The 72,089-nt window shown below is 35.3% G+C and overlaps 1 protein-coding gene across 1 annotated transcript; it reads right to left on the bottom strand.

The window, feature by feature from the left end:
- Positions 1–12,686: 12,686 nt before the first annotated feature.
- On the bottom strand, positions 12,687–47,645 carry LOC105035445 (65-kDa microtubule-associated protein 5). The gene is made up of 11 exons (XM_010911002.4): positions 47,331–47,645; positions 45,616–45,819; positions 45,242–45,490; positions 44,938–45,153; positions 42,861–43,016; positions 42,592–42,751; positions 41,006–41,157; positions 36,088–36,175; positions 14,246–14,319; positions 14,092–14,166; positions 12,687–13,230 (listed from the first exon to the last, which is right to left on the bottom strand). Exons 1-11 carry the CDS (start codon positions 47,553–47,555, stop codon positions 12,928–12,930), a joined length of 1,902 nt encoding a protein of 633 aa, XP_010909304.3. The 5' UTR covers positions 47,556–47,645; the 3' UTR covers positions 12,687–12,927.
- Positions 47,646–72,089: the final 24,444 nt, after the last annotated feature.

The following is a 72,089-nucleotide window of genomic DNA, read 5'->3' as shown; positions in this document are numbered from 1 at the left end:
AGCAGAGTCAGACTGCATGCTTTGAATTATCCAGGCAATTATTCAATATGAAGATGTACGATAGACAGTCAGTTTACGATCATTGTATGATAATGATCAAAGATCTTGAGGAGTTTAAGAAGCTTAAGAAGCTCAAGCTTAATATGCAAAGAAAATTAAAGATCGATTTGATCTTCCAATCTCTGACCAGTTCATTTGGATAGTTTATCATAAACTACCATATGAATAAATTGGACTGCAACTTATCCAAATTGATCAATATGCTGGTCACTACTGAGGGTAACTTAAAAAGTTCAAGAGGCTCTGTTCTTGCTGTTAAGCAGGCACCTTCGAAGAGAAAGTCTCAAGGAAAGAAAAAAATAAGCTTGCAAAGAAGCAGAAGAAGGAGAGCAAGCCTAAGAAGGATACTCCCAAGAAAGTTGTAGAGAAAGAAAAGTGTTTCCACTACGCTCCGACGGCTACTGGAGGAGAAACTATTCATCTTACCTAGAGAGCCTGAAGATGAAAAAGGATGATCAACCTTCTGAAGGTATGCTCATAATAGAATCTAACCTAACGGTTTCTTCTACTTCTAGTTGGATGTTGGACTCTGATTCTAATACTCATATATGTACTTCAATACATGGTCTAATAGAAAGTAGGAGATTGAGAGAAGGTGATATGACCCTTCAGATCGACAATGGAGTAAAAATTACTGCAGAAGCTGTTGGAACCTATCCTCTTCGATTACCGTCAGGCTTTAGATTAGATTTAAAAGACTATTATTTTATTCCTATAACTAGCCAAAATTTGATTTCGATCTCTATACTAGCACAGGATGGATTTGTTTTTCAATTTAATAAAGACTTTTGTTTCATTTATTTATGAAATAAATTAGTTGCATCTGGTCTTTTAATTGACAGTCTTTATCACTTGCATGTTGATGCTAATGTGAACTTAAATGAACAAGTAGTAAGTGCCATAGGCTAAATGAGATCTAGAGATGAGTTTAACCATAAGTACTTATGGCACCATAAGCTTGACCATATTGGAGAGGATAGGATAAATAGATTGAAAAAGAATAGTATCCTTGACTTAGTTAAATTTGAGTTGATTCCGATGTGTGAATCATGCCTTCAAAGAAAAATGGCTAGGTTACCCTTTGTGGGACAAGGGAAAAGGGCTACTGAGTTACTAGTCTGGGAACACACCGATGTGTATGGCCCACGTGATGTGCAGGTCAGGGATAGTTACAGCTACTTCATTATCTTTACTGATGATCTGTCATGATATGGGTATGTGTTTCTTATGAAACATAAGTCTAAAGTCTTTAAAAGGTTTGAGAATTCAGACAAGAGGTAGAGAAGCAAACAGGTAAACCCATCAAAATCTTATGATTTGATCGAGGAGGAAAATACCTAAGTGCTGAATTTTTGAGATATCTTAAGAGAAACGGCATTGTCTTTCAATGGACTCCTTCCGACATGTCTCACCTCAATGGGGTATCGGAAAGAAGAAATAGGATCCTGTTTTATATGGTTCGATCCATGATTAGCTTCACTGATTTACTCATATATTTTTGCGTACATGCCTTACTTACCGTGATGCATATTTTAAATAAGATTCCTTCTATGTCTATTCCCACCGCACCATATGAGATATGGCATAGTAAGAAGTCGAGTCTAAGTTACTTTAAGACTTGCGGATATCCAACCTATGTTAAAAAATAGAAAGCTGATAAGTTAAAGAACAGATCAGTTGTAACTCGATTTATAAGATATCCCAAGGAATCCTTTGGGTACTACTTTTACTTTCCATATGATCATTGAAGGAAAAATCGGCTTTTTCCTTGTAGGATCTTCCAGATCTAATGAGATCTGGGGCAAAATATTACAAAAAAAAATATTCTATGATTATTTCAGATCTAAGATCTATTAGATCTGATTTCTATTATCTGATATTAAATCTAAAATTAAATCTAAAATCATGAGGAATAGAGAAATACCTCTAGGATAACTAGATTACCCTGTAGATGATCGCAGCAATGCCCGAGGTTCTAAAATAGCTACACAGTCGCTTGGCCTCTACTAGTATTCACTCGAGCAGGATCTGGATCATCTTCTCCTCATGAATTTTTTCTCCAAAAATTAGATTTGGATCTGATCTGAAAGTTCTTCAAAAGAGCTTCTGAAGCTGGAGCAGCAGTTTCTTGATAAATTGCTGCAGCCTCCTGATCAAAGAGCCACCACGCCTTGGACAAGCACCAGATGGATGCCCAACCTCTTGGATGTGAAGAGGAGAGGGAGAGGAGTAGAGGGGGTGTAGAGAAGTGGAGAGGATTCAAGCTTTTGCTGGTTATTGAGTAGAGACTCTAAACCCTAGGTGCAGACAGAGTTTAAATAGACCCTACTGCGCCATGCAGTGCCACATCATTCGATCAATCAAAAAATTCTAATTAATTCTGGAAAAATTTTGATTGGTGGAGTGATGTTATCTGATCATATCAGATAAGAATCCTCACAATCTCTCTTACTGTTGGCACCAACATTGGATAAGCACAGTGAGATTGGCACCCCACAGTCCAAGTTGATCAAGAGATCAGAGTCCTCATCTCATGGGACTCTATCCTTATCCACTTGGGGTGCACGCCATATCTGATTATGGTGCCCACATTGAGGGCTAATTTAGCAGGTGAAAACTCCACTAAAACTCTCCAATGACCTCTTGCCAAGTGGCCTTCAGTCCAAGGTCCATGGGTCAACATTTGACCAATGTCTTAAAATGCAAATGGCAGGTGACAGAAATTGGCAAGTGTTGTCTTAAATTCATCTCATGAATTAAGACAAGTCTTTTCTGAGCTGGACTGACTCCAGTCAGATTATGAAAAACCTTCTCAAGGTTCTCTGGATAAGTCAAATCATATTTGGCTCAGTCGAGATAGAAAAGATTACACGAGGAGAAAGTTAGGCTCAATCGTGTGCTAGCATGATTTTCTTGAACCTAATTGGATCTAATCCAAATCAATCGAATTGGACTAGCTCAATTGATGACAATTAGACCCTAACTCTTATTTGTATGATCCAGTTAGGTTCATTTCCGTATGGTAATGAGACATGTCGTGATCTCATCATCGACATCATCAAAAATCCTTTCAATGGATCAGAACTCTTCTGATTCAGACAATTAGAATGATCAATCATCAAGATCATTCTAATTGCTCCCAAAATCTATCAGTGACATCTAGCAGTATATGGTGGCAACTCATTAGAAATGAAGACGAACCTCTCAGTGCAGCTACCTGTGTGATTGAGTTCTTCTATCATGAGTCCCGACTGAATTAGGGTTAAGGTGAACTCGTCAAACCCAACATCAGTCATATGAATCAATCGATTGATCTGAGTCCGATGTGAAATCCCAATAAAAAAAATTTTTCCATTATTTTACTCTACCATGGCCATGGGCTTAAGGACTCGATCCTTCGATCATCATAGGACTACTCTTCTCATCTACCGAGATTGATAGATCTCATCTTGGTACAATCTGATTCCTACAATGAATATGCTACAGCCAACATACACCTCAGAGTTTCGAATGACTAGGAGATCGAGTTATGGTGTAGTTAAACTACAACACACTCAAAGTGAACTATCGATGTAACTTAGGTCAAAGAACTAGACACACAGCTGCAGCATCGAATTAGTCATCGACAAGAAGGTAGACTTCCTTATGACTGCTCGAGGTGGTCACGCTCAGTACTCTCATTCTCAACAAATATCTGTACTCTCATTTCGGTATCTCCACACTGTAGACTTAAGATACATCTACCCTAAGGAAGTGATCATACACCAACCTTCCGGATCGATCACCATCCTCGTGATGATCCTATGATCAGGAGCTGTTTATGAGTTAGTTACGTAAATTCATGCCTTAAATTTTCAACTCTTGAAAATATGAATTAACATTCCTACTAACTCAAAGGATGTATCACAAACATAATGTACACAATGTGATAGTAGAATAATCTTTTTATTTATTTATAGTCAAAATTATAAATTTGCCCTTACATTTGTACAGGAATGTGTCAGTCAATCTGGCATCTAGGACACACATCTAACAATCATAATGTGATTGTGAGTCGCAATGCCATATTTTTAAAAAAATAGTTTATCTAAGACGGTGGTAGTAGGAAGTTAATTAAGCTTGACGAGAATGTCTCTAAAAAGCGGCAAGCTATAGATCCTCATAAATCTGTCAATGATGAGTCAGTAGTTAATGTTTCACTTCCACCTCATAGATCAGGTAGAATCTTCCATCCTCTTAAAAGATACATGGGTATACTGAAAGAGGATGTAGAGAAAGCATTCTTTGTGACAGATGAGGGTCATGGTAATGATCCTAATATGTTTGATGAGGCGATGTCTGACATCGATTCTGAAAAATGGTTAGATGCAATGAAGATAAAAATTGACTTAATGCACTCGAACCAGATATGAACCTTAGTGGATCCACCAGAGGGGGTTATTTTCATTGGGTGTAAATGGATCTACACAAGAAAAATAGATGCTGATGGTAAGGTAAAAACCTATAAGGTAAAGCTGGTGGTAAAGGATTATAGTCAGCATGAAGGCATTGACTATCATGACACTTTTTCATATGTAGCCATGCTAAAATCTATCCATACATTGCTTGCTATTACAGCTTACTATGATTATGAAATCTGGCAGATGGATGTGAAAACTACTTTTCTGAATGGATATCTTGATAAAGATATCTATATGGAGTAGCCTCTGGATTTCAAGTATAGTAATAGTGATCATCGAGTCTGCAAGCTGCAAAGGTCCATTTATAGACTAAAGCAGGCTTCTCGAAGCTAGAATTTTTTATTTCGATGATGCGATCAAATAATTTGATTTCATCAAAAATGAAGAAGAATCTTGTGTTTATAAAAGGATCAATGGGAGCATGCTTGTCTTCCTTATATTGTACGTCGATGACATCCTCTTTATCAGAAATGATATTTTCATACTGACTTCAGTCAAGGCTTGATTGTCTAACGAATTCTTCATGAAAGACTTAGGAAAAGCATTCTATATCTTTGGGATAAAGGTCTATAGAGATAGATCTAGAAGGATGCTTGGTCTGTCACAAAAGCTATACATAGAAAAGGTGCTGAAGCGGTTCAGCATGAAAAACTCTAAAAGGAGTTTGCTACCCCTTAAGTATGGTATTCGACTCTCCAAGATGATGTGTCCTAATATTTTTGAGGAGATCGAGCATATGAGTAGGATCCCTTATGCTTTGATGATTGGGAGTCTCATATACGTCATGTTATGTACTCGACTTAATATTACCTTTGCTGTGAGTGTCACAAATAGGTATCAGTCGAATCTAGATGAGGAGCACTGGATAGCTGTAAAGAACATCCTTAAGTACTTACGAAGGACTGAGGATTTGTTCTTAGTCTTTGGAGGAGCACTTGAATCATTGGTTCGATATGTTGGAAGAGTTCCAAAGTAACCGATCAATGGAGGCTAAATACACTGTAAATGTGTAAGATGCATTCTTGTTTCTTTTGTTAGTTACAAAACTGGATGTCGTGCCATCAGATATCATGATATTATACTACAAAGGCAATAGCCCCATAGCACTTTCTAAGGAGTCAAAGTCTCATCAAAAATTCAATCACATAGATCAGCGATATATGCGACTACCTCAAGTAGAAATACATAGAGATGTGATCTACTCCATGGATAATGTGGCAGACCCACTGACAAAGTAGTTTAGTCAGTCCAAAATGGAAGCCCACCTTAAGAAGATGGGGCTTAGATTAATGACCAATTGGCTTTAGTGCAAGCGGAAGACTGTTAGATGTAAATCCTAGAAGTCAATTGTTGACTGATACATTTTTATTCTATGATACATATTTATACTTAAACTATTGATTTAATCAATAAAAGATAATTTTTTATTTTTTATTCAAGTATTATGTATCCTTGAATCATCCTTAGAATTGATGTTACGATATATATTCTCAAGTATTGAGAATTAGAGGCATGTATGATCGATTCCTAAATTACTTTCGGTCATAGGATAGTCATGAGGGACGGTGATCCATCCAGACAGATCGACATATAATTCGCTTTTTTTGGGATAGATGAGTCTCTAATCTACAGTATAGAGACACTAAGCAAAAAATATAGGTAATTATTAGAGAACAACTTGTACTGAACATGACTATACGAGAGATCGTATGGATTTCTATTCGATCATCAGTGATTATCTCGATGCTGTAGTTGTTTGATTGATTCTTTGACCTGCGGTGTCACAGTTGCTCACAATAAGACTACTATAGTTTGACTACATATAAATATTAACTCGATCATGAATTTTTATAGTGGATGTTGGCTTCAGTTGGTTGAACTATGTGAGCAATATGTGCATCTCTATAGGATCTATCGATCTTGATAGAGAGGAGTAGTCTTATGAGATTTAAGAAGCTAATTCCATAAGTCTATGGCCATAGCAATCTATTTGAAATCACTATTGGAATTGAGCTAATCACATTTATCATATAACTGATGATGAGGTTGACAATTCATCTATGATCTGCCATCTAGTCGGAACTTATGATAGAGAGACTGTATCATACATTAACTATATCTAGAGGTTCTATTTCAGTTCTGCTGGATTGCCATTATATATTACTCGATGTCACTGATGGATTGTGAGAGCTTAATAGGATTGTTTGGATCAATGATCCTTATCGAGTTAGAATAGAATTGTTCTGATCCACTGAAAGAGATTTTGATGGTACCTATGATAGAAATCATGGTATGTCTCACTACCAGATAGAATTAAACTTATAGGGTCATACATAAAGGGAGAAGATCTGGATTGGTTAATAATTGAGCTTATGAAGTATCAATTTATATAGATTTAAAGAAATCTTATTAGGTTCATATTAACCTTGCTAGCACTTGGATGAATCCAATTTCTCTTGTAGTTGGTTTACTTATATGATAAGCATTAACCAATTCGTATACTTGATTTGAATCTACTTGAATTTGATTCCATAAGATCCAATGGTTGGATGTTTGATTTATGGCTTAGATTAAATCAAGAAAGAATTTTTTTATTTTATTCATTAAGAACCCTTGAAGTGAATTTATGAAACTATGTGGGTTGATTTGAGACTTTTTATTAGATCCCATATAATGGGATGCCTAGCATTGGGTGTGAGTGTGGGTGAGTTATGGGTGGCGCCCCATTTATTTGGTCCAAATATATTTAAGCTAGGACTTCTAATATGATTAGAAGGAGGAATCCTAATTTGATTATGACATCGTTATGTTGTCTATATAAAAGACCCTAGCCTTACTCCTCTCAATATATCTCACTTCCTCCCTTCCTTGCCGCCACCTTTACTATGCCCATCACCTCCCCTCTCCTTCCTCTCTCTAGCCCATGCCCTCTCTCTCTCTTGGCGTCCCCTTGTTGGAGCTTTTAGAGAGGTGGATGGCAATATTATTTTGGTATCAATTGGTTGATGCCAAATTGTTGTTTGGTTTTATCTTCTTCCTCTCATATTATTGGGAGTTAGTTACAATCACTTCTTGATTGTTGTTCTTCTTGATTAGTTGAAGAATTAAGAAAGATTATTGGTTTCTTCAAGAATCTAGAAAGAAAGATCAAAAGAGTTCACAATTTCAAGCCTACCAGGCTTGGTTCAAGCTTATTCAGACTTTTGGTTCAGGCAAGTAGGATTAAGAGGAGCCTATCCAAATTGATCCTGTGAATACTCATAGAGGCAGGATGCTTGTACTACTAATTTAGACCTGTTCAGTCTCAAATCCAAAAATTGAATTGGATTCAATCTCAGTTACAGGTTTGAAGTAAAAAAAAAGTGATTCAGGTATGTAAACTGATTACAGACTTTCACTTATTCATCCTAAAATCAGTTTATGTTAATTTCAATATATGAACTAGATCCATAGGTGCTTTCATATGATGAATGCATGCTTAGATTAAAAGTATTTTAATCTAATTTTTTCACTATATTTTGGATTTAGAAAAGTTTTGAAATTCACATGCATTAGCACCTATAGAAAATCCAACAATGGCAAAGGATATAATATTTTCTTACTCTTTTGGAGAAAGAAATTAGTTGAGACTACTTAGAAGTTTAGGAGAATCTCTTATTGGATGGATGAACAAATGAATGGATGATGATTATTTGGTGGCAAGAGAGAAGTACACACAATGCTCAACTCCTGAAATGTGTCTCAAAAACCTAGCCACATGCAGCATAAAACAACACATTGGAATGGGCGATAACACTCATATGGCATTATGTATGCTTACGACATTGGTCGCAAATGCTTGAAGTGTCAAAATGCTGTTTGTACCTGCATGTATTTTTTCTTTCATTTTTTAAATTTGAATCTTAGCAAAAGTTGGAATTTAATTATAGTTATCAAGACAACACGTCACCCCCAACCCAACCCCACCCACCTTTTTCCTTTCTATATGCACATGTGATTTGAGCATATGGTTGCAAAGCTTTCGATTCAAGTCAACTCTAGCAATATCCACACTAAAACATACTATGCATATGGGATTTGGATATGGATTTAGATTTTACTAGTTAGACTCAATTTAAATCTAATTTCAATTAATTGTTAAATAGCTGCATAACTCTAAATATATTTTACTAAACATTATTATTTTTCCATCAAAAATATAAACATCATTGTCACACTTAAAATTTTATTCAATATTTTTAACTTTCAATTAAAAATAGATTGATGGTTTTGGATGTAGGTATTAGAAGATGGAAGAGAAGGACTAAAAAAAATATAAGAACCCAAGGACTAAGTGGTGGAATTTGGGAGGAGAGACAAATCGCTCTTAAGGGTGGAATGCTGAAGGAAAGAAAATAGGATTAAGATAGGAAAATTAATACCATGTAGGAAGAGATGGCTAATAATATTAAGAAAGTATTGCAAATATATTAAAAGAATCAAAGAGAAAGTCCAATTGATGACAATCTAAATATACAAACAAAGAAACATATGAAAGCTATAACATGGCTGAGAAGAGAGTTAAGAAAGTGATATCAAAAGTTAGATTCAAAGTGTAAAAAGAGCTATACCTCAAGTTAGAAACTAAGGATTAAGAAAAAAAATATCTATAAGACTACTAGACTAAGATAAAGGAAAATATGGACTTGAATCAAGTTAAATACATCAAAGAATCAAAGTTTTGGTTAAGGAGGACTAGATCAAATATGGATAAAGGAGTTATTTGGATTCAATAAAAATATTATAAACAATTTAAGATATCTTACTAGTTCTTTTGAGGATAAAATATCAAGTATACAATAGAATTGGAGTATCTAAATTAAAAAAATTAATGGAAAGGAAAAAATAGAAAAAAAATGATTGGACATGATGGAATCCTTATTGAAGTTTGGAAGTTTTTAGGTAACATAGGAGTAATTTGGTTGACTAATTTATTTAATAATATTTTAAAGATCAAAAACATGCTTAATGAATGAAGAGTACCATAGTACTAATTTATAAGAATAAAATTACTATTTAAAATTATTCTAGCTATCATGGAATTAAATTCCTGAGTCATACTATGAAATTTTAGAAGAGGATAATTGAGCATAGGTTAAGGCATGATACAAACTATCAAAGAATCAATTTGATTTTATACCAAGAAGGATAACTAGGGTGGCTATTTTCTTCTTCGAAGGTTAATGAAAAAATATAGAGAAAAAAAAGAAGATCTTAATCTGGTTTTTATTGATTTAAAAAAAAAAAGCATGTGATAGAGTTCCAAGGACAATTTTATGATGGGTGATAGAAGAATGGAGTTTCTATAAGTTATTTAATGTGATTAAAAAAAATGTAAATGGAGCTGCTGTTAGTGTACAAAGTTACTAGCAGTAATTCTAGTACGTTTCCAATTACAATGGCTGTACACCAAAGATTTGCTCTAAATCTTTATCCTTTTACACTAGTAATGGATGAACTTGGTATATTCAAAGTGATATCCTTAGTGCATACTTTTTGTGAATGATATAGTTTTAATGCATGAAACTATAGTAAAGTTGGACTTAATTGTAAGTTGGACTTATGGAGGAGTATATTAGAATATAAAAATTTCAAGCTAGCTAAAACACCACAAAATACATAGAATGTAGTTTTAGAAAAACTAAAAGTAAAGATGAAAGTGAAATAAAAATTAAGGATCATGAAACTTTTAAGAATAATTATTTTCACTATTTAGGATTCGATTATTCAAGGAGAGATTGAGAAAAATATTATGTATAGGATTATAGCATGGTAGTTAAAATAGTGAAGTACAGCTGGGATATTATATGATCATAGCATTACTACCAAATTGAAGAAAAAAAATTTATAAGACAGCCATACTTTTTGGTACCAAACATTGGACAGTTAAAAAATAGTATGTGCACAAGTTGATGATTATGAGCAAAATAAGAATATTGAGATAGATATATGATCATATAAGGAAAAAAAGAATAAAAAATAAAATCATTGGCAAGAAAATTGAGGTAGCACTAATTAAAATTAAATTGAGAAGGCAACTTAGATGATTTAGATGTATACAACACAGGCCAAGGAATACACCTATAATGAAAGAGTAATTTGATATATGTCAAAGACAAAAAAGGTAGAGCAAACCAAAAATTGTGTTGGATGAAATCATAAGAATAAGCTGATATTGCTATATATTTCAAAACATATGGACAAAAATGGAGCGGAACGAAGGAAAAGGTTTCATGTAGCTAACCACAACTAGCTCGAGATTACATTTTAGTTGAGTTGAGTTGAGTTTAATGTTTTTAACTTTCAATACAAATGCATCTACTTGACAATAAGTAACAAATCTTGGTTCATATCGTGGATGGTCCATCCTCGTGAGATTCAGGCTTGAATAATTGTGTAATTTTGGATATGTTTGCCTCCCAATCTCTCAAACTAGTCCTATGATAGTGGATTCTTTACTTTAGAATGTGGTTACTCACGAAATCATTTGCATTTCTAGGACTCTCTACACATGCAAAAAAGAGTTTTTATGATTGATTAATAACTAAACATTTAGCTTTTGCTCTGAAATTATTTATTTGATAATCAGCATGTTTATGTTCTTATAAACAAATCTAATAATTTCATTAGTTCTAGCTTTAAACCCAAGCGTGATTATTTCCTCACATTCAGGCCTAGGTCTTAGGAATGTCGTCCTTGTTTATTGTTTTCATTATGCAAATCTTTCTCCAAGCGACATTACTAGGGCTCAAACATGAGGCCACTTCCCAACAAAGTTGCCGAGGATACCTCTTTTAGATATTGAGTTATTGACCACCAATTTGCCAATTGGTCGTGGAGACACTCATCAGTCAGGTTGCCTGATCCAGTTGAAACAAAATTAAATCCAAGACCAGTCACGGTCCATATGGCATCTCAAGTGCCCCGGTTTGATTGAAACCTTCACTTGCTATCCACCTTCTGATCCATCAGTCTTCTTCTCAGGTTTTCTTTTCCCTTTTTTCCTTTTTTGATTGAATCTTTTCTATTTTCTTTTTACATAGTTACAATCAAAAATGCTTCAATGATTGTAATCTTTAGTCTGTGCTAACAACGCTCCACCATCATGCTTTTTAATATCATTTTAAGGTTTTAAGTGGATATCTCTGAGATCCTTTCCAACAAGCGCCCAGAAGGAAGGTCCCGAAAATGTAGCCTGACCCCAAGCCACCATTCTAGTCCACTTTTCAGATTTTTGATATAATTTTCATTAGGTAAAAACATTTCCTCCATTTACTAGATAAAAGGGGTGAAAATCAATCACACAACATATGGCTATATGCACTTTTAGATCCAAAAATATCTAGATATAAATTCATATTTGATCCAAATTTAGATATCCAATCCTCCTGATTACGATTATATTTAATTTTATATAGTTCTAATAAACTTCTTAGTAAAAATGAATGACAATATTAATATCTATTTAGCTCTTTATCTTCCACATGGCAATAAATTTGATTCAATGGTTCATAAGGTTTGGCTATCCAAATTTTATCCACATTTATATCTATATTATAAATATTCAACATATATTTATATCAGTTTAAAATAAATGTCGATATACATTTTAGCATATAATATCAATATTTATCAAATAATAATGGATACTGTTACCAAAAAAATAGTAATAGATACAATTATGGATTTGCCAATATCTAATCCATATATGATTTGCTTTAAGCCCTACTAGACAATGATCAAGGACTAGTCCTTCCATCAATGGCATTTATTAATGCCTAAGTCATTTGTATAATAACTGTAAATCATAATAATAATAACAACAATAGAAGCAGCAACAATAGCAACAAGAACAATTAAGAATTAAGACAAAAGTGTAAGGTAAATTATCATGATAAATGATTACTTATTTTAATCTTATAAAGAAGAGTAGAATAATATGATGCAACAAAGTCTTCATTGGAGGAATATGTTGCATAAGATCCTATTGGCAAGTGAAAACGCACTGAATTGCAATTGGATCATGAAACAAATGTATAAAGGCTACCCAACCTTGATAAACACGGTTAATGATTGATAAGGCCATGCCCATCTCAACAGATTGTCATCCGCATCCTCTGTTCAACATTCAAAACCAAATTGCAAACCTATTAATCACATTAGGTAAGGACATGATTGAGTTCAAAACTAAAGACCGATGGAGAACTTTGGAGTATCATTCTTTACAATGCAACCAGGGTGTGACAGTAAAGAGCCCCAAAACCATCATCACAAAAAGGAGCTACAACATTACACAGGATGTCATGCAAATATAAAAGAAATTCTACAGCTTAGCACTCGATTTGCAGGTTTGAGAAACAGACTACTTTCAAGGTGATACAATAGCTGAATTATTCTGCGGCAAGGAATCATCCTTTGGAAGGGCAACATAGTTCACAGGTATCATTGCAGTTTTCTTTCCACTCTCCTTTTTGTCCTTACTTGATAATGAGATCCCATGCCGGGCCAAAGGTGTTGAGACACGGCGACCTATCGGAGTCCCAATAGCCATGTTCACGTTGGAGCTCTGACCCAAAGGCTTCTTCACTGCTAGCTGCCGCATTGGGCTGGGCTTACTCCCAAACACAGCTTCATGCTCTGCGGTAAACTGCTCTTGCAGTCTCTTTTGCTCCTACATAAAATGAAGGCCAAAGGAGTAAACACTGATATTTCCCTAGCAAGCTCTCAGTATTCAATATTTAAACAGCAACAAAAAGATTATGTCAAGCAGTTTCTAGTTGATTACAAAATTTACTAATTGATCCAACCTATGTGCAAGGCCATTATTCTGGTCCATCTTACTGACCAATCATACATGCTGCAGCCATCCAGAATGCTACATAAATATCTGTCTAATTGTCCAGGTTAGCAATAAACTACTGGGTATTGCAAAGCAGAGGATAAGGTGAAAGCACTGAGAGAGCATTTCAGAAATAATACTAGTGATGGAACATTGAATGTGAACGAGAGCATTGGTTTGGTTGTCCAGATATGACACAAATGGACAAAGAATCAAGCTGGATAATCTCTTCACGAAGAATGAGACTAATATACAGCTAAGAAGATAAATCTAATATGAATGCTTCCCGATGCAACTTGTCTCTATATTTTAGTGTTACATATATGCTTTTATTTGGACGTGAATGATGGTCGCTGAAATTGATGCATCCATAGATACATTTGCAAACAAGGGAACATTACCAGAGGGCTGTTAGACCTACACAGGCACATAGGCGCAAGTCACCTATATGCGGCATGAACCACAACCAGCCCTTCTTAATGTGGGTCTCACATAGTAATACACATGGCCATGCTTCAAGAGGGGAAAGGTGTGCTTTTACACGCACTTTTTGCAATCTTCACCTACAAGCACATGCATTTAGTTTTCCCCAACAGAATAACTGCTAAAAGTTACAAAACAGCTCGAAAGGATAGAATATAGCATCTAACAGATAGACACTGGAAGCAAGAAAAACAGAAAATGAAAGCCCACCCGTGATCGCCGCTTCTCCTCCTCTCTCTGCTGCCTAAGCATAGTATATTCTTCCAAGGTTCCTAGCAATCTTATCTGAAATATCAAAGGACAGGCTTTAAATAAATCATAAGTTGTAACTAATTGGCGCATGATTCCACTGCTCAAATTATACCTTGTCATACATGAACGGGATTCCTTTTTCCTTCTCCCAGGCTATTATCTTTGCAGACAGATTCTCTATCAAGGCTACACAATGATAGTCTTAGTTCATCAGAGAACTACCACTACAGGAAAAGACGGGACAGAAAACAAACACACAACTTAAAAAAAGAAATATGTATAAATTTTACAGCCCAAAATGGTACAGAAAGTAGTATCCCACGTATTAAAAGTTCAAAAAGATAGGAAAGTTATGGCCCAAAATCTAAAGATAGCAACTATAAAACGTAATTATCTCATATTAAGCAAGTGAACTGCAAAAGAGGAGTCTATTTAGGTTAAGTTCCACACATTTTATTTCAGACAGCTTTCTCAGAGCAACATTAATGATCATTTGAACTCATTTTGCATCAAGGTTATAATAACAACACCTGTGCACAAGCAAAACTAACAGCACAGCTGCACGAAGTCCCTTTGTTCTGATCATACAATGCTGCTTATGCACAAGGTGCCATTACCATCATTTGTCAAAGTCCTATACTTCAAGCATTACCCAGAAAACAATAAAACATCCATTTTTAACAGCAGTAAAAGTACTAATACTCAACCATCAGTCATATCCAAGTAGCAACAACCATGTGTTTGCTGAAACTTAAGGTTGCCAATGGAAATCTAAAGGGGACTCCTCCTCTAGCATATAAAAGCCTTGAAATCAGATTTCTAAAATTTACATAAAGAGAGATCCATTTGTGTAATGCGAAGAAGACATTTTGACTGCCACTTGATAGTGATCAAATTAACAGTTATGATAAAACACATCAACTTGTTTGAGCAACTAGTGCAGTAATATTGTTTGCTAAATGATGAGAACATCAGATCCACTTATTGCAGACACTTTGATGCTAAATAAAAGGCACATATCTAGAATTGAAGCAATAGATCTCAAACCAAAGATAGTGCTCATCCCTTTTCACAGGGTGGAATTCTGTCTCCTTTCTTTCTTATCAAATCAAAGATATTTTCAGATAGATGACATCAATCTAAACTGACTTTTATTCTAATAATAGTGACATCTGTTTACTATTCTTGCAGGTGATCTGTACAGCCACAGAAACATTTGCAGAGCATAAGAATATTCTATAATAGTGAACATCATATAAGCATAAGCTGGACAAATAGCTACCCAGCATATGATCCAGGGAACCCAATATGCAATGAAGCTGCTGACAGATGCCTAGGCGACCATATAGGCTCCAATGGTTTGCATACACAATCTGAGAATAAGGGTCATGTAGAAAGTGCCAAGCAAATGAGGACTAATTTAATTCAGGCAGATTTTTTAACTCTTTAAGAGCCACTTCAACATTAACACTTCAAATTCCAACCTAAACAAGAGATGGAGGGGGCAATCAAGGAGAGTGAAAGAAACAATGCTGCAAATTAATACCAAATGGCAGAGGTTGAAACCTAGTCTATGCGAGGAAGAACTCCAAGAACATTGAACAACAACAAAATATTTTTTAAAAAAAATTTTCCATCTCCAAAAGACTCCTTCCTCCCTGTTGCTCCACCTCCTCACTTACAGATCTTCCACCTCCTCCTCTAGTAGATTTAGTATTTCCACTTAAGGGCCCCCAGCTCCAATTGACGAAAGGATAATGACACAAGATTCTATTCCAAATTCCTTTGTACATAGCTCCCTCTTCCCCAACAATCGACGATTCCAAAGTCTTCGAAGATAACTTTGAGGTAATCCATCTTCAAAAACTGAGATTGTCAAGTGCTTATAGCCAAAGAGGTGATGACGCTCCACCTCTCACTTGTAGAATAAAGATGGAAATATTACAGCAACATACATCAACAATCTTGTCATACTCAAAACGATCTTGGAACAGGGAAACAAAAATGTAAAAATTGCTCTATTAGGAAGATGCATGGTGCTGAAACAAGACTCTAATACATTACAGATATTCTATGGAGTACTTGGAACACAACTTATCTGTGTTCCTCACTCTAATCTTCCAATAGAATAACGGGATTAAGAAGCCTTATCTTTTATCCATGCAAGCATTAGGAAATTATTGCGTATGATGCAGTTTTAATAATCATTAAAACAATGAACATGCATTTGTGTCAAAGTCAACTTGAGTTATCCCTTGAAATGCAATATATTTACCAGAGAACCTATTAATGTCTTCTTTTAAATATTTCAACATGGAAAAGAATATTTAATGTTAACTTGTTGACCCACTTAACCATAGGCAAGAGAATACCCGACTACAACCTTCTCTTTATAGAAAGATTGCGGTGCACAAGTAATGCATAGCTAGAAATCTTTCTCAAGGGATGGATCCAACCCTAAAACAGGTGAGCCCTTTACCCAAATGGCATGCAAAGGATTTTTCCTTAAAATAACTTTTGATCATATAAACCTTATGTTGGGCCTTGGCTGAAAGTGCTGTTCAGAGGAAAGGGTAAACTAGTGATGGATTTGGAAGTAAAAATGAACATGATTGGACAAGGCAGTGGCATCCCTTGGATGGGAGTAGTCCTGTTCCAAAAACATTTTGGATGCCCATTTCTTTACATGCAAAACATGGTAACCAAATATTAAGAACCTAAACTATCTCAATCCATCCCAACGGTACTGCATCAGATCATAGAAAGAGATTGGATCATGAGATGCATCCAAAACTTAGGTCTCTCCAGACTACGTCATCCCAATCTGTCCTGGTTGAGACATCCTTCTTGTACCACCCCAATTGAGAGCAACCAGCACAGACCAAGATGATTGCATCCCAACACTTGGGACAACCTAGCATCCTGGGACATTGATTTTTTTAATTTATTGTTTATTCTTTCTCTTCATTCTTGTTGTTAATGAACTCCAACACATCTCAATCCATATAGGTTACCAAGCACCAAATCAGATAGACCCTAGTCCCAAGAATTAAACAATCAACTATTTTAGCCAATGTCTCTATGGTTTCATGGCTCCTTATTTTGCACTAACATGCCATGGTTTCTACATCCTGCAGATGTAGGATCACGAGATTTCAAAATTTTTCTAATAGCTAAATGTTGTAGAATATAGCAGCAAAGGTTGAAAACATGTCATGCAATCCAAGACATAAACATGATCAAACTTTAGAAGTCAGACATGACTCTATGACTTCAGAATTCCTTGACATACATTTGGGTGTTCCGCTCGTGAATGGATACGTCAAGGCTGTCCATTGGATATTCTACCTCAAATTATAGGTCATTCACTTCTCTAGGCCATCTTGATTTAGATTTGAAAATTATTAAACATACAAGTTAATTCCACTAAGAGTTATTGAACAGGTTTGGTGATGGAAATCCTAAGCCGCACTTACACATTTACACTAGGAATGGACGCAAATCCAGATTTGATTAGGATTTTCTTAAATTATTAATTTGATTTGAAATCTTGATTTAGTTAGGATTTTCTTAAATTGCTGATTTGATATGAAATCCTGATTTGATTAGGGTTTTCTTAATTTGTTGATTTGATTTGAGTTAGTTTTTCTTATTTACAGGATTCTATATTTATTTTGGGTATTTTCTTATTTTGTTAACATATGTGTTGAGTTCTGGCCACATAGCGAAAAGTAATTTTCAAAAATTTTAAAACAAGCAAATCAATAGCCTTATCAAATAAAACTATCGAGCCGAACCCAAAACCCTAGAATCACTTTGTCGATCACGATCAAAGCAAATTCAAGCATGCAAAGAGATAGAAAATTATACTTTAACCAATATAAAAAAAGTGGCATGTTGGTGTTCTCCACAAGACCCCAAGATAGAAGTCTTCCAACGGAGATCCACACGGAAGTTGGCCAAAGTCCTTCCCAATCGGTGCACTGCCGTAGCCTTGTCTTCTCAAGAACATTGCCGGCTTCGAACTTGCATCACGATCACACCAAAGTTCAGTTACTTTCGATCTCACAACCAGAACGACACCAAGAAGACACTCTTCAGATATCACACAACCTAGGATTTGATTTTTGCCTCCAACACATGGAAAAACCAAATCCTAAGGCACTCAAGCAACATTTGCTGAAAATCTCACCATCCTAGTAGCAACATTTGCCACTCAAAATTCTCTCTTTTTTTCTCAAAATTTTTTCAGATTTTTTCTTTTGTTTACCACATCCCTCCTCTTGGTCTCAGCCAAAAATCACCACAAGAAACCATCTTGGGTGTCCCTTATAAATAGGGGATCAAGGGACGTCACATGAGACCATGGAGCGCCAACCTTTGGCGCTCCAACTTCCCACGTGCCAAATAAATTCACCTAGTGAATTTTTGGTGATTCAGATATTTGGAGTAGTAGGACTCTCAGTCTTCTACGTGCCATAAAAATATAAATTAAATTTGGCATTAAATCATAGAAAAACTGATCGGGAATTTAAGATAATGCGTAATAGTTAAGAGCCTTCATTAAGAAGGACTCTCCACTTCTCACGCCAATTTAAGGTGGGCAGCATTTATTTTTTGCCGTGACTTCTGGTGGACGTGGAAGACTCCTCCACTTGAAACTCTTTCAAGTTAGATAAGGATCCAATCCAAATTGACCCAATCCCATTAGGTCAAAGCCAACTGATCTAGGTTAGCTCAAACAATTTGATCTAAACCAATTTGGGAACTTAAGTTAATACAATGTGCTAGCATATCAAATTAACCTATAGAATTTACATTAAACTCTAATTAGATCAGACCAAGGCCAAATCCCAAAGTGTGTGACCCATTGGGTTCTAAATCTAGCCAGCAGTGGATCCAGACTTTCGACGTAATCCTAATCCGATGAGATTGGGTCACCCGAAGAGTCCCAATCAACTTGGACTCTTCCAAATTGACTCCATAATTAAACTCTTTTAATTCTGAGGAATCCACAAGTCATGATTAACGTCTAGCAAGGTGTCATGACTACCCGAAAGATTTAGAATTTTGATGAAAAATTATCAAAAAACCCTTCAGTGGCAAGTTCTCGTGCAATTCAATCCTTCAATCAAACAACATCCTAGATGAGCTGTAGGCATGAAAAAATGTCAAACCCAATCACTTATCATTATGTATCTCGATCAGAAAGCGAAGAGTCAGTTGATGGTACATTAGAAATCCTTTTCTAATTATCATCCTGCTTTGGCCAAAGACTTCCAGAATCACCGTCCTATAAGATCACATAAGATGTTCGCTCCCCTTATTAGGAGTGACTGATCCCTTATTGATCACTCACAACCTCCATGCATACTTCACCATATCCAAAACACCCCACACATAGATCAAAAAACCAAGCTAGATAGTGAACCAAAACATGGATCCATGTACACAAAGTACCATGGTGACTTCAAGTCTAAGAATCACTTATACAACTCCCACTAGAGAATCATCAGTTGACATGTAAATAAGACTCCATCTGATATTCTCTCGTAGGTCAATTCAGTGAACTCATTCTCTAATGAGCACCCATATCCTTGTATTAGTGTCACCACACAAGTGGTTGTAAGATCAACCACCCTTATTTCTGAGCATACATAGGACATACCAGTCTTACCGGTATCATTGATCTCCGACTCAATGTACCAACGACTAGGAATGTTTTAGATCAGGACTATCGAGGAATTAGGTCTCACTGGCGTGATCTCATCACGGCCCTAAAACCATTGCCCAGACTTAAGGGGTTCATTATAATCTTAAAATTAATAAGATGCAGCATATAATGAATCAAAAATATCTATTTTATTAATAATATAAATGTCAATTTACTTGAGTTTGAAAGATAAATTACAAAAACACCCTATCGCATCCCATTTGCGATTGGCTTATAGCGCATTATTCTTTCAATCTCCCACTTGCACTTAAAGCCAATAGTCCCTATACTTGATGCCCATGCTATCAAGATGGCAGTCAAACTGCTGCATTGACAAAGCCTTAGTGAACGGATCCACTATATTATTCTTAGTGTCAACTCACTCCACGATCACATCGTGTCTTTCGACAATCTCCCGAACGATGTGGAACCGTCTTAGGATGTGCTTGGATTTATGGTGAGACATTGATTCTTTGGCTTGAGCAACTGTCCCAGTATTATCATAAAAAGGGACACTGGTTGTTCAATCCCTGCAACCACACCCAATTCTGTGATGAATTTCTTCATCCAGATGACCTCTTTAGCAACCTCACTTGCAGCAATATACTCAGTCTCAGTGATTGAGTCAGCAACCGTTTGCTGTTTGAAACTTTTCTAACTTACTGCACTACCATACAAGGTGAATACATACCCAGATATGGATTTGCTATCATCCGGATCAGATTGGAAACTAGAATCGATATAACCTTCCAGTTTTAAATCAAATCCACTATATATCAAAAAACATCTCTAATCCTTCTCAAATACTTGAGTAGCTTTCCAATGATCCTCACCAGGATCCACCTGAAATCTGCTTACAATGCCCAAGGCATAAGCAACATCAGGCCTGATACATAACATAGCATACATTATTGATCCTACAGCCGAAGCATAAGGAATAGAACTCATTCTATTTCTCTCTTCAGGTGTCTTAGGAGACATCATCTTAGAGAGTTGTATGCCATAACCTATGGGCAAGTAACCTCTTTTACTTTTCTCCATGTTGAACCTCTTTAACACAAGGTCAATGTATCTAGACTGGGACAAGCCTAGCATCTTATTCGATCTATCCCTATATATCTTAATACCAAGTATATAGGATGCCTCACCTAAGTCTTTCATGGAAAACTTTAGTGATAGACAAATTTTGACCGATTGCAACATCGGAATATCATTTTCAATGAGCAATATGTTGTCCACATACAAGACTAGGAAGATAATAGCACTCCCACTAGTCGTTTTATACACACAAGGTTCATCCACATTTTTTATAAAGCCAAACAATTTGACTATCTCATCAAAACAGATATTCCAGCTCTTCGATGCTTGCTTCAATCCATAAATAGATCTATTCAGCTTGCATACATGATTTGCTCTCCCACTAGAGACAAATCCCTCTGGCTGAGTCATATAGACTTCTTCCTCAAAATTTTCATTGAGGAAGGCAGTCTTGACATTCATTTACTAGATCTCATAGTCATGGTATGCTGCAATAGCAAGCATTATCCAAAAAGATTTGAGCATGGCTACCAACGAAAAGGTTTCTTCATAATCAACACCTTGTTTTTGTCTAAAACTTTTTGCCACAAGCTTGGCCTTATAGGTCTCTATCTAGCCATCTGCTCCAATCTTTTTTTTGAAGATCCATTTGCAGCCTATTGGGGTCACACTCTCAGGTGCATCAACCAAAATCCATACTTGGTTGGCATACATGGAGTCCATTTCGGATTTCATGGTATTGAGCCATTTATCAGAGTCACTACTCATGACAGCTTCCGAATAGTTCATGGGATCATCATTCTCAATTATGTGTGGGTTGTGTTGTCATTCTCAATGACAAACCCATATCTGAGTGGTACACTACGCACTCTATTTGACCTTCAGAGAGGAGGTGTGTGTAGTGACTGTGCCTCAACAATGGGCACAACTGGTTGAGAACTATTTGATAAATCCTGGATAGATTGTAGGTTTTGAACTTTCTCAAGTTCAACAATCCTCCCACTGCCTCCTTAAATAAACTCTTTCTCCAAGAAAATGGCATGCCTACTAACAAACACCTTTTGTTGAGTAGGATTATAGAAGTGGTATCTTATACTCTCTTTGGGATAACCTACAAACCTGTATTTTTCTAATCTAGCATCCAGCTTATGTCTATCAACATTTTTCACATAAGCCAGACAACCCCAAATCTTAAGATGCTTAAGATTGGTCTTTTTTCTTTCCATATTTCATATGGAGTGCTAGAAACAGATTTTGAAGGCACTTTATTTAAAATATACGCTGCAGCCTCGAGGGCGTATCCCCAAAAAGATATTGGAAGATCCGTGAAACACATTATGGACCGCACCATATCTAATAAGGTGCGATTCCTCCTATCTGCAATTCCATTTAATTGTGGAGTATAAGGAGGTGTCCATTGAGAGAATATTTCATTTTGTTTCAAATAATCAAAAAACTCACTGGATAAATATTCTCCTCCTCGATCCGATCGAAGAGTTTTAATATTTTTATCAGTTTGTTTTTCGATCATTCTTTGATACTTTTTAAATTTGTCAAAGGCTTCGGATTTGTATTTTATTAAATACACATATCCAAACCTTGACCTATCATCAGTAAACATGATGAAGTAAGAGTATCTACCTCTGACTTGAGTCGACATTAGACCACATACATCAGTATGTACAAGGTCCAAAATGTCACTCGCCGGATCTCCATATCCAGTAAATAGAGTCTTGGTCATTTTTGCTATGAGGCAAGATTCACAAGATCCATATGATTCATAATCATAAAGATCAAAAAAATTATCTTTGTATAACTTATTAATCCTTGACTCATTTATATAGCCAAGTCGGCAGTGTCAGAGGTACGTGACATTCACATCCTCTCTCTTTCTTTTCTTTATATTATCAACATGAAGCGCATTATCATTAAGTGAAAGAAATATAAGACCATTATTAATAAAAGATTTTCATAATATTCATTAGAAAAAAAAATAGAACAACCATTGTTCTTTGCAATTATTTCAAAATCTTGTTCCAATAACAATGGTACAGAAATAATATTTCAACAATATTAGAAATATAATAACAGATCTTTAGTTCCAAAACTTTGCCCGAAAGCAACTTCAAAATCCTGATTCCTACGGCTTCGGCCTGAATGGACTCTCCGCTAGCGCCGAACAGCTCGAAGTCACCTTTATTTAGATTCTTTATTTTCTGTAGATCCTGCAACGATTTGCAAAGGTGTGAACCACAGACGGTATCCGATACCCAAAAATCTGAAAATGAAGTACTTAATGATAAATTAGTTTGTATCATATACAAACCTTTAGCAATGCTTGCCGATTTCAAGGTTGCAAGGTACTCCTTGCAATTTCTTTTCCAGTGGCCCTCCTTGCCACAATGATAACAAATACCTTTGGCAGAGACCTTCTTCGTCTTCTTCTTGGAGATGCCAGCCTTAGGGTTCAACTTTTTCTTGGAACCCTTCTTTGCCTTCTTCTTGCTGATCTTATCAACATGAAGGACCTGAGATTTTTCTCCCTTGAAATGGCTCTCTGCTATTTTCAACATATTCAACAGTTCTGTCAAACTGATGTTCAGTTTGTTCATGTGATAATTAATGACAAACTGAGAAAAAAAGTCAAAGAGACTGCAGGATCAAATCCTGGCTCAGTTCACCATCCATGGCAAAATTTAGTTGTCTCAGACGAGTGATCAAATTAATTATGTTTAGGTCATGCATTTGCACGGAAGAACCTTCAGTCATACGGGCACGAAACAATTGCTTAGATATCTCATATCGAACAATCCGACTTTATTTCCTATATAGCTCCTTAAGATTAAGGAGAATAGAGGGAACGTCTAAGTCCTCATGCTGCCTCTGGAGCTCGTTACTCATTGAGGCAAGCATGATACATTTGACAGTCACATTGTCATCTTTCCACATCTTGTATGCAGCCCTATCCTCCTCGAAAGCATCTTCCCCAAGAGAATTTGGAGCAGGTGTATCCAGAATGTAAGAGACTTTCTCCTGAGTAAGAACAATTCTCAAGTTCCTTAACCAATCGACGTAGTTAGGTCCAGTCAACTTGTTTGCATCTAGGATACCTCTAAGTGAAAGTGAGGATGCCATGTGGTAGTTAATCTACAACAATAAGAACATGATATAAGCGAACAACTCATGATGACATGCACAACTAGACTAGAATTTTTATCTAATTGTCTCCCACTATTTTATCGAACTTCATAGCCCTCAAGTATGAAAATCGAGAAACATTCTAATGTTTCTTAATGGGGTTGAGATACCTATTCCTCACAAACACCTTGTGAATAGCACAACAAGCATTCATTAGTTCAAGAGTAGGTAACTCTTTACCAATTATACCTTTACAATTCTCAACATCATTCACTCTGGCCTCTAGATCACATATAGTCTTGTGGATAGCACAACAAACTATAGTGTTTTAGTTAAGTTGACCCTTCAATCCTATATGGTCATACTAAAACAATGCTGTCCTTGTGGATAGAACAATAAAGCAACACTATTCAAATATGCCATAAGCATCAATATGCACTTGATCAACATCATGTCAACTTTTATAGTAAGCCTTGTGGATAACACAACAAGCTCACTAAGATCTTGACATACTCTATCGACCAAGTTTGAAAGAAGGCCCTTGTAATGTCTACATCACTAATCAATCTAAGTCCGAAAATCAACGAGACCAAATTAGCCAGGTAAGTATGTGGGAGGCTCCCTGTAGCTTTTCTAGACACCAACAAAGTTGACCAGGCCAGCATACGGACCTAATTAGAAAATCACCTAACACACTTTCCTCGACACCAATTGATCTTAAAAATTCGACTTTTGATTAAAAAGTGAATCCCGATATTACAACTTAATATAATTTGACAAAGGACTTTAAACTGGTCTCGGCACATCCTAACTACAACCACATAAAATGTACACTACAAATTATGCAACTTGACATGCTTCTACTATTCTAAATAGCAATCATATGACATGCTAAAATCATATAAGAGTGCAATGGATATCAAAAACATATGTCAAGCATATCGAAGAAAAAATAGCAAACTCGAATCACATTAGGCATGCTTTACACCCTTAACAATGCATCAATTTGAGCATCATACAACCATGATAATACTAATTTCAAAATTATCAAAAAGTAACAATTTAATAACTGAAATTAAATATCATGGCATATATTAAGTCAAAAATAATTTTTGAGTTTAAAGGATTGATGCTATAAATCAATGCAAAAATTTTTAGCAAGATATGTACAAGAACGATTCTATGCATAACAATTGCACTTGTTTGATCGAATCAGACAAAGACAGCTCTGATACCACTGTTGGATTCTGGCCACGCAGCAAAAAGTAATTTTCAAAAATTTTAAAACAAGCAAATCATTAGCCTTATCAAATAAAACTATCGAGCCGAACTCAAAACCATAGAATCACTTTGCCGATCACGATCAAAGCAAATTCAAGCATGCAAAGAGATAGAAAATTATACTTTAACCAATATAAAAAAAGTGGCATGTTGGTGTTCTCCACAAGACCCCAAGATAGAAGTTTTCCAACGGAGATCCACACAGAAGTTGGCCAAAGTCCTTCCCAACCGGTGCGCTGCCATAGTCTTATCTTCTCAAGAACACTGCCGGCTTCGAACTTGCGTCACGATCGCAGCAAAGCCCAGTTGCTTTCGATCTCACCACTAGAACGACACCAAGAAGACACTCTTCAGATGTCACACAACCTAGCATTTGATTTTTAGCTCCAACACATGAAAAAATCAAATCCTATAATACTCAAGCAACACTTGCTGAAAATCTCACCACCCTAGTAGCAACTTTGGCCACTCAAAATTTCCTCTTTTTTGCCTCAAAATTTTTTCAGATTTTTTTGTTGTTTACCACGTCCCTCCTCTTGGTCTCAGCCAAAAATCACCACAAGAAACCATCTAGGGTGTCCCCTATAAATAGGGGACCAAGGGACGTCACATAAGACCATGGGGCGCCAACTTTTGGTGCTCCAACTTCCCACATGCCAAATAAATTCACCGAGCGAATTTTTGGTGATTCAGATACTTGGAGCAGTAGGACTCTCAGTCTTCTACATGCCATAAAAATCTGAATTAAATTTGGCATTAAATCATAGGAGAACTGATCGGGAATTTAAGGTAACATGTAATAGTTAAGAGCCTTCATTAAGGACTCTCCACTTCTCATACCAATTTAAGGTGGGTGGCATTTATTTTTTGTCGTGACTTCTGGTGGACGTGGAGGACTCCTCCACTTGAAACTCTTTCAAGTTAGATAAGGATCCAATCCAAATTGACCCAATCCCATTAGGTCAAAGTCAACTGGTCTAGGTTAGCTTAAACAATTTAATCTAAACCAATTTGGAAACTTAGGTTAATACAATGTGCTAGCATATCAAATTAACCCATAGAATTTACATTAAACCTTAATTAGATCAGATCAAGGCCAAATCCCAAAGTGTATGACCCATTGGGTTCCAAATCTAGCCAGCAGTGGACCCAGACTTTCGATGTAACCCTAATCCGATGAGATTAGGTCATCCGAAGAGTCCCAATCAACTTGGACTCTTCCAAATTGACTCTAGAATTAAATTCTTTTAATTCTGACGAATCCACAAATCATGATTGACGTCTAGCAATGTGTCATAACTACCCGAAAGATTTAAAATTTTGATGAAAAATTACCAAAATACCCTTCAGTGGCAAGTTTTCGTGTAATTCAATCTTTCAGTCAAACAACATCCCAGATGAGCTGTGGGCATAAAAAAATATCAAACTCAATCACTTATCATATGTATCTCGATCAGAAGGCAAAGATTCAGTTGATGATAAATTAGAAATTCTTTTCTAATTATCATCCTACTTTGGCCAAAGACTTCCAAAATCATCATCCTGTGAGATCACATAGGATGTTCGCTCCCCTTATTAGGAGTGACTGATCCCTTATTGATCACTCATAACCTCCATACACACTTCACCATATCCAGAACACCCCACACAAGGATCAAAGAACCAAGCTAGGTAGTAAACCAAAATATGGATCCATGTACACAAAGTACCATGGTGACCTCAGGTCAAAAGATCACTTACACAACTCCCACAAGAGAATCATCAGTTGACATGTAAATAAGACTCCATCTGATATTCTCTTGTAGGTCAATTCAGTGAACTTATTCTCTAATAAACACCCATATCCTTGTATTAATGTCACCATACAAGTGGTTATGAGATCAACCACCCTCATTTCTGAGCATACATAGGACATGCCAGTCTTACCGGTATCATTGATCTCCGACTCAATGTACCAACAACTAGGAATGTTTTAGATCAGGACTATCGAGGAATTAGGTCTCACTAGCGTAATCTCATCACGGCCCTAAAACTATTGCCCAAACTTATGGGGTTCATTATAATCTTAAAATTAATAAAATACAGCATATAATGAATCAAAAATATCTATTTTATTAATAATATAAATGTCAATTTACATGAATTTGGAAGATAAATTACAAAAATACCCTATCGCATCCCATTTGCGATTGGTTTGTAGGGCATTATTCTTTCAATATGTTGCTTGATTTTGCTACTTTCCAACTGTGAGATTGTAAACCTATAAATATAGGCTTAAAGACATCATTGGCATGTTTAATTGATTGAAAATTGAAATATTTTACAAAAATTTCTAGTTATCTTCTCTGATTGCTTGTCCTAAATTATTTCTCTTACTTTTGTTCTGCCATCTGTCTTCTTTCTCTTCTCAACAAGTTGGAAAGAAACGCTATCTACTGACTCATAGGGAATTTGAGAAAGAGGGCAAAAAATCATACATTTTTTTAGCTTTGATAGGCAAAGAGGTTTTACAAGGGCCATCTCAATCACTAGTTGACCTTCCTTTAGAGGTCAACTAGTTGTTGCATGAATTCGAAGACACGACACCTAAGGAACTTCCTAGTGAGCTACCACTATGAGGGATATACAGCATGCCATTGATCTGGTCTCAAGATCCTCGCTGCCTAATTTGCCTTATTATAGGATGAATCCCAAAGAAAAGGCAGAAATCAATTGGCAAGGTGATGGACTTTTGGAGAAAGGTTTGGTTCAATCTAATCTTAGTCCCAGTGCTGTTCCTTCTCTTTCGACTCCTGGAAAGGATGGCTCTTGGCGAGTGTATTAATAGCCATGCCATCAATAAGATTACCATCAAGTATAGGTTTCCTATCCCTAGATTGGAAGACATGCTAGACTTTTTGGTTAGGGCTAAATGGTTCACCATGATTGATCTGCGCCAAGGATACCACCAAATCTAGATTAGACCGAGAGATGAGTGGAAGATTGCCTTGAAAAGCCTAGATGGTTTGTATGAGTGGTTAGTCATGCCCTTTGGATTATCTAATGCTCCTAGCACTTTCATGAGGGTTATGACCTAGGTTTTAAAACCATTCATAGGCAAGTTCTTGGTGGTATATTTTGATGACATCCTGATCTATAGTGAGACCAAATAAGAGCATTTGTTCACATTCGTCAGATTTTCTTGACATTAAGAGCATTTTCTAAACTAGCTCACTAGAGATGATTGTGCCATGGATGGCCAAAGAACCAAGCACCATTCTATCCAATGGTGTTTCTCAGCTAGTTAAGGATGATGCCTATGTCTTAGACATAGACATTTTAAGATGAATCGAACAGCCATTGGCATACCTTAATCTTCTTAAAAGAAAGTTCCAAAGAGAGACACATTCGAAAATTATATGCTATACCATACCTAGAAAAGCAAAAAATTAATAAATATCTATATGAGATGGAAACACCATTATAACAATACCACATAATAAAATGAAGAAAAATGGACTATCACCATATGTGTGTGTATATATGCACGTAAGTTCTAATATTAAACATAAACTCGAGTTTGTCTACGAGGCTTTATCTCATATGATTATCTCCACACTCCTAACAGCACTCTCATCTCAAATTAACATAAACCTACTTGGCACATTTGTTACCTTTTGGAAAACGTGCAAGACAAGTGCACCTATGAAAGTTGAGGCATATATATCAAACTAAAATAATAAACTAAGATTGGAGGATGATCATTATCCATAGTACCTCTCACGTGCATAGTATGTGCCAAATTTTAATGCATGGAAATAAGTTCTAGCAGCCTCATTTCCCCATTCTTTTTGCCATGTTGGCGTCTCTACCTTCCCCACCATCTTCCTATTTCTAATTTTAATGGTCTATTGTCAATTGTCTGCTCATTGATATCCATTTTATGGTTGCTTATTTTATGAATAATGATTGATGACAAAAATTATGGTGCTGTCCTGGACCCCACGTCATATCCCATCCCCCTGCATGTCACAATGCTATTTAGAACCTTGATTGTATTCAACTTATCCTTTATAACAAATGACAAGTAGCTAATAACTTTTAAACCAATCAATCATTCTTTTAAGATATTTTCATTAATATAATTGCAATGGAAATTAATCTAAATTATGCTTGCATCATGTAATACTACATTACCCTGAATCACTTAAAGCTATCTATCTATGTGTAAAGCTAAAGGCTTCGGAGTCCAAATGCATATTTGGACTTGAAATCCTTCCACTTTTCCTTAATGAACATTTTACCTTGAAAAAAATTCTTTAAGAAATCTGGTATGCTTATTGTCCACAAGTTGCCACTTCTCATATAAGCTAGCATTTATAGAAATGCATTATATAAATATATAGGCATGCAAACATGCATATATATACAAACACTAACACAAAGATACTTATGTGTTTCTGCATACATATTTATGTATGAATTATACACATATGTGCACATATAGTCATGCACACAAACGCACACATAAAGGGTGTATATATACATATGTATGTGTCTATTTATGCATGCACAATGTATGAAATATAGGTTTGTGCATGTCTTCATACATGTATGCACATAAGTATGTATGTACATGAACATAACAAATTCATGATTTAGGCATATTTAACAATAAAAGCAACATAAACAAGCACATCACATAATCCACATACACAATAAATAACTTCAGCCACAAACACAAATAGTGATAAAAATGTAAACACAGCACACTTGCACAATAACAAAACCTAATACAACACGAAAATCTCCAAATGAACATTATAAATAATTTCAGCCACACCCAAAAAAAGATCTAAAAATGAAAATATAAGCACAACATACTTAAACAAACAATCATCACAGACAATATATTTGCTACAATCTGCAGTCAAAACAAACAATCCTAAAGGCACCTTTTTGTGCCTTGGTTGATAAGCAAGGCTCGCATTCTATGTGCCTAGATGAAGTCACCCTGCTTAAGGTAGGCAAACTGATGAGGTTGATCCTGTGTATGCCTTGTGTGATGGACCATTCATTTCATCAAACACTTGGCACACACTTCCCTCTCTTGAGCACATGTGCCAAAAAGAATCCTAAAAAACTAATTTCTGAAGCTAGATATTTCTGAGTATGTTTCTCGGTGTTTCTTGTAAAGGAGGTGGAAAGTTCTAAAGAGTGATCTTGAATGATCCTAGCTGTTAGATTTGTGATAACTGCATATAATTCTAACCATTCATTGCACATAATAGTGCCTGTAAAGAGCAAGGCCTCATTTGGCCAAACCACCAAACAAAGAATAAGCAAACAAGAAAAGAAGCCTTGTAGAGAGTTCTCTAGTGCAATACCACCCTCCATTCACTCAAACCCTCTCTCTCACTCTCATGTGCACTTCCTAGCTTTCTAAGTACTTTTAGCCTATGGGGCTAGCTTGGCAAGGTGACTTATAGGCAAGTGTAGACGAGCAAAGCTTCCACATGTCGTATTGTGTAGTTGAGGAAAAGCAATGCCATAACAAGTTGTATTACAGAAAGGCAAGTCTCCATTGCTTGTTGAGGGAAAAGGAGGAGCATGATGGCTTCAAAAGTTGTCTAGACAAGGGCAAGGGAAATCGAGACAAGTCTCACAACAATGTGAGAAATATGGAGGCAAAGATTGTGAAGGTGGAGCTGGTCATGTGTGATATGAGGGATTGGTTTAATGAGTTTGAGAAAGGCATGGCGGAGCTTGATGAAAACCTTGGTAGGCAAGTCAAGGAACTCCAATGGGACATGCTTAGTGTCATCAACCACGTGGGGAAGCTCAACATCAAGAAAGTGTCACATTCAAAGCCCAATTGCTAGAAGTCTTGACCAACCTTCAAGCTCCACTTAATGAGATGAGGAAGAGCGTGGAGACCAAGGTCAATTGGGCCATGTGCAAGAGTACCATACTTCCATGGCTAGTGGGTTGTTGCCACTCCTACCATGGGTACCAGTCTAGGGCTTGAAGCTCCTAAGCCAAAGGAGTATGATGGCAAGAGGGATGCTGCAGCACATCGAGAAGAGCTTTAAGGCATTCAACTATAAGGATGAAAAGTGCAAGGTGAGGATGGCCACACTTTTCCTAATTGATCTTGCGATTTTATGGTGGCAAAGGAAAAAATGCAGAGATGGAGAAGGGTATTTGCTCCATTGACACTTGGGGCTAGCTAAGATAGGAAATCAAGAAGCAAATATATTCTGAGAATATCACCCACGAGCCATGAAAGAGAATGGAGTTGCAAAAAAAAGGATCAAGAAAAAGTTTGATTAGGAACTATAGGAAGGAATTCCCCTTCTATATGCTTCAAATCCCTAACACTGGCAAGAAGGACCAGCTGTTCAACTTCATGGATGGTCTCAAACCATGGGCTACCATTGAATTGCAAGGGTGTGGTGTGAAGCATATCTTAACTTCCCTCAACCATGGTGAAGTTTAAATGGTCAAAGTCTTCCAAGGGTCCAAAGGGTGATCATGCGAAAGGTAGAGGAGCGAAGGGGTTTATGCCTTCTCATGGCAAGGAAGAAGGCCATTCTAACACTAAATACCCAAGGGTGGAGGCAAGCCACCAAATAGCAAGAAGGATGACAAGGAATCCATAAGGTAATTGTTTCCTATATGAAAGTCCGCATTGGGCCAGATATTGTCCTAAGGTGCACTTAGTCATATGATCAGGGAGCGAGAGCTAAGATAGTGCTCAAATGAGTTGTCTAGCTCCTCAACACCTTGAGGGCCAATCTGATGCCCAAAACTACAAGTCAAACCTTAATGTTCAAGGCCTAGCAAGTCCATCCATGTGATGGTTGACACAGATGTGTTGCCACTTTATAATGTTAGACATGGCAAAGCAGCTTGGGCTTAACGTGTGCAGGGAAAAGGGTTAGGTGAACACATGGGGTAGCCTTTTGATGGTTAGAGCTGCACCTAGGCTCGTAGAGTGGATTTGCACCTAGGCTTGTTAAGCATTAAGGTTGATTTCATGGAGAGGCCCATCAATAATTTTGAAGTGGTTGTAGGCATGAAGTCCCAAAGGCAATTCAATGTGGTGCCATTGCCTTGTTACAACTCGATGTGCACTTGAGGGAGGCCACACTATGGTGCCTACAATGGCCAAGCTTAGTCCTAGTGCCAAGCTTCTCTTTGCAATGCAAGTAAACAAGGGTGTAAGGAAAGTGGAAGTCACTTATTTGGCTACATTGAGAGGTAATACTATGGATATAGTGCTAATGAGAACTCCATGGAACTTCAAAGCAGATTAAGGGAGTTCCATAATCTATCTCAACAGCTTTAAAGATAGCTAAGTCTTGGCATGAGCAAGTAGATGCGGCACGCTCCAACCTTGACAAAGCTACAAAGAAGACAACCATCACTTGGACCATGGTTCACCATACTGCCCCACACCGAGCAATACAAGGCATACCATACCGTACCGATACATCGAACTGCCTTGTACCAACGCAGTAATATCATACTATACCGCATACTAACACTACAGTGGAATTTTATCGATACCGGCTCCGGTACCGAAACAGTGAACCTTGGCTTGGACCATATCTGAAAGAATAGTACCCTACAAGCCAATCGCATAGATAACGCAATGGAACTATTCTATATTATCTTCCTACTCATATGCATGACATTGGTTATTTTATATTTGTGAGGCATTGTATTTCGTCATTTGCTATATTATATTTTAATTATGATTATGACGAACCCCATAGATTAGGGCAATGATTTTAGAGCCATGATGAGATCATGCCAGTGAGATCTAAAACCTTGATAGTCCCAGTCTAAAATATTTTTCATTGTAAGATCATCGAGTCGGAAATCGATAAGATCGATAAGACTGGTACATCCTATGTATACTCGATAGAGAGGGTGATTAATCTCATAATCACTTGTGTGGTAACAATAATACAAGAATGTAGGTACTCGTTGGAAAATGAGTTCACTGAACTGATCCACAGGGAGAATATCTGATGGAGTCTTATCAGCATATCAAAAGATAGTTCTCTAGTGGAAGTGGTGCAAATGATCCTTAGACTCGAGATCACCATAGTACCTTGTGTATATGGATCTCTACTTTGGTTCATTCCCTAGCATAACTCTTTGAGACATGTATGGGATGTCCTGGGTATGGTGAAATGTGCATGTAGGTTATGAGTGATCAATAAGAAATCGATCACTCCTTGTAAGAAGAGAGAACATCCTATATGGTCTCATAGGATGATGACTCAGAGAGTCTCTGATCAGAGCAGAGATAAATATTAGAAAGAATTTCTATTGATTCATCCACTGAGTCATCATCCTCAAATCGAGATATATATGGATAGATATTTGAGCTTGACATGATTCGATGCCCATGGCCTATTTGGGATATTGTGTGATCGAAGGATTGAATTGCATGGTAACTCATCACGAAATGATAATTTTAGTATTCCATCAAATTCTATATCTTCTGAATAGTCATGACATATTACTAGACGTCAATCTTGACTTGTAGGTCCTAATGAATTAAAGAGTTTAATTCAACAAATTAATTAGAATGGTTCTAGTTAACTGATGGACTTGGGTTCAATGTATCTTGGACCTAATTAGATTAGGTGCACATGAACTTGACCTACTGTTGGCTAGATGTGGAACCTATTGGGTCACACATAAAAAGAGAATGGGTCTAGGACTTTTGATTAGGTCTTGTTGAACCTAATTGAATAAGAATTTGGTTGAAATCCTATATGGGTTTGAGTCAAACATGCTAGCACGTTTTTAAACCCTAATTCCTAATTTTTTTGGATTCTTATTGACATTAGGTTTTGAATGACAAAGACCTAAATTCATTGGACTCCTAATCACCTTTGAAATGAGTCCAAGGCTCCTTAAATTGTGGCATCCAAGAGTTGGATGCATGAATAAATTCCCCACGCCATTTTATGTGTGGAAGGGTGCCACTTCTTCATTTCTTGCGTGAAAGAGTTTCACGCATCCCTTTTAATCCACGCCATGTGATGTTGCACCTTGGATTAATGTGGAGAATTTATGGCACCATAATCTCTTCTTATCTATCCATTTAAGGAAAAGTCCATATCTCCTAGAATTCTCTCCACGCCTCTTAAGAAGTCTCCACACCGAAGAGGTGCGTCCCTTCTATGTGTGAAAGTGTTTCACGCAATAAAAGAATTTCCATGAATTTTTGTAATGTTTTTGCACCAAGAGTTGTGTGCTAATCCCTCATGCCTTTTCATTCCTTTTTAAGGAAGAGAGTTTCAGATATTGCAGAGTTTTTTTGTTTTAGAAACAAATCTCCCATGCTTTTTGGCCCATGCATGAAGATGTTCATGCTAAAAATAAAATCACACCCCTTTGGTCTTTCGTGTGGAGGATTTGTTTTTAACGCCATAAGATGGCACCACTTCTTATCTTTTGAGAAGAGATAAGAGTCCATGTTTATTGGGTCTTATCTAATGGCCACACGTCCTTGGTTTTGAAGAGGCTTGAGCGTCCAATAGTTGGACAACATGGAAGGAACTCCATGCTGAACATCAGATGTCTCAGGCATCTGAAAAGAAGTGCGTCCATGGGAGGAGTCCATGAGAAGGACTCCTCCATCCTCTATGCAAAAGAGGATTTCATGCCTCAGGTTTGGACACCCAAGAGTTGAGCAGTTGGAGGGTGTTTGACACCCTTCATGACTCTTGTTTGAGTCAAGTTAGGGATCTGTTTTGGGCTGTAAGAAAAATGGCTGATGCCAAGGGCTTAAGTGTAGTTCCTAAAGATCCAAACGTTGGACAGCAAAAGGTCCAAATGTTGGACAAGATAAAGTCCAAATGTTGGACAGTAATTGGGCTAAGAGGCATTGGGATTACATATCCAAAAGAGGGAAGAAAGGAGAGAGAAAACATCAAGTGTCGATGATGCAAGGTGAGGAGTTGCTGCTGATTTTCTTGGAAAGAAATTTCAGCGAATCTAGATTGGGGAGAGTTCTAGACCGAGATCCGTGTGGATCACCATTGAAGGGAATGCGCTTGGATGCCTCGAGGATACCAATTGCCGAGCAACTCGAATCTTCCTGTTTGGTATATCATTTCTGATTTCTCTTTTATTTACTGTTATGTTTGTGTTTGATTGAATGCATCAAGGTGATTTTGGGATTGGGGTTCAGATCTCATGTTTTCAATAGTTGATGCATGTTTCAAATTTTAAAATCCATTTCCGCTACGTATCCGAATCCCAACAATATCTTTATACGTTTTGACAATTAATTATAATTTTCAATAGATTAGATTCTTCACATTTGAGATTTTTTTTTTGTTGTTTTTTTTCACTTTCAATAGTTAAGGTTAATTTTAAGCAATCATCATGCAACTCTACTACGGCATAGAAATCTTTACCATTAAAAACAAGAGAAACTTCTTTCACCTAATATAAATAATTAATTCAAAGTTAACACAAATTTATCAAATAAAGCTTCAAGACCATAGACCATATACCTACTACAATGTTAGATAGTTGGATTATAAAATAAGATTATTCTAAAAACTAGGTTTAAATCTCTTACTTAAAAGAATTAATAGCTTGAGCAAGCATAAATGGTTGCTCACATGCCTATGAAACTAATAGTAGTGAACCAATTACCATACAATTCATGCGGATTAAAATACAAAAAACAAGACAAAATGAAATTATATAATCTTTCAAGAGTCAAACGAATTTTAACTAACTCACTTCTAGGAAAAGATAACACTCACAGGGTATTTTGCTAACAAGCATCCGAGCCTTTTCCGCACGCTTCAGATTCTTATGTGCTCCTCGACCAGCACTATAACGATTTTGATCCTACAAAAGCATTGAAATGAGTTATCAAAATAAAGAAAAGAAAAGAAAATTCAATACACTTCATCTATTGCTCCTAAAATAGCTAAGATGAGTTCAATATCTAATTGATTAAAGATTGTTGTTAGGGGAGTATACAAAAGTTCAAACCAACAGATGTCTATTTGATATGAAAATATTCTATATATAGCTGACATATATATTTTTAAATTTTTTACAAAATTCTGTATAAGTACATTATATGGTATTTTGCTTATTGAAGTATTAACTTGACATATTTGGCATTTACATACATGCTTACATGGAAAGCGTGGGTTCTCTTTTTTGTATTAGCATAGCATGTAATTTAGATGTGAACAAAGTTTCATTCTCAACAGCCTATCTCATGACAGGAAAAGAATTTATTCAGAGAACTCATAAATAGCCAGTACCAATCATCTTCTGACTATCTCCACACAACATGAATTGTTTCATGGGCAAAATGGTTTGTGTCAATGGCAATGAGAACTCACAGAATATTGACCATTTTTGGAAGACATTTGTTTGCCTCATTTAGAGAATTACTAGCAATAAGCCTGCATCTGATAATAATTCTATATCATTATCAAGAGAAATGTTCCATATACATATGTCTCATTAAACTGGGCAAAGGCTGCTACTTCTTATTAACCATAAATCCTCTTAGACATACCACCTTTTTCAAGATTAAAAAAAACTCTTGGTCCTATTTCATAGAATAATTCTAACAAAGAATAACGCCCAAATAAGGATTTGAAAAAGAGTAGGGTGTTGACAACTATGAAAAGATATAATTTAAGAAATAAGTAGCATAAACCATTGTTCGAACTATATATGCATCAAAACTATCCAAAATTTACCTAGTTAATGAGATCATAGTCATCTAATAAATAAACATAGATTTAAACTAAATTGGAGAAATCCATTCTCATAAACCATTCTAGATTGTCTTGTTCTGTTATTTAACACGTAGATTTCAGAGTTCCAACTTCCAAGTGACCGATCTACAAACTAGTATTTCACAACTAATTTTATATATTATTAACATTAGTAAATAAATTTCATAGCAAAACCTATAAGGGACATTAAGGAATGCAAAATTGTCCAAATCGCTAAGCCATGCCGCCAGTGGACTAGGATGGTTCCGGCATTCGAAATGAAAAACTAGCGAAAGAAAAAAAGGGAGAAGAAGGAAAGAGAGGAAAAGCAAGAGAGAGTGAGCGAGGGAGGAGGAGAGGGAGAAAGGGTCATCAGAAGCTGTCGAAAGGTCATGGAGACTACCAGAGGGCAGCCCTCCGAACAATCAAAACAAGAGCCCGATGACCCTTGTTTTTTTATTTAACGATTTTTAAGTGAAGTCAGCAATAAGATTGCCGACTTCACTTTAAAATCGTAAAACAAAAAAATATAGGCCATCAGGCTCCTATTTAGATCAATCGGAGGGTGAAGGCCTTCCTCCAATCCTCTACACCCTCCAGCAGCCTTTGTAGCCCTCTAGCAATCTCCATAGCCTTCCAATGGCCATCTCTCTTCCTCCCTCTCCCCCTCTCTCTCTTTCTCTCTCCCGTTCTCCCTCTTTGCTGCCCTCCCTACTGTGTCGGTATGGACCACATGGAACAACATGGGGGCACACCAAACCATGCCACTAGCCGACCACTCCGATCTTCAATATTGGCATAGCAGACATCTTATTACAATAAAAACATATCTTAATCTCCATCTGTGGGGCCGTACAGTGCTTATTATATAGTCTTCATTCATTTGAAAAAGCATATTTTATATAAGCATTTAATAGCTAAAAAGTAAACTACTTTAAGGTTACATTTGACATGTAGTAAAGCAAAAATGAACCTAACTCGCATTGATATAAGAATATGCTCCTTAATACAATAATTTAGCTTTTCAAATTCAAAGTATTTATTTGGTCTTTTTTTTTAATTCAGTTTGTATGATTAAATCCAATGAACATGTGACAACTAATAGTGCAAGTCATATACCAACCATGGCAAGAAAATATTTGTTAGCATGGGTCATATAGTTAGGTATCTCATCAAAAAATTTAAAGACTACAACTTGCAAAAAAAAAGGGGGAAAAAATTCTGATCCTTTTTCTAAAACATACTAAGATTGGTATTTCATATTTCATGGGGTTCTCAAAATATATTGTACCTAGCTCCCTCTCACCAGCTAATTTTTTTCAAGATGAAAAGCCAACCAACCACTTACAAGCCTTCCTAGTTAAATAACATAATATTCATCATAGGATGCAACTTGATGATAATGAGGTGTGACATTATGTGGAAGTTTTACATATTCTTAATGCACAAGGGTTTTGTGGTTCTTATGGAAAGTTTTTGTGTGAAAAAAAAGATTATACAATCAAGGTTGAGAGGGCAAAAACATATTCTACATTGTATGAGACTTGGAAGATCGAAAATACAAGTAGATATAGGGTCTTATGCCCTTACCAAAAAAGTAGAAATGTAATTTACTGAAACCCATTGGTTTTTGGGAGAGTCATGCAACACAAATGAAAATGAAAAGCACATATTAGCAAGAAAACAAGATTGAGGCACAATTTGTTGGCTATTCTCTTCTATAGCTATGACCTTGTGGAAGCATTCCTTCTTCCACTTGTTTCTCTTTTATCATCCCATTTCTATCTTTTTGGAGTGATATTTTGCATTATTAGGTTAGAACTCGAGACCATATGGATTGCATCTCCTATTGACAATTTTCCATCACCTATACCTAGGTTACCATGTAAAAGGAACAAAGCGGGGTAGAGGTAGACCGAAAATTACATGGAATGAAGAACTAAGGAAGGATTTCATATCTTAACATCTTTCAGAAGGAACAGTCCTAGACCAAGCAATGGAGGAAAAGAATTCATGTAGCCGACCCAAACTAACCTAGGCTTAATTGATTTGAGTTGAGTTGCATGTACTTATGTTACAAAAGGTCATATTTATTAAGTATAGAACTACAAATATATGGGGCCAAAAAATGTCATTTCAACCATGAAAGCAGCATATTCAACCTGTATAGCCATAATGGACCACCATGATAACAGATGAACCCAAAGGGGCGCCTAATGCTGCTCTGACAAGCCCTTTTCGTCATCGAAAAATCTCACATCTATCTTTTTCTTTTAAATACTTGCTATTAGATAAATGGCCATCAGTGAAACTCAACCTTCTTGTAGACATGGCACATATTTGCATTTTATTAAACTATTTCTTGGATCATTCCTATTAACTGAAAAGCCTTAGATATCCCATTTTAAATAGTTCTCCAGCAAAGGATCTAAAGTAATTATTTTGCTAAAAATGAACCATCGAATAAATATTTGATGCATAGAGACACTGAAAAATACAGGGGCTCCTTTTTTTTTTTCTAACATTGTTTTTTAGTTTACCTGTTGTAGTTGTGAATGGTATTTCATAAACTGGATCAAGTACTAGCTTTCTTTCTCATGTTTGAAATGGGAACCATCAACAAACACTCAGATTAAACCAATCAAAAGGGGAGAGCGGAAAGGAACTTATGCATGGATGACAGAAAAATGGATCCCCTTATGGTCTATAGCCAGATTATCTTACCTGCAAACAAGCAGACACTGAAACTTGTAGATCCAGACTTGATCCTGACCCGTAAGCCTCGAGGTCAGATATGGATTCAAAAAATAGACTCATCAAAACTCTCATTCTAGGACTGGGTCTGGTAAAAGTGTGCCGTACTCCACCTAGAACCATCTCAATCCACACTCAATAGTTAACCTGGTATGCATAGTCTTTCACTTGTGACCTTCACAATTCTTGAACTTCCTTAATTATACTGTTAACTTTTGTCATTAGTAAATTGTTTTGAGAGAATGGTGGACATCGAACTTATTAACATTAATACCCACTTGGGAACCCCAGGCCCACGCCCAATCCAAACCCCTTGAGCATAGGGTAAGATACCTCACATACGCAACCTGGAACCAAACCCGATAGGTCTTATAAAACCACAACTACCCAAACACGGACCTGTCCTAGTACTCAGAGGGTATGATTTGGTTTCAACATCTAGACCAGAACATCTTGTTGGTCCAGGTATGGGTTGTAACGTACTTGAACTCAACATGATCCAACCCAATATCACTTCTACCTTCGAGGAAATACAGCAATTACTTAAACACGAGTTGTATGAAAATTATTCAAGAATGCTCAAATGGAAACTTTCTTAGAAATTGCATATAAAGTGCCAGTTTATTTGATTATCTTCTAGACAAGAATTTGGGAGCCAACAGCAGGAAAAACAGATAATCTGCCGCTTGAAAAGAACATGTAGGTAAATACAAAAAATACAGATCTTGTCCAGCTATCCCCATTACTGTATTCTCATATGCTTAATTTAATTTTTCCATTACAAGCAACATAACTGATTAGCTTTACTTTTAATTAATTGTTTTGGAAAAGATTAACCAAATAGATGAGTAAACAGAAATAAAAATACGTTATGTAATTGAATGCATTAGTGTAATGGCCATACAATATAAACTAAACTATGAATTTGTGGGTTATACAGTCATAAACTAATACAACATAACATTGAACTAGCATTACCAGTAGGAAGCAGCAAAGAAGATAACATGGCTAGAATATTATCATGGCTGATGAGAGAACATATATGAAGAGCTTTTTGTCCTCGGGAGAGGCAAAAGGCCTACCTCTTCACAGATGTTCAGGTGAGATTAGAAAAATCATTCTGCAGAATCCCTACTACATTTTAATTCACCACAATCAACGTATGAAATTAATGCAAGGTTACCCTCTCATAGTCATCAAGCCATTTCTCTTCTTCAGATGCAAACATCCATTTCTCCACCTTCTCCAAAATGTCTTTCCTGCTCAGGGCTTGCTCTTTGGCCATCACAATCTGATCGTCCATGTTTGAGAAAAGCTCAGAGAGATCTACTTTCCCTACAATCACATTAAAAAATAAATGTTACTCATTTTAGAACTATATACTGATTATTTGGTCAAGAAATATGTTATTAACCTGACCAATAACTGTAAGATCAATATCAACAAAAGAAAAAAGCAGAACAAGAAATCGGTCTTAGTTATGAAGCTTTCTGTGAGAAGCGCTTAATGGGAACTAAAAAGATGTCATATCTTCATGAGAAAAATATGCATAGAATGGATCACCATGTTTAGGAAACTTGCAACTTTCAAGCAACAATAGAATACTATTGGTTTATGAGCATCTTGGCCTTAGTTAAAAGAACTAATGCCCCATGATAAATTATGAATTCATTAACGCTTCCCAAGTGGCTGCAACAAATTTCTAACACCTGCATCCATGTAGATGCATTAACATTTTTTTGCTCAAGCATGATTGCTGTTGTTCTGTTGGAAGGGTACTAGGAACTTCCTATGTTATTATAGTCAAAGAGAACTCAAAGTTCCCTACAGAATCAGAGTGCACTTTCCAACAATCATGCATTCCTCATGGCAGTGAGAGCTTTCCCATAAATCATGATTAGACCTGTTCAACGGGCAGGTCCGGCTCAACTAAAGATATAGCCAAAATTAGTTAAACCTGAGCCTGGTACTCAGGTAGGCTTCAAGAAGCAGGCCAGACCGTGGGCTTCTTGGACCCTTTTTTTCACTTTAAAAATATAAAAAAACTTGCAAAGATTAAATATTTGAAAAGAATTGGTATGGCCAACGAACTTGTGTTGATGGTTGTTCACAAGGAGCATTGGCACATGGAGGAGTGCTATTAATACTTGTCAGGCTCGAGGCAGGCTGAACTAAACCCAAGTCCGGCCCATTTTAACAGGTGGGATCAAATTTCAAGCCCAGCCTAGCCCCTCGAGTTTAATGTCCATGCTCAGGCCTGTCTGCAATGCTTTGGACTCAGGTAAGCCGGGCAGGCCATCCGGGCCATGAATAGGTCTCATCATGATGAAGGTGATAGCATGAACTTAAGGGATATTTTTTTTCTACTAACCTGATTGAAGATAAATATTTTCTCTATTACAATATGCCAACTTATTCAAAACAAGATCAAGCTTAGACATGTATAATAGATCTTTCAATACACACGCTTACACATAAGATCAAATCTTTCAATAAAGTGCATGAATCTAGCTATATAAAACTAATTTGAAAAAATAAAAGTATAAGATATTCATGCAGAAAAAAGATCAGATATACACTTGTATAACACACCCCTGGACTGATGTGGTTGCCATTTCATATGTGAGAAAGAGACAACCTTGCACAAGAGCTAAATTCATTGAAAGCTGGAAACCACTCGACATTGTTGTTTAACATGCAGACACTACAAGTAAAAAATCAGGTTTCAATTAGAAATCCAACTTGGTAAATAATGAATTTGAGATAAACCAGATTCAATGAGGCGGAGAAGCATCTCTCGTGCTGCATCACCATCAACATCCATGTGAACAGCTCTGTAGATTTCTTCAAGCTCATTTTGCTTCTTCAAGATAAGCTCTTTCATTTTGCTAGTTTTTAGAATGTTCAGTCTCTCAACTTCAAGTTCAGCCTAATAATTGAAATATATATATATTATGAAATAGATGGTGACAGACAGTAATAACTCTAAAAACAAGATATTAGATCATTTTTGGTGGAGAAAGAAGCAAGATGACTACCTGTTCAATGACGTCAAGTGAAAGGGATCCTTGATCTAACACTGTATCAACAGATGCTGAAATCAAGCATGTTATGTGGTCAAATTTTTTTTGCACATCATCTGGTGTATCCATGAGGTTCCACAACTCAATGAATGTACTCCCTAGATCTTGAAGCTACAAATCAAAAGGAATACAATTATTACAAGCAAATATTATAGATGACCCATTACAAATCAAGAATTAGGCAGTAATTAATTTCAGCAGCTTTCAGCCATGATGATGAAAAGTGTAAAACAAGCTGGTCCAGAATCCATGTCAATTGTATAGCATAAGAAATTAATGATTATACTGGCAGTTAATAAGCAGATGGAATCTTACAGCCTAAAAGGCATCACCAACAATATTACAATATGGAACTTCTGTAGCATATCAAATTTCAATTGTAATATCTACTCAGGTAACTCTCCTGATATTAGAGGCTTTAACTAGTAATCACTAGAAGAAAATTAACAACTCATTGTGAGAGATTACATGATGATCCCCAAGAAGAAGCAAGGAATGAGAAAATAAACATTCCTAACCTCCTAATTACAAATTGGCAAATTAACTCCATCAAAGTCAAATCTTGACCTAGCATTTACAAAATCATGTGCAATAAAATGTATTATAGAGTAAAATTTTACAGCAGCAAGGTTCATTTAATGAACTTATTTCAAATACCTAAATTAGGATTCATAAATAAACATGGCTTAAAATAACAGTGGTTATAACGTTCTAACAGTTGTTAAATTATATATAATAAATGGGTAAAAAGATAATCGGTGATATAACATGTTAATTAGTGTTATAACAGACTGTTATTACACAAACAATTGCAATTAAGTGACATTTGCAGTGTTCCCTTAACAATGTAACATTTCCTATCAAAACTCAAATTTGATCAAATTTTCCCCATGAGAAGAAGTTTTACCACCTTAAAAAAGTATTAGGTAAATAGAAACTTGTAATATGATGTTATTTTCCTGTAATTGTCTGTTCTTCCCATTGTTTTCTGACATAATGGCCATTATAATAGTTTTTTTCCTTTTTTGATACTAAATAACTCCAAATACCACAGGATGGGCCACAAAATGGCTGTTTTAACCATTACAGTACTCAGTAATGATCTCAGTAGGGGCCCATTATAATGAAATAAAACCATTACTAAAAACTGGGCTCAAAAAGGTCAAAAAAACTGATCAGAAATTTTAAAGAAAGAAACTTGCTTAAATTATTAGACCAAAAAAATCATCAATGAAATTGCCGGTGAGCAGCTGATTTTCAGCAATGAAGTTTTAACATTACTGATAAATAATTTTTATCATGAGGATTAATGTCCTGCTGCCAAGTGACATGACTGTGCCATGCCATTCCAAGGAGAGAACAGTACCTGGGACACCCTCAGGATTCTAGTTTGCTCATGAACTGGAACATCCAAGCCATCCCAGTTGGAATGGCTAGGACAGACTATGATGGTTGCATCCCAGCTGTTGTGATGACCTGATCTCTCCAGATATAACTTATCCCCCTTCATTCTAATTGTTAATGGTGGTCCCAGGCCATTCCAACCAAAATCTGGAACATCTCAAACCAGAACCAGACTGGGACAGGGACAAGGACCAGGACCCTAATTGTTGTTTGATTGCCTGCATGCTAATGAAATTATAGTGGCATAACAGATTTTACCGAACATGTTATGCTTTTGATATACAATCAGCTGTAAACAACATGATTAACCGGTCAAGGTGCATCACCTTACTCCTATATATACATCATCTTAAGTCACTAAGTCCATAACATAGACATGGTTGTTGGTTAACCATTGGTTCACATGTGTTCCAAGTGTCTTTCTCATTGCTGTGAATGTAAAACGATAATCTAGTTGTCTAGCAGAGTATTAAACGACCTAAACCATCTGTATCAGTATACCAAAAGTATTTTATTTTTCTTGGTGAATGTGAGTTCCCCACCATCCTATGAAGATTTACAAACAACATATATGTTTAATGTATGGAATTACATAAGCAGTATAATAAAACCAAACTCTTGTCCTAACCTTTTGTAGTCTCTGTTTCTTCTCTTGCTTTAGTGAATGAACAGTTCCTGCTAATCTAGCGAGGGTTTCATTGCTAATATTCTTAAAATGACTATTTGCAGAATCAATGAAGCTCGGATGAACTTCGTAGAGCATTTTATTGAAATCCATCGACATCACAGATGACAGTTCATGTATTGTTTTGACATGGGCATTAACCTTCTGCAACCGGAGGTTCTGTGAAATCAAATATAAAAGTGAGCTAAACCAATATTGTTAGAAATAAAAGAAAAAATGGTGATAACAATCTAATAAGAAAAATAACCTTATCTTTCTGAAGCTCCTGAAGCTGAGATTTCAACTCTCCAAGCCTCTTCAGAGTCAAATCTCGCTCATCCACTTGGGGAGAACTCCCCTGATATGTGTTTCCTGCAATTTCTGCACATATCCGCATGATCTGCAATTGAACATCCGAAAATTCTTTGACTCTTTCCTCTCTTATCCGCCTCAAGTCATCCAATAAAGGACTTATCGCAGCAACCTGTTCTTTGAGTGTGCCTTTTGGTTTTTCTAACTAAGGAAGAAGGCAATATCATAATAGCAAAAACGTTATGGTCAGAGTATGTGTCTGTCAGAAAAATGAACAGGATAGCAAGTCATGAGAAAGTATTTTACAAAGGTAATGACAAAGTTACCAACCCGCACAAAAGACTCACGCTCTCCAAGTGTCGAGATGAGATTAGATGTTTCAGCTTCACCTTCAGCTAAGGTCTGATGCAAATTTTCCTTGTGCTTTCTGGCTTGGTCTACTTTCCTTCTGTATACATCAAGGCATTCCTGTTCAAGTTGCAGTATCATCTTATCCCTTTCATGGTCACTCTCCCCTATTTCATCCCACAAATCCTGGCTCCAAATAAACACAATCGTTACCATAATTATAAGACTCTGGCAAAAAACAATAAGTATTATATTTATGTAGATAAGCAGACGCACTTGTAGAGATAATATAATTGACTCTTTTTCATAGTGCATTTTAGAGATCAAATTTAAGCCTGTCATAACCAATTAAAATAAACACAATTTAGGAATAACAGAATATGACAAGAAACACTTTCTCTCATTTCTTGAAGGGTATTACCATTTAAACTTCTGCACGATTTTCTTATTAATCTAAGCTGCTATATATTTGTCAGAGATGTGCACAAGTAAATAATTTGCTTCTAGCTTTTAATTACATTAACATTACCTGATGCTTGGTGCCCAAAATCATACAAGCAACATTTGCATTGAAATTTCTATAGAAACCATAAAGAGACAATTAATGATAATAAGCATAGCCCTGTGCTCTGCACTTATATAACTATATTTAAGCCTAGGAAAAGCAAAGACAAAAATATGCTGGTGGATTATTTTTATAAACATAAAAAGGATTTGCAAGAAACTTTCTGGACCTAGAGCTTTGCTCCACAGATTTACTCATTAGATTATCTAGAAATTATTAAAGAATAAGAAGAAGTCGGGGACAAGAAGTTGGAGGAGCATAAGCATGCAATATCCGATGGGAAAACATTAACAAGCTAAAAAATAGAAAAAATCATTTATTGAATAACCAAACAGAAGATTATAATAAAATGTGACTAAAGAAACAGTTGATGTGCCAAATAAAAAAAATCCAATAAATCAGCAAACTCCAAATGTTCAGTTGGTAAAGTGATCGAACACCTAACAAAAATCTCCACTAGAATACCAATTCCACAGCAAGTTAATATAAAAATGAAGCATAGAAAAATAAAGAAATAAAAAAGAAGAATAATTTTAAAAAAAAAAAAGAAGAAGAAGAAGAATAAAGTTAATACCTAACACAGTAATAAAAAAGAAGAATAAATAAGGGTTCAGCAAGAAGCAAGACAAACAAAAGCTAAAACCCTAGAATTATGATGAAATATGATTAAAGAAGTATAAATCGAGGTGAAAATTTCCAACAAAGCCAGAAAGCTCCAAACATCATGGTGGCTTTATGATCACAAACTAAACAAAATCATCCATAAAAATGCCTAATCCACAGAAATTCACTAAAAAAGGAAAGGGAAATCGAATGGAGCATAGTAATAACTGTCACGTACCAGAAGGAAGAACAAAACGAATTCAGCAAGAAAATTTTTAAAAAAAAAAAAAGCCTAGAATTTCGATTCATTTCTTGTCCAGGTGGCACCGAGAAATTCTTGCACGAAATTGATCAAAAATCCAAAAACGAGCCAACAGCACGCGAATATACGGAATCAAAACGAAGAAAAGGCAATTCCTGGAGCCCAAGAATGCGGGGCATTAAGACATCAAGAAAAGGGAACAGAGGAACAACAAACGGATCAAAGAATCCAACGAAGAAGAGTTCGAAAGAGGAAAGAGAATGGAACCTGTAGTTGCTGGAGCAAAGATCCGCACGAAGTGAACTCCGCTCGAGCGGAGGATCGCAACTGGAGACCAGACATTCTCCTTCCCTTCTCCCAGGAGAGAGCGCCAACCCTAGAACTCAGAGGTCGGTCTCGTCCAAGCGCTTTTATGGGGCGAAAGAACAGAGAGAAGGGGGACCGGAGCCGGAGAGAAGAGAATGGAAGGTTTGGGTGGGGGCGCCCGTACATAATTTGAAACCGATGGCGCCAAAACCGAAGAAGATTTTAGGGAACAAATTTCGGCTCTGCCTCCGCTGTCCATTTCTGGAGGAGGGTGCAATATGTGGAAGAGCGATGCTATGAGGCGCAATTTGATGGGCCAACTGGAATCTTCGCCATATGGCACGAAGAAAGTAGAACAATTGTGAAACGCAAGCTTAGGACCCAATAATTTCGTGACACATGGGTGCAGAACTTCTGGTACAAAGAATTGCTTCTCAAAGCATTTTCCAATTTAAACTTATCCTGTGACTGGATGCACACATGCAGAGTAAATTAATTTAGATTGAAATTTAAAATATAAAAATTTTAATTTGTAATTCACATATTAAAAATAATTTATTTTAAAAAAATTAAAAAAAATTTTAAAAATAGTGTTAAAAAATTTTATAAAAATATAAAGAATTGAAAAAAATAGAAATTATAATTGTAATTGAAGAACAAAGTTTATAATTTTTAATTTTAAGAAATAAGAATTATAATTGTAAATGAAATTAAAATTTTTATTTTAAATAAGTAAATTAATTTGAATATAAATTTTTAAAAAATATTTTAAAAAAAATTATAAATTGAAAAAAAATTATAAAAATTATAAATTAGATTAAAAAAATATATCATAAAAGAATAAAATTAAATTAAATTAATTACAATTTTTTTTTAGGATATTTTATAAATGTGACTTAAAAAAATTAAATTTGAATTAAATTTTGATAAAAAAAGAAATACATTAAAAAGTTTAAAAAAATGAGGAAAAGTTAAAAAGTTAAAAAGTGAAAATTTTTAAAAAGTCACAAAAAATAAGAATTATAAATTAAAAAGTAAAAAAAAAAAATTAATGTTTAATTGAAATAAAAATATATTTTAAATATATTTTATAAAAATAAAATTAAATTAATTAAAAAAAAATTTAAATAAAATTTAAAAATGACCTAAAAAAATTTCATAAAAAGATAAAGAATTGAAAAAAATAGAAATTGTAATTGTAATTGAAGAACAAAGTTTATAATTTTTAATTTTAAGAAATAGGAATTAAAATTGTAATTGAAATTAAAAATAATATTTTAAATAACTAAATTAAATTAAATATTATTAATTTAAAAATATTTTAAATAAAAGAAAAAAATGGGAGGAAAATTTAATTTGAATTAAATTTTGATCAAAAAATAAATACAGTGTATAGTTAAAAAATGAGGAAAAATATAGAAAAAAAATTTTGTAAATTGAACTTTAGAAAAAATAATATTTTTTTAATTAAAGAAAAAGAATACGTAATAGAATGCTAAAAAGAAAAAAATGGAAGAAAAATAAAATTATAATTTCAAATGATAAATATTTTAAAATAAATAAAAAAAGTATCATAAAAAAATAAAAAAATAATAATAAAATAGGAATTATAATTATAAATTTTAAAAAAAATTAATTTTAATTTAAATTAAAAAATTATCATTTAAATTATTATTTTTATTACTTAATTTAATTTATTTTTATCTTTTTAGCATTCTATTACGTATTCTTTTTCTTTACTTAAAAATGGACTTATTTTTTCTAAAATTCAATTCAAAGAGCAACATTTGATATATTATTATTTATGTTATAATTTTTATAATCCTTTCAGCATAATATTTTCTCTCCTAATATTCTGAGACACGTTCGAGTATGTGTATCCATATGCACCAATCATAATATCCAATCATTTAAAATTAAATAATATAAAATGAAATCAACATTTAATATTATTCAATAGAATAAAAATGTCAAACGTACAAAAAAAAAAATTACAACAAATATGAAAAAATACTAAATACAAATACAACAAAGGCTAAGTCCCACAAGAACGTCCCGGCGCCCGTGATCGCCTGTCGGATCATCTACGGACTGAGAGACCCATTCTCTATGGCGTTTTCCCCTTTTTTTTCTTTTAATTCTTTAATTATGTATTTGTAATCTTTTAAAAAATAAATTAAATTAAATAAAGAAAATAATAATTTAAATGATAATTTTTAATTTAAATTAAAATTAAATTTCTTTAAAATTAATAATTATAATTCCTATTTTATTATTATTTTATTATTTTTTTATGATACTTTTTTTATTTATTTTAAAATAGTTATCATTTGAAATTATAATTTCAGTTTTCTTCCATTTCTTTTTTTTTAGCATTCTATTACGTATTCTTTACCTTTAATTAAAAAAATATTATTTTTTCTAAAGTTTAATTTACAAAATTTTTTTCCACATTTTTCCTCATTTTTTAACTTTACACTGTATTTATTTTTTGATCAAAATTTAATTCAAATTAAATTTTAAATTTTTCTCCCATTTTTTTTCTTTATTTAAAATATTTTTTAAATATTAATGTTTAAATTAATTTAGTTATTTAAAATATTATTTTAATTTTCAATTACAATTTTAATTCTTCTTTCTTAAAATTAAAAATTATAAACTTTGTTCCTCAATTACAATTACAATTTCTATTTTTTTTCAATTCTTTATCTTTCTATAAAATTTTTTTAAGATATTTTTAAATTTTATTTGAAAATTTTTTTAATTAAATAAATTTTAATTTTATAAATTATATTTAAAAAATATTTTTATTTCAATTAAACTTTAAATTTTTTTTTAATTTTTAATTTATAATCCTTATTTGTTGTGACTTTTTAAAAATTTTCACTTTTTAACTTTTCCTCATTCTTTTAAACTTTTTAATGTATTTCTTTTTTTATCAAAATTTAATTTAAATTTAAATTTTTTAAGTCACATTTATAAATTATCCTAAAAAAGAAATTATAATTAGTTTATTTTTATTTTATTCTTTTATGATATATTTTTGCTAATCTAATTTATAATTTTTATAATTTTAAATTTTATCATTTGAAATTATAATTTCAGTTTTCTTCTATTTTTATCTTTTTAGCATTCTATTACGTATTCCTTTCCTTTACTTCAAAAAATATTTTTTTTTTCTAAAATTCAATTCAAAGACCAATATTTGATATATTATTATTTACGTTATAATTTTATTCTTTTATGATATATTTTTTCTAATCTAATTTATAATTTTTATAATTTTAATTTTTAATTTTAGTTTTCTTCCATTTCTATATTTTTGATATTCTATTACGTATTTTTTTTCTTTTATTTAAAATATTTCTGAAAAATTTATATTTCAATTAATTTAGTTATTTAAAAAGTAATTTTTAATTTCAATTAAAATTTTAATTCTTATTTCTTAAAATTAAAAATTATAAACTTTGTTCTTCAATTACAATTATAATTTCTATTTTTTTTCAATTCTTTATGTCTTTATAAAAATTTTTTAGCCTATTTTTCAATTTTTTTGAATATTTCTAAAATAAATTAATTTTAATTTGACAAAGTAATTTGAATGCTTATTTTTATTTCAATTAATCTCTAAAATTTTGTTTCTTTTAAATTTTAAATTATAATTTTTTTATTATTTAAATTTTTTTTTAAATAAATTTTAGGACAAGCATTTCGAACGATGTTTTTCAATTAAATTTCAAATTTTTATTTTTTTCATATTTCTTTCTCTTTTTTTATTTTCTATGTTATTTTTTTTATTTCTTAAGATTTTTTTTGACATCTTTTAAAAAATATTTTTAATAAAAAATCTAAATTAATTTTTTTAATGAATTACAAATTCAAATCTTTATATTTTAAATTTCAATCAAAATTATAATTTTAACTTATTAATTAATTTCAAATTTTAAAAAACCAATTTTCTCATTTTCCCACGATTTTTTCCTTTATTTTTGGGTGGGAAAATTGGAAAACGCCATTTTGAATGGCGTTTTTAAAAACGCCATTCAAAATGGCGTTTTTAAAGACGCCATTCCAAATGGCGTTTCCTCATTTTTTTTTTTTTTCGGACGACGCCACCGTGGAAATGGGGGCTGACGTGGAAGGGGAAAAAATGCCATTCAAAATGGCGTTTTTCCCTTTTGCATTAGTTTGGTAAATAAGTTTGGTTTTAGTATATTTTGGTAAATAAATTTTTTTTTTGCATTATTCTGGAAAAGGACTCCACACATGCAATCACATTTGTTGCGTTGCACAAGCTTTGACTATGGCCACAAAACCGAAGGTGCTTAATTTGGTTAAAATAATTAAAGCTGTCAACGGTCGGGTCAAGATTTGAGACCCGTGGGTATTTACCTAGCGGATCCGAATCTGATATTAAGCTTAGACCCGATTATTTGGACCTGGATTCATTTACAGAAACAAAAATTGGATAGGGTCCAGGTATTTGACACCCAGACTCAGGGGTACTCGGAGTCTCAAATATATGATTATATATATATATACACACACATACATACATACATATATATAATTACAATATATATATTTGTTACAATATTTATTATTGTTCTTTTAGGTATTTGAATTGAGATTGTTTGCATGATTGTGTTGTTGATTTACAGGTGATTGCATGGGTGGTTGATTGAATGATTGTGGCTAATTTTTAAGTTAGGAATAGGCTTTTCGGATCCCAGATCCAAATACCCGAGATGCATTAGGGTCCGGGTCTGATCTTTAAAAGTTAGACCCATCGGGTAATCGGGTCTGGATCCAGTACCACCTTTTGTGGTCGAGTCTGGGTTTGGATCTGTAGGTTCCGATCCAGATCCTACCGGTTTACAGGTCTAAAAATACACTCGGACAGTCTGTCCCATGCACACCAAGAAAATTGCTATTAAAAATAGGGTAAATTACACAAGCACCCCTCAACTTTGGGTCAGTTGCACTTACACCCTCTGTACTTTAAAAAATATCAAATGGATCCCTAAAATAATCGAAACATTCCACTAAGATCCCAACAGTTACTTAATCTCTGATGGTATTCACTTGCCATTTCAATAGATAAAAGTACCCCTCTATCATGGGGATTGTTTAAAATGGGTTTCGACCACGTCCCTCCTAAATCCAAAGGTTTTCCGTTCAGATCTCGTCCTTCCGTCATCCTCTCTTCGTTGAATTTTGGACGATTCAACTACCAACCTACCATTCGCACGTCTCCAACAGTCTCTCCTTTCTCGTGCGTGATTTTTGCTGGTATTTGAAGTGAAGGAAATGCCATCTCATGGCGGTTCATATGCATGCTAAATTTTAAAAATTCTATTAATATGTACAATAGAATAACGGGTTTAGATTTAAATAATTTAAATCTAATTAGATCTAATCTAATAAGCATGCATAGAGATCATATCTTACATCTAGAAATTATTACAAACACAATATTTAGATCTATTCTATTGAAATATGAAATTTTACCTTTATGTGGATAGATCTTCATCACAATCTAAAAATCGTGGATGTCGCTTGAGATTTTTTGGAGCTGCATAAATATCCGACATCTACAAATATCCACATAGGACTGATCTTGATCAGAAGACTCCGAAGATCATCGGATGCTAGCTCTTTTGCAGATCTTTCTCCCTTCAAATCAAATCTAATTTTTTTTTATTTTCTTCTCAAAAAAGAAGAAAAGGATGATGAACTAGAAAAAAAAAAGAGGAAGAACACCCTTCTCTTGTTGGACGGCACCAAGAAGGAGAGGAGTGTGGGCGACAAGAAAGAGAGGGGCTTAGAGGGATCTCTTCAAAGGTTAGGGCATCCTCTCCAATAGATCCTATTTATAGACCTTAATTCCTTATCCTTCCATGAGATCATCTGAATCAAATTCAAATTTTAAGGATTTGAATCAAATTCGAATCTTGAATCCCATCTGGATAAGGAGATAAAAAAAGAGGGAGGAGAGAGAAGCCTAAAGGGGGCGTGCCAACACCTTGGCTGCACCCTCTCTCTCCCTCCTTTTATTACACGCACACGTCCATGGGTGGGGGCATCAACCCTTGCTTCCATGTGGTCGGCGCTCCTTCCTTTATGGTGTGCAAGAAGAGAGAGAGTCCCAGTCCAACTAGAAACTCCTCTCCTAACCTTTTTGAATTGGTTCTAAACCAATTTAGATTAGGTTAAGCCAAATCCTATTTTGACTAGGAATATCCCAAATTGAATCAAATTAAATCTAATTTAATTTGTACAAAGTTTAATTATTAATTAAATAATCAAATCAAATAATTAATAATTAATTCAGGAATAATTGCTTAATATTCTTCCTCAACTCACTAACTCTTTAGCAAGTTCCTTTTGTAACTTTTACAAATTAGTTCAATTATCAATTAAATTGATAATTGAGTTCATCTATGAATCAAATTCATAATTTAATTATTTAATCAAGTCAAAATCTCTTTTGTGTGTAACCCCATAAGTTATATTTTCTTTAGTAGTGAGATGTATCATAATCTCCATCATAAATATCATTGAAACTCCTTTCAATGGAATGAAATAATTTCAACTCACCTAATGAGAATTATTAACCATCAATTAATTCTCACAGATCTCACAATCCATCAGTGACGCCTAGCAATATGTAGTGGCAATCCAATAGAATAGAAGAGTCTGAACCTCTAGGTATACTTAACGTGTGATCTAGTTCTTCTATCATGAGTTCCAATAAGATGGAGGTAATGAAAAACTCGTTAATGCCATCATCTATCTTATATAAGATTTAATTAGCTCGGGTTCAACTCATGATTCCTCATAGAAACCTCTTTCCATTAATTACATTGCCATAGTTATAGTCTTAAAAACTTAGTTTTATAAATCACATAGGTCTATTCCTTAACTATTAAGGTCAATAGATTCCGTTTAGGTGTACAAGTTATTCCTATAGCGAACCTATTATAGCCAACATACAAAGCAAAGACCCATATGACTAGAAGACTAAATGAATGTGCAGTCAAATTATAGCAACCTCACTATGAACAGTTGAAGTACTGCAGATCAAAGAACTATTCATACAACTATAGCATTGAGAAAGTCACTGATGAGTAAGTATATATCCAAGTGACTTCTCATTTTGATCATGCTTGGTATCATTATTCTTTAACAACCACCTTCGCTTAGTGTCCCCACACTGTAGACTCGAGACTCATCTATCCTAAAGGAAGTAATCCGTGCACCAACCTTACCGAATCAATCATCATCTCCATGATGATCCATTAATCGGGAGTAATTTATAAATTAATCATCAATGACACATATCTCAAATTTTTAATTTTTGAGAATATGTGTCATCATCTTGTTAATTTTTTGGACGATTTAAGGACACAAAATATGAATGGTATAAAAAATTATCTAATTTTATTAATAAATAAAATATATCAAGTATAAATTTATATTCTAGAATAATATAATGTGTCAGTCATATTGACTTCTAGGACATACATCTAATAATCTCTCATTTGTACTAAAGCCAATCTACTATGTATCTTAGTCCCATCTTTTTAAGGTAGGCTTCAATCTTTTGCTGGCTAAGCAGCTTAGTTAGTAGGTCCGCCACAGTATCTATGGAGTCAATTCTCTACATCTCGACATATTTTTTCTTGAGATAATTGCGAATAATATGATATTGCCACTCAATATGCTTGGACTTCTGGTGAGACAGACTCCTTAGCAAGAGCTATGGCACCGTTATTGTCACAATATAATGTGATGGCATCTGATGTCATGATATTTAATTCTGTAATAAATTTTTTATACCAAAAGGCTTCCTTCATAGCTTCAGACGTAGCAACATACTCAGCTTCCATGGTTGAATCCACAATGATCAATTGCTTGAAACTCCAGCTAATCGAATCACCATTGCACAAGAACACAAATCCTGATGTAGACCTTCTATCATCAGTGTCAGATATAAAGTCTAAAATAGTGTATCCTTCAACCCACAACTCAGACTCTCCTTCAAAGACTAAGAATAAATCTTTAGTTCTTCTCAAGTACTTAAAGATATTCTTTACAGCTATTCAATGCTGCTTATCTGGATTCGACTGATATTTGCTTGTAACACTCACAGCAAGTACTATATCAAGTCATGTATATAACATAATATACACGAAGCTCCCTATAGCTGAGGCATAAGGGATCTTACTCATCCGCTGAATCTTCTCAGATGTGGTCGAACACATCTTCTTGGAGAGATGAATGTCATGCCTAAGGGATAATAAGCCTCTTTTGGAGTTTTTCATACAAAACCTCTTCAGCACATCCTCTATGTATATCTTTTATGAAAGATCAAGCATTCTTTTAGATCTATCTCTATAGATCTTTATTCTGATAATATAAAATATATTTCCTAGATTTTTTATGGAGAATTCCTTAGACAACCAATTTTTGACCGAAGTCAGTATGGAAATATCATTTCCAGCAAGGAGGATGTCGTCCATGTACAATATGAGAAACATCACAGCACACCCACTGACCTTCTTGAAGATAAAAGATTTCTCTTCATTTTTTATGAAATCAAACAATTTAATTGCATCGTTAAAATGAATATTCCAACTCCAAGATACTTGCTTCAATCCATATATAATCTATGCAGCTTGTAGATTTTGTGATCTCCATCATTGGATGTAAAACCCAAAGGCTGCTCCATATAGATATTTTTCTTAAGATATCCATTTAAGAAAATAGTTTTCACATCCATCAGCTATATCTCATAATCATAATAAGCTACAATAGCAAGCAATATGCGGATAGACTTTAGCATGGCTATAGATGAAAAGATATCTTGATAGTCAATGTCTTCACATTGATTATAACATTTCGCTACAAGCCTAACTTTATAGGTCTCTACCTTTCCATCTGCACCTATTTTTTTTATAGATCTATTTATATCCAATAAGTACTATACCTTCTGGCGAATCTACTAAGATCCATACTTGATTCGCATGCATGGAGTCAATCTCTAACTTCATAGCATTCAACTACTTCTCGAAGTCAAGGTCAGACACTACAAGAATTTATAATATTAATGACAGTATTAGCGATGAAAAATAAATCCATCCCTAATAATAGTCTTTAACTACCACAAAAATGATCCAAAAAATTAGTGATGGTAATAAATTTAATTTTTTTTAAAAAAAATTGATTATAATTATAAGTAAATTAATAAATTATCGACTACTATTAGCGATAAAAAGAATTATTGTCACTAATAATTTTGAAAAAAAAATATTTAAACAATTATGAAAAAATATTTTTTTATGATAGTATTAGCGACGGTAATTAGTTTTTAGAGATAGAGGATTGCCGTCGCTAAATGATGTTCCGACGGCATTAGTGACGGCCACCTTTACCATCGCTAATAGTCTGCCAAAAATGCCCCTGGCCCACAGAAGAAAAAAAAATTTTCACAACTCATCCCCTCCCCTTCCCGAGATTCTCCCCTTGTCGGTGCCTCCTCCTTTCCGGCTTCTCCCCCCTCGCTGACACCTCCTTCCCAGTGGTCCCCCCCTCCACGGTGCCTCCTTCTCGATGGTTCCCCCCTCCCTGCACTCTGGCATCTCGCGGCCCTGAGCCCATGCTTTGGCCATGTCCGCGGCCACCCCGACCTTGTCGGCCCCAACATCGTCGCCCCAGCCTCACTGGCCCGACCCCATGGCCCCTGCCCTGCCACTCCCAGCCCACGGCCCCGACCCTGCAGTCCCTGCCCCACCAGCCCGACCCTGCAGCCCCAACCCGTGCCGCCTTCCCGTGGCCCTATCCCCGCACCCTTGTCTCTACGGCCACGTCCTCGAGCTGGCATCCCATCCCCACATGCCTTAGTCTCGTCCCCCCTTCCCAGTGCCTCTTTCCCGATGATTTCCCCTTCCTTACACTCTGACATCCCAAGGCCCCGAGCCTGTGCTTTGGCCACACCAGCGATCGCCCCACCTCACCACTGTGGCCCCACCGACCCAACCCCGTGACCCTTGTCCCACCATCCCCAACCTACAGCCCGACCCGACCCTACGACCCCTGCCCCGCCGGCCTGACCTTGTGGCCCCTACCCACATCACCTTCGTGTGGCCCCATCCCCATGCCCCATCTCATGACCGCATCTCTGAGCCATCTCCTTATGCCTCAGTCCCTGTGCACCAATCCATGCCTCAATCCCTACATGGCAACCTACCTTCTACTATGAATATTAGCGATGGCATTAGCGACAGCTAATGCCATCACTAAAAGTTAATTTTTTATTTAAATTATGTTAATTAAATATAAGTAGATATTAAAAAATTAATTAATTTAATATTAATTTAATTAATTAGTTAGATAATTAATTAATTAATTAATTAGAAGCACGAGACTTGGGTCTCGGCATGTAGAGTGCTCAGACTGAGGGAAGGTGCCGGGCAGTATTATAAACATAGGGTCGGGGCGTGCCCTGCGTGCTCGGGCCTTGGATCCCAGCTAGTGTCCAAGACATCCAGCCCTCGCACGCTCTATGCGCTCAGGTCGAGGGAAGGTGCCGGTCAGCATTGTGAACACGGAGCTGGGGTGTGCCCTGCGTGCTCGGGCCTCGGGTCCCAGCTGGCATCCAAGGCATCTAGGCCTTGCGTGCCCTAGGCGCTCAGGCCGATGGAAGGTGCCGAGCAGCATTGCAAACTTGGGGCCGAGGTGTGCCCTGCATGCTCGGATCTCGGGTCCTAGTCAGTGTCCAGGACAGCCTATCCTCGCATAAGGGCCAAATGCATATTCTATGACATCCCATAATTAGATGTTAATTAAGTAATTAATTAGATATTAATTTAAAAAAAATTATATTATATGGAACCATAGATCTATTTTTTGATTAATATATATTCTACTATATCCGTACATTTATATATTTTTATATGGGTGGAAGAATTATATACATTGATCAATTGATTGTCCAATATAGATAATTTGAGAAATGTAAGTAATTCTATAGGTCATTACTGTTGTGTAGGATCCGATACCGCAAGATGCAGCAGAAAGAAAGAAGAAATAAAATAAAAAACATAATACAAATACATGGATCGGCCTCAAGCCTACCTCTACAGGGCATGTAAGCTTCGCTATGAGAGAATAAAACACAATCCATACAAGAGAAACTCACCACTCAACCCTTGTACAAGAGTCTCTCAACAAAAAATCTCAAAATTCTCACAAAAGCTCTCTAAAATCTCTCTTGAAGCCTTTTTACACCTCTAGACATCATCAACTCTCCAATGCAACTGACGGCTTGTCAATTAGAATTTTATAAACTCCAGAAACTCCAAAATACTATTACACTAAAAAATAGAGTCCCAATTAAGCCTAGAATCACCCGTGATTGTTCGATCGTGACCAGCTCGCACCAGAGCCGTTCGATCACGCACATCAAGGCCATCGATCACTTGATCAAGCTCGAATTCATCCTCAACCATCCGATCATGATCGACTGTGATCTGGGCAGTCAAATCATGCAAAAAACATCCTGAATCGTGTGTGGACCACGTGTTCAGTCCACACAGCTCCCATGGACCGCCAGCACCCCGCGATCCACAGTGGACTGCGCAGGAGTGCTGGGCCTGGGTGCCCATGCACTGGGCCGCACGTGCCTACATGTGCATCTCTTTCGGGCCTGGCCGCACTGCCGTCGGCCTCCACCGACCCACCATCAGCCGTCGCACCTTGTGCACCATGCCGTCCATTCTGATCTTCTTTCGTACATATCTTCTCTCACTGGATTTCATTTGGGCTATTCTTGGGCTTGTTAGACTTCATTCATCATCCTGGACCTCGCTGTGGGCTCAATATAGATCGAATCTTGAGGCATATTTATTAAAATTCGAAGTTTGGTGTATGCATATGTGTTTCAAAAATTTTATTTTCTAAACATCACAGTGGAGAGTAAAATTAAAATACTTTTAACCAGAATTATGTATGCATAAAAATATAAAACTACATGGATCTATCTCATATGCTAAAATTGATATATGCTGAAATTCAGATTGTGATCAAATCACATACCTGTTTCGTAATCTTTTTCTTCAAATTTAGATTTAGAAGAGAAGAGATTCTTTTTTAGCCACACAAGTATCCGATCTCTACGAGTATCCACTCAGGATCAGCCTGGAATAGCCCTCTTTAATCTAAATTTTTGTTCTTCAAAATTCAGCCTGTTGAATCTGAACGAAGCCTGGATCACGATCAACGCTTGATCTTTCTCTTTGATCTTCTTCTTTTCCTCTTTCCTAGAGTTTCTTCTTGCTATGTGCTACTACTAAATACTAGAAACCAGTAAGAGAGAGAGGCACCCAAGAGCTTTGGGCATGGAACTCCTTGGGATGCACGTCCCAAAGGATGGGGTATGTAGAACGCCCAAGAGAAGAGAAAGGGAAAGGAAGAGAGGACGTGGGGAGAGCCTTTAGGCATGAGGGGCTGCTGGTTTGGATGCTTTAGGGATCTTAGGGAAGATCCCTTTAAATAGGCACAAGGATTGAATCCTATTCAATCTCATAATACAAGTCCTGCTTGCATTGGATTTTCTATTAACTTAAGTTATCCAACTTACTTTAGGAGAGCCTTTAGGCACCAACAATTGGAGCCCTTGCACCCATAATTAGACATCCCAAAACACACCCAAGAGACACCCCATAAGAGAACTAAAAGCTCTCTAATCAATGGACATGCCCAACTTGATCAAATCAAGGTCACGCTAAAAAATAACTATCAAAGAAATTAATTAAGGACTTACACCCTTAATTTATATGATCCATTACCTTAGACACCCAACAATTGTAGTCTCATCAATCTTATTTATGTAGGTTATTAGTAGGTAATTAAGTTAGAATTATCTTATCAAATAAGTAATCCTAACGGAAAGAGGAATTGGATCCAACCATGTGCTATCAAGGTTACCATGAACCCAATAGATTTCTCTAAACCTAATTGATACTTCATAAGCTCAATTATTTATTTCAGACCTAATCCCTTTGTTGTGTGACCCCATAGGTTCAATTCTATCTGGTAATGAGATATACAATAATCTCTATCATTGCGTCATTGAAATTTTTTTCAATGGATCGAAATAATTCTACTCTAACTCAGCAAGAATTGTTGATCCAGAATAACCCTAGTAAGCTCTCACAATCCACCAGTGACACCTAGCAGTATGTAGTGGTAACTCAGTAGAACTAAAATAAATCTCTAGGTGTAGTTAATGTGTGATTCAATCCCTCTATCGTGAGTCCCGACTTGATGGCAGGTCATGGATAAATCATCAAACCTCAACATCAGTCATATGATAGATTCGATTAGCTCAAGTCCAGTTATGAGTTCTATAAAAACTCTTTTTCATTAATCACACTGCTGTAGCTACAGACTCTTGGACTTAGCCTCTCAAATTTCATAGGACTACTCCTCTCAATCAAGATCGATGATCCTATCTTGATGCACATCCCACTCCTACAATAGATCAACTGTCGCCAACATCCACTACAAAGGCTCATTGAGATTCATGTTTATGTGTCAGTCAAACTCCAGCAGCCTCACTGCGAGTAGCAGTATCATCTCAAGTCAAAAGACCAGTCACACAACTACAACATCGAGATAATCACTGACGATCGAATAGAAATCCAGGTGATCTCTCGTATAGTCATGCTCAGTACTAGTTGTTCTTTAACAACTATCCACACTCGTCGTCCTGTGTCTCTACACAGTAGATCAGAGACTCATCTATCCTGAAGAAAATGATTTGTGTACCAATTTATCTGGATCAATTATCATTCTGATGATCTTATGATCGAGAGTATTTAGGAATTAAATATATATCTCTAATTCTCAACATCTTGAGAATATGTATCGAAACTAATTCCATGGACGATTCAAAGACACATCACATTTGAATGAAAAAAAAATTATCCTTTTATTGATCATATCAATATATTAAGTATAAAATTGTGTCTTAGAATTATTACAATGCATCAACGATATTGGCTCATAGGACATACATCTAACAATCTCTCACTTGAACTAAAGTCAATTGACCATAAATCTAAGTCCCATCTTCTCAAGGTGGACTTCCATTTTTGGTTAGCTCAACTGCTTAGTCAGTGGGTCTATCACGTTGTCCACGGAGTCTACTCCTCGCACCTCAATATGTTTCTTTTCGAGGTAGTCGCGTATGATATAAAAATATCGCTCGATATGCATAGATTTCTGATGAGACCTCGACTCTTTAGCAAGTGCTATGGCTCCATTGTTGTTATAGTACAACGATACGGCATCCGATGTCATAACCCCAAATTTTGCAATAATCTTTTTAAACCAGAAGCCTTCTTTTACAGCATTCAAAGCAGCGACATACTCAATCTTCGTAATCGAATCCGCTATGATGGGTTACTTGAAACTCTTCCAGCTAACTGTGCCACCATTATAAACGAACACGTATCCTGACGTAGACTTTCTAGCATCAGGATCAAATATGAAGTTTGAATCAATATACCCCTCGACTTGTAACTCAGAATCATCTCCAAAGATCAAGAACAAATCCTTAGTTTTTCTTAAGTACTTAAGGATGTTCTTCACAGCTATCCAGTGCTCCTTGTCTGGATTCGACTGATACTTGCTCGTAACACTCACAGTAAGGATAATATCAGGTCGAGTACATAGTATGGTATACATGAGACTCCCTATGATCGAGACGTAAGAAATCCTACTCATGCACTGAATCTCCTCAGATGTGGTCGAATACATTACCTTGGAAAGACTAATACCATGCCTAAGAGGTAAGAGACCTCTCTTGATGTTTTCTATGTTGAACCTCTTCAGTACCTTCTCTATGTACAGCTTTTTTGATAGGCCAAGCATCTGTTTAGGTCTATCACTATAGATCTTTATTCCAAGAATATAGGATACTTTCCTTAGATCTTTCATGAAGAATTCTTTAGACAATCATTTTTTGACCATGGTCAGCATGAAAATATTATTCTCAATGAGGAGAATATTATCCATGTATAATATGAAAAAGATGATCGCACTCTCACTGACCCTCTTGCATACACAAGGTTTCTCTTCATTTTTGATGAAATCAAACGATTTGATTGTCTCATCAAAATGATGGTTCCAACTCTGAGAAGCTTGCTTTAATCCGTATATGGATCTTTGCAGCTTACAGACTCTGTGATCACCATCACTAGACATGAAACCCATAGGCTGCTCCATATAGATATCTTCCTCCAGATATCCATTCAGAAAAGTAATTTTCACATCCATCTGTCAGATTTTATAATCATAATAAGCTGCAACAGCAAGCAGAGTGTGGATAGATTTTAGCATGACTACGGATGAGAAGATTTTTTGATAGTTAATGCCCTCGCACTGACTATAACCTTTAGTCACAAGCCTAGCTTTATAGATCTCTACCTTACCATCGACATCTATCTTCTTTTTATAGATCTATTTACACCCAATGGGTATAATACCCTCAGGTAGATCCACTAAGGTTCAGACTTGGTTCGAGTGCATCGAGTCAATTTCTGACTTCATAGCATCTAATCATTTCTCAAAATCGATGTCAGACATCATCTCGTCAAAGGTATTAGGATGATCAGTATGACCCCTAATCCCATAAAGAATATTTTCTTTACTTCCTTCATAAGCATACCCATGTACCTTTCAGGAGGTCGAGAGACCCTGCTAGATCTACAAGGTGGTAGAGGAACATCAACTACTGGCTCATGGACTATGGATTTCTGAGGATCTATAGCTCTGGACTCTTCAAAAACTTTCTCTTCGAGCTCCACTAACCTCCCACTACCGCCATCCTGGATAAACTATTTTTCTAAGAATACGATATTTTGACTCACAATTATATTATGGTCTTGCAGAAAGTAAAAGTAGTATCTCATGGATTCTTTTAGATATCCTATAAAGTGAGCTATAATAGATCTATCCTCTAACTTATCCATCATCTGTCTCTTGACATAGGCCGGACATCTTCAAGTCTTGAGATAACCCAAACTCGGCTTCTTACCGAAACATATCTCATACAGTGTGGTAGGAATGAATTTTGATGAAATTCTATTCAACAAGTGAATGGCAGTTAATAAGACATGTCTCCAAAGAAATAAGGATAAATCAGTGAAGCTCATCATGGACCTAACTATATCTAATAGGGTTCTGTTCCTCCTTTCAGATACCCTGTTGAGCTGAGGTGTTTCAGGAGGTATCTATTGAGAGACTATGCCATTGTCCTTAAGATATCCCAAAAATATCTGACTAAGATATTCACCTCCTCGATCAGATCGAAGAACCTTAACGAATTTGTCTGTCTGCTTTTCTACTTCATACCTGAATTTTTTAAACTTTTTAAAGGCTTTAGACTTGTGTTTTATGAGATACATATATCCATACCTAGACAGATCATCGATAAAGATAATGAAGTAGGTATAACCACCTCTGACCTGCATATCAAATGGCCCATACATGTCGGTGTGTACCAGGGCAAGTAACTATTAGATGTATGTCCTAGAAGCCAATATGGCTGATATATTGTAATTAATCTAGGGTATAATTTTATACTTGATATATTGATATGATCAATAAAAAGATAAATTTTTTTTCATTCAAGTGTAATGTGTCCTTGAATCATCCATGAAATTAGTTTTGATACATATTCTCAAGGTGTTGAGAGTTAAAAATATGTATTTAATTCTTAAAGGCTCCCAGTCATAGGATCATCATGAGGATGGTGATAGATTTGAATAGACTGACGCATAAATTACTTTCTTCGAGATAGATAGGTCTCTAATCTAATATGTAGAGACACAGAATGATGAGTGCAGATGATTGTTAGAGAACAACAAGCACTGAGCGTGACCATACAAGAGATCACTTGAATTTCTATTCAATCGTCTGTGATTGTCTCGATGCTGTAGTTGTGTGACTGATTTTTTTATTTGAGATGGTACTACTACTTGTAGTGAGATTGCTGGAGTTTGATTGACACATAACATAGGTCTTAATGAGCCCTTGTAGTAGATATTGATGATAGTTAGTCCACTATAGGAGTAAGATGTGCATCAAGATAGGATCTATTAACTTTGATAGAGAGGAGTAGTCCTATGAGATTTGATAAGCTAAGTTCATGAATCTGTGGCCACAATAGAGTGATTGATGAAAAAAAATTTTCATAGACGTCACATTTGGACTTGAGTTAATCGAATCTATCATATGACTGATGTTGAGGTTTGATGATTTATCCATAACCTGCCCTCTGATCGGGACTCATGATAGATGGACTAAATCACACGTTAACTATACCTAGAGGTTCATTTTAGTTTTACTGAATTGTCACTATATACTGCTAGGTATCATTGGTAGATTATGAGAGCTCACTAGAGTTGTTTTGGATCAACAATCTTTGATTGAGTTAGAGTAGAATTGTTTCGACCCATTGAAAAGAGTTTCAATGATATAATGATAGAGATCATTGTATGTCTTACTATCAGATAAAATTAAACCTATGAGGTTACACAACAAAAGAATCATGCCTGAAATTAGTAATTGAGCTTATGAAGTATCAATTGGGTTTGAAGAAACTTATTGGGTTCATGGTAATCTTGCTAGCATATGATTGGACCCAATTTTTCTTTCAGTTAGGATTACTTATTTGATAAGTTAATTCTAACTTAATTATCTATGGATTACCTACATGAATAAGATTCATGAGACTCCAATTATTGGATATCTAAGATTATGGATCATATAAATTAAGGGTGCAAGTCCCTTATGAATCTCCTTGATAGTTATTATGGAGCGCCACTTTGAATTGTTCAATTTGGATGTGTCCATTGATTAGAGGGCCTTTAGTTCTCATATGGGATGTCTCTTGGGTGCAAAAGAGGGTATCTAATTATGGATACAAGGGCTCCAATAGTTGGCACCTAATGGGCTTCCTAATATAAGTTGGATAACTTAAGTTAATAGGAATCCTAATGCAAGCAGGACTTGTATTATATGATTCAATAGGATTCAATCTTTGTGCCTATAAAAAGAGACCTCCCCTAAGATCCTAAGACCATCCAAGCCGCCCCCTCTCCACACCCAAAGAGCTCCCCACGTCCCTCTTCCTTCTCCCTTTCTCTTCTTCTCCCTTGGGCGTCCCATACACGCCCCATACTTGGGACACGCGTCCCAAGTGTTGCACATGCCCAAGGTGTTGGGCGGCCCTTCATCTGCTAGTTGTTGGTCTCTTGTAGTACTACAAGGTAAGGAGAAAGACTAGAGAGGAAGAGAAGATAAGGATCAAGGAGAAAGATTAAACGTTGATAGCGATCCAGGCTTCATTCTGATTCAGCAGGCTGAATTTTGGAGAATCAAAATTCAGATCTTAGAGAGCTATTCCAGACTGATCCTGAGTGGATACTCATAGAGGTCAAATACTTATACACCTAATAGAGAGCTTCATCTCTTTCAGATTCAGATTTGAAAAAAGAGATTGCGAAACAGGTATGTGATTTGATCACAATCTAAATTTCAGCATATATCAATTTCAGCATATAAAATAGATCCATGTGATTTTATATTTTTATGCATATAAAATTTATATTAAAATTATTTTAATCTTATTCTCTGCTATAGTATTTAAAAAATTAAAATTTTGAAACATATATGCATGCTTCATACCCCAAATTCTAACAGTGGTATTAAAGCCACGGATTTTCATATGCTGAATTTTGATATACATATTTTTGAGAAGATTTTAAAATTAATTTTTTTCTTGATACATAAGATGTATGGATGGATCTTTAAATTTGAAATCTAATTTTAGATTTAATTTTAAAATATATAGTTGATATGTTGTTGCATGCATATATCTGAATTTTGATCTAGAAAAAGTCATAGTTAATGTTCATGTGAAATATAGATGTATGCATGAAATCTGAAATTTTTTATGATCTGAATTTTGATTTATATATATGATATATGATTGTATATTTATATCATAAATTTATTTTTAATTTTATTCATGACTAGTATATGAGATATATGATATCATGCTTAGATCTGAAATTTTGTTTAGATCTAATTATACATGCATATATATGTTATATGTTTGTATGTTAAAATTTGAAAATTATTTTTATATTTTAAAACTTACTTTCATGTAAAAAATTTAGATCTGAAATATGATTTTAGATTCTAAAATTTGTGTTTGTGCATGAGAGTTTTGGTCATGAAAAAATCAAAAATTAGGTCATGTAATAGGATTACATCTAAAGTTTTTGATTTGAGTCATATGGGTCTAATTTGATTAAGTAGTTGGTCAAATCGAGCCAAGTGTTGAATTAAGTTAGATTAATTAAGTTAATGATCATACAATTATTATTGATCAAATCGATTGAGTCCTATATATAAAATCGATTAACCTAAGGACCTAATTTGGCTCGTTGGTTTGAGCATAATTTGCTTGAGCTAACCAATTTTGATCAATCGATCTATTGGTGTCTAAGGCAAGTTAATGAGATATGGTTATTTAATTGATTCCGTTAGCCGACCTAACCAATTCATTGGTGTTTAAGAAAGGCAACGGAGGATCTCCACCATTCTCCACTTATCTGGCCAATTTGAAAGATTGGGTCTTGAATTAGGTTGCTTAGCATTTTGGTTTAGCCCATGTCAGTTAGATTAGTCATATGATGACTGATTAGATGAGATCTAAATCTAAACCTCTCCATAAATATTAAGTCCATAGGTCTTCCATCGTTGTAGATATGCGGGCGTGTTACCGGCATTGATTGTTCTTGATTGGTTACAGTGGTTTAGCTGCATTAGGAATACTTAACCACTCTATTAGCAAAGAGTTGCTCTAGGGTAAGGATGGGGTTGGACCCAATAACTGTTAGGTAAGGGATCCAATGACAGTCTTGCACCTGCTTGTGAACAGTGGGTCGGGTTTAATTAAGAAGTGTGGGCAATAATTGTTAGGTGAGCCCACATGACTTAGAGATCAAGTAGCTGCAACATGCTTAGTGAAGCATTTAGACAAAGAGTTACCCATGCATCGATGTGCATGTTACCAATAACTGTTAGGTGAGGTGCATGTCATCGATGGGACCGCAGCATCCACTAGGAATCTTTTGTTGTGTTAGAATTTTTGTTTTCTTCCAGGAGAGTGGAGGGATCCAAAAAATTAGTGAGAGTCATTATTTACATCTTAAAATATCTAAAAATAAATTAAAATATTAAGTATAAAAGTCTAACTTGAATCTCTACTCTTACAGTTAAACCATCATGTCAGCCTCAAACCATTTAGCTCGTATCCTTGAAACTAATCGTTTGACTGGTAATAATTTTAAAGACTGGCTTAGAAACCTCAAGATTGTCCTGACTTTAGAAAAGTTAAGCCATATTCTCAACCAAGATCCCGTTGTATTACCAAACCATCGTACTGTTGAGTAGAGAGCTGCTTTTGAGAAGTGGATGGATGAAGATAGTCGAGTTAAGTGCTATGTGCTGGTGTCTATGTCAAACAAGTTGCAAAGCCAACACGAGCATATGCCCACTACCCGAGCCATGATTACTCATCTATAAGAGTTGTATGGTGAGCAGAGCCATACTGCGTGCTTTGAAGTGTCCAAAAGACCTATAAAGCTAGGCTTGTGGCTAAAGGTTATAGTCAGCATGAAGGCATTGACTATCAGAAAACCTCTTGCCTGTAGTCATGCTAAAATCTATCCGCACTCTACTTGCTGTTGCAGCTTATTACGATTATGAAATCTAGCAGATGGATGTGAAAACTGCCTTCCTGAATGGATATCTTGAAGAAGATATATATATGGAGCAGCCTATGGGTTTCACGTCCGACGATGGTGATCACAAAGTCTGCAAGCTGCAAAAGTCTATATATGGATTGAAGCAAGCCTCTCGGAGTTGGAATCATCATTTTGATGAGACAATCAAATTATTTGATTTCATTAAAAATGAAGAAGAATCTTGTGTATATAAGAGGATCAGTGGGAGTGCGATCACCTTCTTCGTATTATACGTAAATGATATTCTTCTTATTGAAAATGATATTCCCATGCTAACCATGGTCAAAAGATGGTTGTTCAAGGAAATCTCCATGAAAGACCTAGGAGAAGTATCCTATATTCTCAAAATAAAGGTCTATAGGGATAGACCTAGATGGATGCTTGATCTGTCACAAAAGCTATACATAGAGAAGGTGCTGAAGAGGTTCAACATGAAAAACTCCAAGAAAGGTCTTTTACCTCTTAGGCATAGTATTCATCTCTCTAAGATGATGTGTCCAACCACATCTGAGGAGGTTCAGCGTATGAGTAGGATTCTTTATGCTTCGACAATAGGGAGCCTCATGTATGCCATGTTATGTACTCGACCTAATATTGCCCTTGCTGTGAGTGTCACGAGTAGATATCAATCGAATCCAAGCGAAGAGCACTGGATAGCTGTGAAGAACATCCTTAAATACTTAAGAAGGACTAAAGATTTGATCTTGATCTTTGGAGGAGACTCTGAGTTACGAGTTGAGGGGTATACTGATTCAGACTTCATATCTGATCCTAATGATAGAAAGTCTATATCAGGATATGTGTTCATTTGCAATGATGGTTGATAAGTGGTGTATTTTTGTATTTATTATAGGTATTTTTGATAAATTTATGGTGCTAATATCTTCTTAAAAATCTAATTTCATGAATAAATTAAATTTAAAAAAAAATAAATAATTTTAAAAAAAAATAAAATTAGAGTATATTTATGAAAAATAGATGTTGAGTTAATCAAGTAATTTAAGCACCAAAATAATAAAAAAATTTTAAAAAATTTAATACATATTTTTTCTTATTTTTCAGACAAAAATCGGAGTGAAAATCAAGCCAAAATAACCTAAAAAATGATTTTTATAGCCTTCGATGCATGGTGGACCGACCGCTCGATCCACAGAGTCAGGGTGCGGTCCATCAAAAATATTTCACGATCCATAGGCACGATCCAAGGCAGGTGGAGATGATTTCATGTGATCTGATGGTCCACGTTCATCCTGATCCAGATCGAATAGCTGACAGCTTTCCTGAGTGTAATAAGGATTCTTGGGCGTGATCTGATGGCCCAGATTCCATCTTTTGCACGATCCAATGGCTGAGAATCACTCTTGACTTTGAATAGGAGATCAGAGGTACGATCCGATGATCAGAATTCAATCTGGAGCATGATCGGATGGCTGTGGTGGAATCCAGCCCTGATAAGGTTTTAAACATCAGATTTTGGGCAGATCTGAGCAGTCCGAAGCTGATCCAACAATCAGAAATTAATGTAAAGGGTATTATACGAATTCTAAAGATTTTAGGACTCCTTTTTCTATCAAAAATAGGTGAAAAATTCATCTATAAATAGGGAGTCCAGAAATATATCTTGGGAGCAAAAAAATTGAGTGGAAAGTTAGGAAAAAAATAGAAAAAAATATTAGAGCTTTAGGGACCCAAGGAGAAGAAGGAGAAAAGTCAGTTCGCTTTATGGAGTATGACAGAAGAAGGAGAGATCATCAACCATCTTTTCAACGAGACTGGGCTAATCAACTTCAAATCTTTATTATAATTTTATTTTTATTTTATTTTATTACTTTTTTTAAATTCTTTATACTTGAATTTCAATTTTAGTTAATGAAAAATTTATTTCCATGCACTTTAAATTTCTATCTTTTATTTTTCAAAGTAGTGCTAGAATCTTGTTAGTAGATTTTAGTACCAATTTATTTTATGTACTTTAAATTCTTATTATTTTATGTTTATTGCAAGTAGAAGCTAGGATCTAAATAGTAGATCTTAGTACCTGATTTAATTTTTATATTTTTAATTTTTATTTTTCAACTTTAATTACTTTCTTTAAAATTTTATTTTTTTATTAAAATCAAAGATTTCAAATCAAAATTTTATCTTCTCTATGGATTCGACCCGACTCGCTACTTTCTACGTATTTTTAATTTTTATTGAAGTTGAAATTAGATTGATAATCACGGTGTCCTAACGATAACATCGCGATCCTATCAATTTTTGGTGCCGTTGTCAGAGAAGGCATTAATTTTAATATTTGATTTCTTTAATTTTTTATGAATATAGCTTACTAACTTCTCTTATTTTTTTTTATCTTTTTATAGAAAAAAAAAGAGATAGAAAGCTTCTAATTTTGCTTGGTGAGATCAATCCTAACCCTAACTATTTTTTATTAATTACTATTTTTTTTCAAATTAACCTAAAATTTGCCCGCATAAACCTAATAAAAATTATATGACAAGAGTAGAAACTTAATTGTTAGAAGCATTCATCATCTTAGAATTTCTTTTGGTGATCACTGGAGACAAAGTAAGCTTTCAAATTTGATTAATTTCATGCATCTAATTTAGTTGCGTAGAACCTCCTTGTTTGAAATTGATTGTGCATATTCATCTCAAATCAATTTAAGGGCAGTACCTATAACAAGATAAGATGAAAATTTTATCACCCTTTCTTAGCCCAAAACCAACCAACCAGCATCTCGCATTAACCCAAACCTAACTAAAATCAAGTAGACATTGGCCCCTAGGATCAATTGAGTTCAGTTTGAATGTTGTGGTGAAGTCAAGTGCAAAGTAAGTTTAGACTCACCTCTAAAATTGGTGTCTAAGGCTAGAGGTTACAAAGGCTCCATCTAAGTGGACTTGTGGTTATTTAATTAGTTCTGTTAGCTTACCTAGCCAATTCAATTGGTATCTAAAGTAAGCAACTGGGGGACCCCCAGGACCCCACCTCTTACCTGGCTAGTTAAAAAAAATGAGGACAAACCCAATTTGTATTTAGGCTACGCCATTCTAAATCAAACTGTTAGGTCTAAGAAACTTATAGATGTCTAGGTTTAATTGTTTGCTAACTTGATTGCAATTAACACTTAACCATAACTAATTTTTCTCATCTTTCATCCTTAGGTCTAGGACTTTCTTTAGGATCTCACCTTTAGAACTTCTCTCTCTTTTTCTCTTCTCTTCTCTTTCTCCTTCTTTTTCTTTAAAAAAAAAAACTCAATCATATATTAGGGTTTGTACTGGTATATGCACGGTAGAAGATCTCTTTATCCTAACCTAGTTGAACCTAATCCTGAAATTGAACGGCTGATTCAAGCTAAACCCAAAAATCAAATGGCTGGAGACCATAAAGAACCACCTAGACAGATGAAGGAATATTTTATTCCTTCTACCTATAACCCATCGACTTGTATCCACTTACCTGATATCCCTGTAAGCCATTATGAGATCAAGTTGAGCACAATCCAGATGCTCCCATTATTTTTTGGGAACATCAATGAAGATCCCTACAAGCATCTAGATGAGTTCTTAGAAATCTGTTCCATGATGAAAATTTAAAATTTTACTGATGATGCACTTAGACTGATCCTTTTCTCCTTCTAGCTTAAGGACAAAGCCAAGTACTGGCTTGGCACAATAGGGAGATCGATCTGAACATGGGCTGAAATGCAGCATAAATTTTTTAAAAAAATTTATCCCATAGGTCGAACCAACACCATGAGGCGAGCCATCACTGGATTTGCTCAGCTTCCAGAGAAACAAATTCATGAATCATGGGAGAGACTTAA

Source organism: Elaeis guineensis, chromosome 1 (genome assembly GCF_000442705.2).
Source record: "Elaeis guineensis isolate ETL-2024a chromosome 1, EG11, whole genome shotgun sequence".
Lineage (NCBI taxonomy): Eukaryota > Viridiplantae > Streptophyta > Magnoliopsida > Arecales > Arecaceae > Elaeis > Elaeis guineensis.
Note: the sequence above shows the minus strand (reverse complement) of the source record. Positions and strands in the feature narration are given on the sequence as shown.

Coding starts and splice junctions, on each gene's coding strand:
- LOC105035445 (XM_010911002.4), bottom strand. CDS start 47,555: ATGTACGGGCGCCCCCACCCAAACCTTCCATTCTCTTCTCTCCGGCTC. Junction 43,017..44,937: donor AGAAACAGAGACTACAAAAG/GTTAGGACAAGA, acceptor TTTGATTTGTAG/CTTCAAGATCTAGGGAGTAC. Junction 14,167..14,245: donor TCCCGTTCATGTATGACAAG/GTATAATTTGAG, acceptor TTGATATTTCAG/ATAAGATTGCTAGGAACCTT.